We start from the raw sequence: 72,089 nt of genomic DNA on the forward strand, positions 1-72,089 counted from the left end.
AAGGGACTGACGGCAGAACAGCATGCGGAGCTCCTGGTACGAGACGCCTTCGTCACAGGGATCAGGTCAGTGTACGTGCACCAGTGGCTGCTGGGAAATGCCAATCTTACCTTACGCTCAGCGATCGAGCTGGCCGACATGCTGGAGGCTGCTCTGCACAACGCTGACACTGTCCAGCCGCGCGATCCCCCACCAGTTCTGTGGACGCTGCAGACTCCGCCAGCCGCGAGCGAATCGACCTCTGCTGCTGCCAGTCGCGAGTCCACGAACTCCCCGAAATCGACCGCGGCTGCTGCAGGTCGCAAGTCCACTCAGTGTTATTTCTGCAGACTCGAAAAGCACCCCTGAAAACGCTGCCCGGCCCAAGAAGCTACCTGCTCCAGCTGCGGAAAGAAGGGCCACTTCACTGAGGTCTGTAAGTCTGAACCACGAGCGGGGTCGGGCAGCGCTGCGTGCGAGGCATGGGGGCGGCCGTCTTTGTCAGCGCCTCCTCGCCCCTCCTCCAACCCACGGGTGCTTACCAGGCCCCAAGACGGCGATTCAACTCTGGCTTCCATAACCCTCGACCAAAGAGCCCCACACCAGCTTGCAAGGTCAATGATGGACATCCTGGTGGAGGGGCACAGGACTAGCTGCCTACTTGACATGGGCAGCACTGCGAGTTTTATTCACCCGAAGGCAGTGCAACGCTGCGGACTCTTGACACGGCCGGTAATCCAGAGGGTCACCATGGCTTCTGGGTCACATTCGACAGACCTCCTGGGGGGGTTGTGTAGTGACATTGGTGGTTAGGGCACAGAATATCGGGACTTTGCGCTACTGGTCATGCCTCAACTATGCGCGCCTGTGCTATTGCGGCTGGACTTCCAGAGCCACCTCGAAAGTGTGACTATGGCATACGACGGGCCCCTCCCACCACTCACTGTCAGGAATCCTCAGTTTTGTGGGACTTCGCCATATACCCCGCTACTGACCACACACACACACCAACCCGCACAGCCCACCCTGCACCATGCCAACAGCTGTGCTACTGACACCACTTGCAGCCTCTCCACCCTCAAGATCCCTCCCCCACCATTGTTTGCCAACTTGACACCTCCAGTCAGGCCGGAACCAGCACTACCACCATCTCCGGTGCAATCAGCACCGGCACCAGTGCAATCACAGCCGGTGCTACGTAGATCGCTGCGACAGATTCGACCACCTGATAGACTTAACCTGTAAATATACTTGTAAGAAACTTCGCCCCATGGGGACTCTCTTTTAAAACAAAGGGGGGGTGAATGTACCTGTCTGAACACCCCCCCCCCCCCCACCCGCTGACTGCTAATATTGCCTTTCTGAGACACCACTCCCTAAAGATGCCCTGGGTACTTTATAGGCTAGTACCCAAGATGGAGCTGTCTAAATTTACAACCTTCTGCAGCTTCTTTTGGTCCTGTGCAGCAGCCCCCCCATACCAGACAGTGATGCAGCCTGTCAGAATGCTCTCCACAGTACAACTATAGAAGTTTTTGAGTGTATTTGTTGACATGCCAAATCGCTTCAAACTCTGAATAAAGTATAGCCGCTGTCTTACCTTCTTTATGACTGCTTCAATATGTTGGGACCAGGTCAGATCGTCAGAGTTCTTGACACCCAGGAACTTGAAACTCCTCACTCTCTCCACTTCTGATCCCTCTGAGGATTGGTATGTGTTCCTTCGTCTTACCCTCCCTGAAGTCCACAATCAGCTCTTTCGTCTTACTGACGTTGAGTGCCAGGCTGTTGCTGCAGCACCACTCTATTAGTTGGCATATCTCACTCCTGTGTGCCCTCTCGTCACCACCTGAGATTCTACCAACAATGGCTGTATCATCAGCAAATTTGTAGATCATGTTTGAGCTAAGCCTAGCCACACAGTGATGAGAGTAGAGCAGTGGGCTAAGCACACATCCCTGAGGGGCGCCAGTGTTAATCATCAGCGAAGAGGATGTGTTATCACCAATCCGCACAGACTGCGCTTGCCTTTTGAAGATAACAATTGAATTTGCAGTACTCCTCTTATCAGCAATACAGCACAGGTCCTAAGTACTTGCTGCATTAAAAATCTTTTCTTCACATCACTTTAGTTTCTTTTGCCAATTACTTTTGTTCTATGTCTTCTGGTCCTTGAACTTTTGCTCAATGGGAATAGCCTCCCACCATCTGCTTTATATTGGCTCTATATGGTTTGATCAGATTCTCTCTCCACCCACGATATATCTCCCTAAAGAGTTGGCGTCCCTTGGATCTCACGTAACCAATCCCATGAAAATGCTTATAAATTTTGAATATCCTGCTAAGTTTCCAGCAGATTTAGACTCACTGCCCTCATTTCACTTATTAATTTCATTCTGAACTGTCCACAATTTATTGCATATCCAATCTATGCCTTACTTTACCCTCTACCTCTTTGTATATCCATGATGCTCGATCCTCAATCCCTTTCTCCCTCTAGGATTATACCTGAGCTACCTGCTCCTTAAATGCTTTCAATAATGGTTTCCCTGTCAACTTTTGGTTCCAATTTATTGTCGTCTTCAATTTTATTGCATTGAAACTGACCCTTCCCCACCTGACTTAGAATAATCCATTCTTTTATCGTAGGTATACTAAGCTTTATGATACAAGGTTCCTTAAGGTTGTTATAGCTGGAGTTGGTAGTGGCGATAAGCTCCCACTGCCTACTAAATGCTCCCAATGGCGTGCATCTCAAATAGCCTCTGACAACCCAGTCCAACTCTTGGCCTTCACAAGTGACTAAGCCCGGCAGAACCTACTGACAGGAGAAGGGACAAAGGTGAGTTACTGACACCTTAAAACCAGCCACTCTGGACAGATGGGGCTCATCGGCCATGCTTGGCAGCTCATCCAGGAGAAGGAAAACTCTGTTCTCTAACCTCTGCCGACTTGAGGCTATCCCCATTCACAGGTTCTGGAGAAACCCCAAGGTGAAAAACAGAGCTGGAGTCCCTAAGGCACTCTTATGTTGTGTTCAATGCTGACTGCCAACTCCTGTGATGCCGCTGGTGCTAAACTGTATTGATCTCAGTCATTCCCTTGGACTCATCAGCTGTGTGGAGAGGGAGTGCCTGCTGTATGGGCAACAGCTTGCTCTCTATATTGTACTGCCCTGGCTTGTGTATCATGTAGGCAGCTGGGATGCAACTTCCGTGGTCGATCCTGACCAGCAGAGGACCTATGGATGCAAAGCTCACTGTGGATATTTTTAGTAACAGAGATCATAACGCTGTCAGCGTTTGTTATTACGACACTGAGAAGTCAGCAGCAGTTTTGGAGTTTCCACAGCTGTCAGTGATTCAGTGCACCACCACAGGCTACCATTTGTAGCTTTCTCTTGTGGAATCAGGGGAAGTCAGTAAACTGACTTAAATTTAAAGAACGTCCAAGCTGAGGGGATTCTATAAAACACCTAGAATTCTTACACGTTGATTTTTGACTCGTGTACTAAGTCATTCTATTGTGTATGAAACCCCACACTCCAGTCCTGCCAAACCCATGAGACTGGGACAGCCCTCCCTTTGTAAACCCCAGTGTGTGTGTGCATGCTGGTGATTTGCTGCCCTGTTACAACTTGGTACCAGGTAATAACAGACATTACGATTAACGGAATTGTATTTATGAATATTAGCTTAACTAAAGGGTTAGTAAAGATAAGAAAAAACACAAAGGGCCCATTAACTAGGTTTGTCGTGATAGTTTTGGAGACTGTGTGGGGCATTGGGGTCAAGTTAGGGTTTAGGGATAGGGATGAGGGAGAAGGAAAAGTCAGGGGTAGAACTCCTGTTACATACCCCGTGGGTATGTACCCCTTGTGACTGTCACATGACCATGATGTAATTGAGTCTCTGCTGAGCATGATGTAATGGTCTTATGATAGTGGAGTGATGTAATTTTCTTGCCAATGAGAGGTCATGTGATGGCCTGTTTCAACAGGTATAAAATGGGAAAGCCTTGCTGTGACGCAGGTCAGTTCGTCAGTAACTCTGTTATGCTGCGTATTTGTCTCATGACGCAGTTTTGTTTTAAAGTGGAGTTTTACTTTCTATCTTAAGTCTCAAAGTTTATTGCCAGCAGTCTCGCCAAACGCTGCCAGTTTAGTCCAGTCAGAGAGTGAAGATTTATGGAAGTACAGAGACCCGAAGAATCGAGTAAAGTTGGTGTCGTCATCGGTAATACAGGATTGGCCTTATTGAATCTTCATTCAGAAGGGATAGTAACCTGCATCCGAGATAGTCCCTGCTATAAGAGCTGAAAGGGCTGGAGCAGAATTATTCTCCAAGGAGAAGTTCAGTGCCTTTAAGCCATTTTTAATTTCCTTCATCGTAAATCCTGCGGGTAAGGTATATTTCAGCTGGGATCAGCAGTAACGTCACGTCTTCGAGAAATTTGTTACTTCAGGAAAGTCTCTCCTTACTGACTGCGTAAATCATCTAGACTTTTGCATTTATCGCTTTAAGAACTGTTCAATTTGCCGAGAGCCATTAACTTCTGGTTAAGTTAGTTGTTTGTTTACTTTTGGTTTCTTTATTGAGCAGTGTTTAATAAATGTTTTATTTGTTTATAAAAAACCTGTCTCAATTCTATATTCATTGTTGCTGTATCCTAACACTCTGCATTTGCAGTCCAAATTGGAATGCTTGGAGGTCGAATATCAGCGATCTGGAGGTCGAGTCAGATTTGGTTGATGGGCACTGGCGATACCAGTGAATCCTGAGTTGGAGGTCCATACAGTTGCGACTTGTGAGGGCTGGTGAACCCCCAAGACACTGGGATTGGAGGTCTGTGAGTCCAGCCGTCAAAGCCCCAGATCAAAAGTCAATAATCCTGGAAGTAAGGTTGGCCAAAGTTCAAAGGTCCAGCGTATGCTCAGTGAGCGTTGGGGTCATGGTCTGAAAGTCAAACCCATGACTGATGAGTCCTGAGGTCAATAGGCAGCTGCTGTTGAAGTCTAGAGGTTGGTGAGTCCTAAGATAGGATCAGTCCGAAGCTGGCAATCTGGAGATAGAGGCCTGAAAGTTGAGTCTGTTGGTCCAGGCCAGACTGGAGATCAGAGGCCTGATGTTTGAGAGTCAGTGGCCAAGTACTCGAGGCCAAGAGTCCTGGATTTGGTGGCCTGTGTGTGTGGGAGGGTGGGAAAGTGAATTTGTTGTCTCGTTTTGTTCTGTTGTTCTTGTTGTGATTATTGCTGCTTCTGTTGTTCTATGCTGTGTATTATGTTGTGGCGGTGTTGAACATTGTGCCATGGTGGTACCGAGATGTGTGGCAGCACCTGTGGGCTGTCCATGGTAACCCTTGTGTTGTTTGTTCACACAAATGATGCCTGTCACTGATGTACATCTGATGTACATCTGATAAATAAATCTGAATCTGAAGCCATTTTTTACTGCTTAGCAATAAAGTTAGCCTGAAGAGATACTGATATATATAATTGTCTTTTTAAGAATATTTCAAAACATAAGGAATTTATAAATTTTACTTATTTATAATGTGCTTAAGTTTGATACTTTTAACAAATCATATACAATTTCTTGTGTTGCTTCAATCTTCACTTGATACGGAGTATAACGTAAATTCAAAGTTGGGCCTTTTGTTTCCAAATATGAAGAAAATGATCTACTCAATCAGACTAATGATTTTTGCTGCTGAACACTATGGGGTTTCTGAACAGGCATCAACAGCGCCAACATGGAGATTAGCATTCGGCCTAATTCCTAGGTAATGTATTAGTGTGGATGAGGTGGCAGGTAGGGTGGGGGAGGATTTGGGGGTTGTACTTCCCTATGCTTTGAGCAATTCAGGAGAGGAAATGTATTGATTACAAAAAGATCAATGAGGTGAACTGCTTTTCCTCTGAACTAAATTGTAAAGTAAGTGTGTGTTTTTATTTGTAGACCTATTTAGGTGAATAGAAGGTTCAGAACAAAACCAAGGGTAACACCATTCTAAACACATCTCTTCTTAATGATGAACTTAATGACATTTAACAAAACTGACGGGAAAGTGTGAGAAACGTGATTAGATTCAACTTCCTGGCCACTGTCTCTGAGGCAATGATCCCTGCAGAAAACTTGGAGTGGTATGTTAAGATATGTTTAGTGGTAGGATCCCTTTGAGATGGCAGATGTTGCAGAGGATAATTTGTTGGATATGGAGGCCAATAGGTTGGTAGGTAAGGACAAGAGGAACGCTAGCATTATTTACTACTATAAATCTTCAACACTCACCAACAACTGTGATAGCAATGCTTGGAAATATTGGGGGCCAAAAATACACATTCTTCTTTGAAAAGACAATGCTACAGGAGTTTAGATCTAAAAATTCATTTGCAGTTCTTCACAGAATGAGTGGATTCTGGTTAATTGGGATATTGGTTAATGGGGGCAGCTGCTTATTTGGGACAACTCTTAAAGAACAAAAGCAAATCTAGAAAATTTGTTTACTTGGGGCACTGTGCCACTTAAGTGGGACAGGAGAGTGTTGCCTAATGCTTTCCAACTAGTGTCGCTTACGTATACTTGTTGTGTGGCCATTGAACACTACACCATGCTTAAAGCAAACAGATTTTAAATAGTTGCATTTGCATGTTCATGATAAAAAACAGTGATTTTTGTCACTGATAGTTGGCACTTAATAAGCAGTAAGACTATTCAGAACTGTTTTGCTCACTGCAGTTTCAAGCATTCAGGCTTGGCGATGCCAGAAACGGCTGCGAGTGAAAACAAAATGATTTCACTTCAGCAAGCTAGAACAATGAAGAATTTGAAGATATCAGTGATCACCTTGAATGTTACAATGAAAATGAAGAATTTGAGGATGCAATCATTAAAAGCAGCGCTTGAAGGCAGTCCACTCTCTGCACTAGGTGTCTGCGCTGATTTTATTCATTTATAGTCAACCAAAAGAACACATCAGTGTAGACTGAATGAATAATAATAAGTATTTTATTGATCCCGTGGGAAATTTTATTACAGCAGCAATGTTTAAAAACACATTTAGTAATAATAATAAATATAATAACTAGCAATAAAATACAGAATAATACTACACGCAATAATAATTTACCAATGTGCAATAATTACAAAATAATAAAACAAACTATTTTACTATGATGTGTGTTCTCCTGTCACACAGAGATTACCTGTCGTATATGCTTATTGCATTCGGTAGGAAAGATTTTCTGTGACAAACCTTGTGACAGCAGAGTTGAATGAGTCTTTTCAAAAAGGTGCTTCACAGCTTTTTCAGTAGGTCATGGAAAGGATGTACCTGATTGTCCATAATAGATAAGTTAGTTTAGTGACCTCCTCTCCACAACTAACTCAAAAGAGTCTGGATTGCAGCAAAGGACAAACCAAGCCTTTTTGAATTTATTTAGTCTTTTTGCATCACCAGCACCAATGCTGCTCCCCCAAAATAAAGCCACAAAGGAGACTGCGCTCGCTACAACAGACTGGTAAAAGATCTCCAACATCCTGCTGCTCACATTGAAGGAGCTCAGCTTCCTTAGAAAGTAGAGTCTGTTCATCCCCCTGTAAACAGCCTTGGTGTTGGTTTTCCAGTCAAGTCTATTGTCAAGGTGAACACCCTAGTACTTGTACTCCTCCTCCACTGCAACAACTCGTCACAGTCCTCCTCCTCCTAAAATCAATCACCGTCTCCCTGGTTTTGGCCACATTCAGGAGCAGCTGATTCCTCCCACACCACTCCACAAACTTGTCCACCAGTCCTGTACTCCGATTCCTGCCCGTCTCTGATACACCCGACCACCACAGAGTCACAGAGAACTTCTGCAAGTGACAGGACTCAGATTTGTACTGAAAGCCTGAGGTGTAGTGTGAACAGAAACGGAGACAGGACAATCCCATGTGGCACTTCAGTGTCACTCACCACCATTTCAGACTGAGAACCACCTAGCCGTACAAACTGGGGTCTATCAGTCCGGTAGTCAGTATTCCAGGAGATAATGGATTTGTCTACGCCCATCATTTGCAGTTCCCATTCAGAAGAAGTGACTGGATTGCATTGAAGTTACTAGAGAAATCAAAAAAATATGATTCTCACAATGCCACCAGCATCGTCCAGGTGGGAGCGAGTTCTCCCTTTAGGTGGGAACCTCTCCGTCGCTAACTTTTAGGAGCTAACATACAATTTTGTAGTACTGTAATAGTTCTATTAGTGTTCTAATTTATTCTGTATTTCATTCAAATAGAAAATTTGTTACTCAGTTATATGGTAATTTGACTTCTTTTATGCCTTTTTAACTATTTCTATGAAACATTAGCTAATTGGGGCAGCTGCGCAATTACTAGTCCTGATGTGTCCCTATTAATCGGAATCCACGGTGTGTGAAAAAAAGGTTAAAATTTTTCAGTGATGCAATTGTGGTTATCAGATACTTGGATCCAGATTGTGTTTATTTCAATCCAGTGATTCAATCCCACATTGTACAAACGAAAGTGAAAATTAGTATTCACAATTAATTTTTCACTTCAGTCATACAGAGCCCTAAAGCATGTGAAAGAAGATCAAATTTCTTGGCTGTAAGGCATCTATTATTCTTTCCTGAGATAAGACTGTTGAAGACTGCTTATGTAAGTTCCATAAGGGAGACATTCTGCAAGGTCTGATGTGCAAGATGCTATATAATATTCGTCTTCTTTTACGGTTCATTGATTTGTAAAGAAATTGCCATCTCAACAATGTTGCTGTCAAATTAGTCTAATTGGCTATAGTGTAGTTCTTCCTCAATATCTGTCGCATCCAATTTTGAAGGCTTCCCTCGATTTGAAACTATCCACTAATTATTTTCACATAATAAAGTTAATTTAATCAAATCCAGTTCAGTACCTTTTATTTCATATATAAGCTAGCTCTTTCTTGTAAAAATACATGTGTAACAATAACAGATCTAGACACTTTGAGGTTTTGACATTTAATTTATTATTCTGTTACAACTCCAGTCATTTTGCAGACACATTTAGATCCCTTGACCAATAAGATTAAATTAGAATTATTCACTGTATTTTACTCAAGATTTATTTTAAATATGTTATGTTTTATTTGATGTTTCATAATTTTTACAAAAATAGCACTTTTATTATATAAGCTTACTACCAGAATTAGTGTAAAAGTGTTGTTCACTTTTCAAATCCATGGACCAAAATAGACGTAGAATCTGCCATCACTTGGATAATTATTCATTAGACTGTGGTTGCAGGAAGCTTTTGATTAGGGCCGACATTAGATCGGTCACCATTTTTCTTTGCTGTTTCCACCCTCCCCATACCCATTCCAGCTGCTGGCACCACTGCTGTCTTCAATTAAGGAACATTAATTTCTAACCTTTCCTAATTCTGGTGAAAGGCCATCAAGCTGACATGTTATAACCACAAGAGATTCTGCAGATGCTGGAAATCCAAAGCAACACATGCAAAATGCTGGAGAAGCTCAGCAGATCAGGCAGCATCTACAGAAATGAATAAACATTCAATGTTTCAGGCCAAGACCCTTCTTCAGGACTGGAAAGGAAGGGGAGAAGATGCCAGAATAAAAAGATGAGGGGAGTGGAAGGAGGTTAGCTAGAAGGTGATAGGGGAAGTCAGATGGGTGGGAAAGATAAAGGGCTGGTGAAGAAGAAATCAGATAGGGGAGGACAATGGACCACAGGAAAAAGGAAAGGAGGAGGGGACCCAGGGGATGTGAGAAGAGGAAAAAGGGCAGGAAAAGAGGAAGAGGAGCGTAGGAGCAACATCTTTTTAATCATAAGAAGAAATCTATATTCATGCCATCAGGTTGGAGGTTACCCTAATGGAATAATATCTCTGGGAGCCATCATTGACCTCTCTGCATTTGCCTTGATGCTTCAGTCTTCCTCCCTGCCTCAGGATGGAGTTGTTCATGACACTGTGCCTTGTCTCTGGTCTTTTCCACAAGTCATCTTGTGTTCTTTCAGCCACCCCCATCTCTGATCTCCACTCGACAGCTCTCTGGACACAGCACAGGGCTTCAAACTACTCAAACTGTACATCACAGGCTGCAACAGTTTCTGTAAAACAAACGAGACAAAAAGAACAAGCAGAATGCATAGAAAGAGTGAAATAATTGGAAAGATTTGCTATCTGAAAGACGTCACCTGAAGAATCATTATTTGCTGGTGCCATCTTGACTGGAAGACAATTGATGATTGACAATTTTAATAATTCTCACTTCAGATAATCTGCAATCTCTGGAAAAGGTCAAAATCTTACAATTTAGAGAATTGGTGTTGAAACGGGATCTTCAAACCTGGATGCACACTAAACTAGTGTACAACAACCAGACAGGATGGAAGGGATGCCATTTGTATTGGCTTTCTGGGTCCATGTCAAAAGCAGTTTCACTATAGGAGAGTCAGAAGAGAATCCAAGAAAAGCTAATATTTAAAATATAAATGGCAAAATTCTGAAATAGAAAAAGAAAATACTCAGCAGGTTAGACAGTAAAGGGAAATTTCATGTCAGCAAGAGGTAACATTTCCTGGCATGTATCCCTGCAGGTGGCCCAAGTGCTATGCCTACCCATTCACCTCCTCCCTCACCTCCATTTAGGGCCCCAAGAGAGGCAACAGTTCACCTGCAATTCTGCTGGAGTCATCTGGTGCTTTCGATGTGGCCTCCTCTACATTGATCAGAGCATTGTAAGTTAGTGACCGCTTTGTTGAATATCGCTGCACCATCTGCCAAGAGCAGAATTTCTCAGTCGCCGAACATTTTACAAGGGGTGATTGATAAGTTTGTGGCCTAAGGTAGAAGGAGATGAGTTATTAAGTGATTATTGGACTGTACTTTATAAGACTGTAAGATGTAGAAGCAGAACAAGGCCATTTGGCCCATCAAGTCTGCTCCGCCATTTTGTCATTTTTCTGTCAGCCCCAATCTCCGACCTTCTCTCCGTATCCCTTCATGCCCTGACCAATCAAGCATCTATCAACCTCTGCCTTAAATATACATAAAGACTTGGCCTCCACTGCTGCGTGTGCAAAGAATTCCATAGACTCACCACTCTCTGGCTAAAGAAATTCCTCTTCATCTCCATTCTAAAAGGACACTCCTCTATCCTGAGGCTGTGTCTCTGGTCTTAGACTATCCCACCATAAAAAAAACATTCTCTTCACATCCACTTTCAAGGCCTTTTTCCATTCAATAGGTTTCAGTAAGGGCACCCCTCATTCTTCTGAATTCTAGTGAAGTCCAACCCAAGCCATCAGACACTCTTCGTATGACAAGCCAGCACATCCTTTGTAAAATAAGTGGCCAGAAACTGCTCACATACTCCAAGTGAGGCCTCAAGTGCACTTTAAAGTTTCAACTTCACATCCTTGCTTTTATATTCTAGTCCTGTTGAAATGAATGCTAATATTGCATTTGCCATCCTCACCATAGACTCAACCTGCAAATTACCCTTTAGGGAATCCTGCACAGGGACTTCCAAGTCCCTTCATGCCTCTCTCCATTCAGAAAATAGTCAACCCTTTTATTTCTTCTACCAAAGTGCATGACCATACTCTTCCCCACACTGTATTCCATCTGTCATTTCTTTGCCCATTTTCCTAATCTGTCTGAGTCCTTCTGTAGCCGCTCTACTTCCTCAAAATTTCCTGCCTCTGCACCTATATTCATATCATCTGCAAACTTTGAAACAAAGCTGTCAATTCCACCATCCAAATCACTGACATATAACGTAAAAAGAATCAGTCCCAACAGAGACCCCAGTGGAACATTGCTAGTCACTGGCAGCCAGTCAGAAAAGGCTCCCTTTATTCCCACTCTTTGCCTCCTGCCAATCAGCCAATGCTTTATCCGTGCTAGAACCTTTCTTGTAATACCACGGGCTCTTAGCTTGTTAAACAGCCTCATATTAAAGGTCTTCTGAAAATGTAAGTTCACAACATCAACCCATTCTCCTATATTGATTTCCTTCACTTTTCGGTGTTTTCTTTCGCGTGGACAATTGGTGGGTGGGTGATCTGTTAATTTTCTGTCGGTAAGGGGGTTTGGGGTTTGGTGCTATTGTGGCTGTTCTTTTTGGTGAGTGAGCGGGTCAGGAATTCGTATGTGTATGGGGTCATTGATATTGTGGTTGTTCTCTGCTGTGGGCAAAGGGGGAGATTTTGGGGTCTGAGTTTTGTTTCATTTTTTTTTCATGCTGGTTGTGAGTGTCTGTCTTTTCTTTTATCAGCACCCATGGTCTTTCGGTATTTAACGGTTATCGGGAGTAGACAAATATCAGAGTTGTATTATATATGCATACTTTGACAATAAAATGAACTGTTGAACCTTTGAAGAGTTTCATTGTCAACTGTGAGCAGGAACGATCATTATTTCCTTGGTAAATGAAAATCAAAACTACAGTTGTTGAGATCTGAAATAAAAACTGAAGATGCTGAGAACATTCAGCAAATCAGATATCACCTGCAGAAAGATTACATTTAATGTTTTGGGTGATGGACTCTTCATCAGATGGGGAAAATGGAAGAACAAACTTGTTTTTTGGCAGCTCGAAATGTGGATAAGCATTAGAGTGGTGGGGCAGGGAAGGGGGAGGGGTTTATAGAAAGAACCAACAGAGTATATCTAATGTAGTAAGACCAAGTGAGTTAGTGCAGTTGTTAAAGTAACAGAAGGAACAGCTGTTAGAATCTTTGTCAGTCTAACGTGTTGCTAACAGTAAGGCAGGAGGCCACACTATACAGAGAGCTGGGTAAAAACAAAGCCAAAATGATGACAGGCAGGAATGCTCAGTTCTAATATGAAGAGAAAGAAAGAGTCAATCCCTGGCATTGCTTTTGAGTCCTAAGGGGCCTTGTTCCCAGACATGCTGTTCCTCAACGTCAGAGTGGGAGTGGGAAGGTGGCAGGCAACAGGAGGTTTGGAGATATTTCTGTGGACTGAGTGCAAAGCAATCGCCCTGATCTGGGTTAACAATGCCACATTATGAACATCAAATGCAGTGTACTTAATTGGAAGAAGTGAAAGTCAATTACTGCCTTACCTGTAAAGATTGTTTGTCTCCTGAATGGTGGGGAGGGAAGAAGAGAAATAACATGAGAGATGTTCATGGTTTGCAGAAGGAACTGCCATTATATGGAAATAAAGAAGTGGTTTGTCAGTAACATCTTTTCTCTCTTTCCACATTCCATTGAAGTTTCCTGGACCTGAAGCATTAAATTTCAACAGATGCTGCCTTACCTGCTGAATATTTTCAGTGTTTCTGTTTTTGTTTTCCTTTCTTTTTTCTTCTTTTTGAACTAATGAGCGTGTTAAAGGATGGTGAACATCAAGGACCCAGCTTGAAGAGCTCTGATTGTTAGCTGCTTGATTTTGTTCTCCACACCCACCAGTTTCAAGCAGCTGGTAACTACACTCCACCCATTGCTATTATATGGTTTTTAACCCATATATCATCCCAATGAACCAACTAGGTGCTTAACATGTTTAGCACCTACTGACATGACTCATACTACTGTCACTCTTCACTGAAGAATGACATGGTTTAGACTGAGTGACTGAACATGGTTTAGACAACTATTTCTGTCAATGCATTCTGATGCCATCAAGTGTCTTGACTGATATACCTGACTGAAGATATTTAACACTAGGATCTTTCTTTTCTGTATCTTATCACAGCTAGCATGAAGTGTCTGCTTTACTTCTCCTGAGGAAATATAACCTGACCCAGCCCTAGTCATCAGGAGCAAAATCTAATGCTGATAGAAAGCTGCTGAAACAAATCCATCAATTTTTTAAGATAAAGAATGTTGACTCAACATTATGTTGTTCTTTCTCTACTTGAATTCCTCTGATATCACAAAACATTGATCCTTACCATTATAAGACAAAATTAATATTTCTAACTATCAGCCAATCCATAATCTAACTTACAGTATATCAATTACCTTATGCTCTGAAGAATGGACCATGCTATTAATTTCCCCAGGAAAAGAATGCTGTTTGTCAGTGAGGGTATTGTGTATGTGAATGGTGTCCCACAAGTTTGAACAGGTGAAATCCATACTAAGAGTGAATGGGTGCTTTATGGACACAGTAATGTGGATTGTTATGAACGGCAATACATTGAAACAGTGTACATGTGGTAAACCATGTATATCTGCCTGGACACGCCTCTCTGCTGACTGCTCCTGTGGCTCCTCCCACAGACCCCTGGATAAAGGTGATTGTGTTCTCTGCCCCTCCCTCAGTCATCCAGCATGGACGTGCTCCATTTTACTGCTAATAAAAGCTTTTCAGTATTTACTCTACTTCCAGTCTTTTGGAGTTACTGATATTTTGTCAATTTTATTAGCAGTAATTTTAAAGCATGGAGCACGCTTTGAGACCCGACAAATTGGATATCGACCCGCGAATACCTGAGGCCAACAACGCTTTCGAACTCTGGCTAGCCTGCTTCGAATCATACCTGGAGGAGATTGAAGTGACCGAGTCCGCCATGAAGCACAGAATTCTCCTCTCCAGGGTCAGTCCACAGGTCTACTCGATGATTAGAGACCAGCCGAGTTACGACGGCGCGATATGCGCCCTCAGAAGACAATACCTGCGGCTGGTAAACACCATCTATGCACGACATCGCTTAGCGACGCAGCAGCAGCGGGCAGGAGAGTCGAGCACTGAGTTTGTCCGGGCCCTACAGACACTCGTGCAGGCCTGTGATTGCCGGGAGCTGACGGCCGAACAGCATGCGGAGCTCCTAGTAAGAGACGCCTTCGTCATGGGGATCAGGTCAGTGTATGTGTGCCAGAGGCTGCTGAAACACGCCGATCTTCCCTTACATTCGGCGATTGAGCTGGCCGACATGCTGGAGGCCGCTCTGCACAACTCTGATGCTCTCTAGGCACGCGATCTCCCGATGGCCTCGTGGACGCCGCAGAACCCGCAACCCACCAGTGAATCAACCATGGCTGCTGCCAGTTGCAAGTCCATGCAGTGTTACTTCTGTGGACTCGAGGAGCACCCCCGAAAATGCTGCCCGGCCCGAGAAGCTACCTGCTCCAGCTGCAGAAAGAAGGGCCACTTCGCCAAGGTCTATAAGTCTAAACCATGAGCGGGGTCGGGCAGCGCTGCGTGTGAGGCATGGGGGTCAACATCTTGGCCATTGCCATCTTGCCTGCCCGCCACTGCGTGCAAGGCATGGGGGCGGCCATCTTGGTCGGCGCCTCCTCACACCGCCTACGACCCACTGGTGCTTACCAGGCACCCCACCGCGCCGGACAAAGACAGCGATTCAACTCTGACCTCCGTGACTCTCGACCAAAGCGCTCCACACCAGCTCGCAAGGTCAATGATGGAAATCCTGGTGGAAAGGCGCAGGACAATGGTAAGTGACGAATTTACCGAATTTACCTGTTTGACATGGGCAGCACGGAGAGTTTTATCCACCCAGACACGATGCAACGCTGCGGACTTGTGACATGGCCGGTAAGCCAAAGGGTCACCATGGCTTCTGGGCTGCATACAACTAACATCCGGGGTGCTGGGAGGGTGGGTTGTGTAGTGACACTAGTGGTGCAGGGCACAGAATATCGAGACTTTACATTACTGGTCAAGCCTCAACTGTGTGCCCCTGTGCTATTGGGGCTTGACTTCCAGAGCCACCTGAAAAGTGTGACAATGGAGTATGACGGGCCCCTCCCACCAATCACTGTCAGAAATCCCCAGTTTTGTAGGAATTCGTCACTTACCCTGCTACTGACCACACACGCACATCCCACCCAACACCATGCCAACAGCCACACTACAGACACCACTTGCAGCCTCTCCACCCTCAAGATCCCTCCCCCAACCTGACCCCCGAATGTAAACCTGTGGCAACTAAAAGCAGGAGGTACAGTGCGGGGGACAGAGCCTTCAATCAGTCGGAGGTGCAGTGGCTACTCAGGGAGGGGATCATTGAGCCAAGCAAAAGTCTTTGGAGGGCCCAGGTGATCATTGTTCGGACTGGGCAGAAAAATAGGATGGTCGTGGACTACAGCCAGACCATCAATAGGTTCATGCAGCTTGACGCGTACCCCCTACCCCGCATCGCGGATATGGTCAATCAGATAGCTCAGTACAAGGTGTACTCCACCATAGATCTGAAATCCGCTTACCACCAGCTCCCCATCCGCCCGGAGGACCGCCCCTACACTGCCTTCGAGGCGGATGGCAGGCTTTATCATTTCCTGTGCGTCCCCTTCAGTGTCACGAATGGTGTTTCCGTCTTCCAGAGGGAAATAGACCAATGGTGTACCAGTGCCAACTGAAGGCTCCGTCCCCATATCTGGATAATATCACCATCTGCTGTCACAACTGGCAGCATCACAACAACAACCTCCAACGATTTTTCCAAGTGGCCAAAGCTTTTAACCTTACCTATAACAGGGACAAGTGTGTGTTCGGAACCATCCATCTTGCTATCCTTGGGTATGTCTTGGAGAATGAAGCCATTGGCCCTGACCCCACTGTATGCGCTCCCTGTTGGAACTCCCTCTTCCCACCACCCTCAGAGCCCTCAAAAAGTGCCTGGGCTTATTTTCCTATTACACCCAATGGGTCCCCCATTACGCAGACAAGGCCCGCCCCCTGGTCAAGCTCACCACATTTCCCTTCTCAGCCGAGGCCCGTGCAGCCTTCAGCTGCATTAAAGGGGACATTGCCAAAGCAACGATGCATGCGGTGGACAAGACCATTCCCTTCTAATTGGAGTGTGACGCCTCTGACTTCGCGCTGGCTGCTACCCTCAATCAGGCGGGCAGACCGGTGGCGTTCTTCTCCCGTACCCGTCAAGGCCCTGAAATTCGGCATTCCACGGTGGAGAAAGAAGCCCAGGCCATAGTGGAAGCTATTAGGCACTGGATGCATTATCTAGCCGTCAAAAGGTTCACCTTGCTGACCGACCAGCACTCAGTTGCGTTCATGTTTAGCAACCAACAGCGGGGCAAAATCAAAAATGATAAAATTTTGAGGTGGAGAATCGAACTCTCCACATACAACTATGATATCCTGTACCAGCCTGGAAGGCTCAATGAGCCCCCTGATGCCCTATCCCGGGGAGCGTGTGCTAGCGCACAGCTCAACCAGCTATACGCCCTCCATGCAGATCTTTGCCACCCAGGGGTCACCCAGCTTTTCCATTTCGTGAAAGCCCAGAACCTGCCTTACTCCCTTGAGGAGATCAGGACAATGACCAGGGACTGTCAAGTCTGTGCTGAGTGCAAACCGCACTTCTACTGTCCTGAAAAGGCACAACTAATCAAGGCCTCCCACCCCTTTGAGCAACTGAGTGTCGACTTTAAGGGCCCCCTTCCCTCCACAGACAGCAATATGTACTTTCTTAACGTAATTGACAAGTACTTGCGGTTCCCCTTCACCATCCCCTGCCCCAATACCTCTGCCACGTCAGTCATAAAGGCCCTGCGCCAGCTCTTCACTCTGTTCGGATATCCCTGCTATATCCACAGTGACAGAGGGTGCTCATTTATGAGTGCCAGTTCCTGCTGGCTAGGGGTATTGCTACTAGTAGGACCATGAGCTATAATCCCCGGGGAAATGGACAGGTGGAGAGGGAGAATGCCACGGTGTGGAAGGCCACACTCTTAGCCCTTAGGTCAAAGGGATTGCCGGTCTCTCACTGGCAGGAGGTCCTCCCCGAGGCACTCCACTCCATCCGCTCCCTGTTATGCACGTCCACCAATGCCACCCCTCATGAGCGACTCTTTTCTTTTCCCAGGAGGTCTGCCACTGGGACCATCCTACCAGCTTGGCTGACATCCCTAGGGCCAGTGCTGCTCCAGAAAAATGCGAGGAGCAATAAATACTCCCCGATGGTCAAGAGGGTTCACCTACTTCATGCGAACCCCCAGTATACCTACGTGGTCTTACCTGATGGGCGGGAGGACACGGTCTCTGTCCATGACCTGGCGCCCACAGGAGCACCAGATCCCTACCCCGAACACTCCACAGTGACTATGAACCCCGTACACACCGATGTATATACCCTCGAGACACCGCACACACCAAACCCTACACAGACTCCTCACGACACTCCCATACCGGGCGCCACACAAACGCATGAGAGATTACTGATGCTTAATGGGCTGGGACCTCAAGTCAGGCCACAGCCAGCACAACCATCACCACCGGTGCTACGTGAATCACGCGACGGACTCGACCGCCTGATAGACTTGACCTGTAAATATACTTGCCTTAAATATTGTTAGTCACTTCATCCCGTGGGACTCTCTTTTTAAAAAGGAGGGGTGAATGTGGTAAACCATGTATATCTGTCTGGATTCGCCCCTCTGCTGACTGCCCCTGTGGCTCCTCCCACAGACCCCTGGATAAAGGTGATTGTGTCACTGCTCCTCCCACAGTCCAGGACAGTCACCTGGCATGGACGTGCTCCGTTTTACTGCTAATAAAAGCCTTTCCGTATTCACTGTACTTCCAGTCTTTTGGAGTTATTGACAGTGCATCAGTACAGTCAGTGTAGGTCGTGTGGTCAAGTCAGGATTGAATGACTCAGGAGACCTCATATTTGTCCTCTTTCTCCCCTTGAGTCTCCCTCCTCTACTCACATGTCCAATTTTGCATCAGATAGATAAACTGACTGCCCTCATGAGAGTCCTCTTTTGTGACACTCCATATTGTTAAACAAACTGCGTGAATTCAGGAAACATGCAGCTCCCCAGCATAACTACTTCAGCACTGATGTCAATTGATAGTCATTATCAATTAGTTCCAAAATTCCATAAAATTCAAGCTTGAGAATTGGGATAAAATTCTTCAATTAGTTAATACATCATCTATATGTGCTAAACATTCATTAATACAGTTTAAGGTTGTGCATAGGGCTCATATGTCCAAGGATAAATTGGCTCATTTTTATTCCTATATAAATCCTATTTGTGACAGATGTCATTCTGAGATAGCATCTTTAACTCATATGTTCTGGTCGTGTCCGCTTTTGAAAAAATATTGGAAAGATATTTTTGATATTATTTCTACGGTATTGAACATCGATTTACAACCTCATCCTATTACTGCAATTTTTGGTTTAACAATGATGGACTCACTTCATTTATCTTCTTCTGCTTGTCGAATGATTGCATTTCTTACTTTAATGGCTAGAAGATCTATTTTGTTGAATTGGAAAGAAATTAATCCTCCTACCGTATTTCATTGGTTTTCTCAAACTATGTTATGTCTAAATTTAGAAAAAATTAGAAGTGTTGTATTTGATACCTATTAAATTTGAAAAGATATGGAGACCATTTATTCAATATTTTCATATGATGTAATATGACCCTGTTCCAAGCCTATTTGTTTTTCTAGTTTCGATTTTATATATGTTGAGAGGATCGGAGTTGACGACACTGATGATTTTGTATTTTTCTGAGATATTATAAACAGCCCTTTTTCCATTTTTTCTTTTTCTCTTTTTTCTTTTTCATTTTCTTTCCTTATTAGATTAGTTTTTTTTGCAAAAAATTTTTAAAAATTTAAAAAAAAATTCAAGCTTGCAAACTGCCATTTCTAGCACTCAGCATCCTTCTCATATGTGTTTCTGTCACTTGAGAAAATTAACCCTTCATGTCACTCCTCCCAAACTTCATGCCTGAACTGAAGATACTGATATTCAAACAGCAAAATAAATAATATTTCTATTATAAAGTTTACTTCATTTTTACATCATGAGCCACGCATTATTATCATTGATTAGTAAAGGATGAAAACTGAAGCCATGTATATTCTGGTTTTCTATCTAACTAGAATATAATAAAAGTTTAAACTTACACTAAATACAGAGAGAAAGGGTTCATTAACTCACCAAAATTTGTTGAAAGCAGTTTACAGGAGATCTACCAAGAATAAAAAGTTTTTAGAACAGATTGTGTTGCCAGACTTCCAGAGTCCTGTGACATACATATTTCTTTGCTATTGAAACGTGTGGTAATTATAGTTTTGGCATACAAATCATCACCTGATATCATCAACCACTTCATCTAACATTCTCCAACACTACATACCACACCCCACATCCTGATCCCAATTCCCTAAATCACCATCCGCATCATTCTAAGCATTTGTATATTCCTCCACTATGATTAGCAAACTGTGCCTTGTATCTCTTTCTCTCTGATCCCTACCCCTCCTCAAAGTAACACACACTTCTTAGACAAGAAGTTAGAATACAACAGCATTGTACAGGTCCCTCAGCTCACGATGTTGTACTGACCTTTCAACATACTCCAAAATCAATCTAACTCTTCCCTCCCACATAGCCCTCCATTTTTTTCTTTCATTGGCCTATCTGAGAGTCTCAAATGTCCTTAACATATCTGCCTCTACCATCATTCCTGAGAACATGTTTCATGAACCCAACATATTTTCTAATTAAGAAATATCTACCTCTGGCATCCCTCCCCCCTATATTTTCTTCCAATTACCTTATGCCTTCTTAGTATTATCCATTTCCACCCTGAGAAAAATTCACTAGCTGTCCACTCTATCTGGGCATCTTATCATCTTGTGCACCTCTATCAAGGCTTCTCTCATCCTCCTTCGTTCCAAAGAGAAAAGCCTTTCTTGCTCAAGCTCTCTCGTTCAGGCAGAATCCTGCTAAATCTCCTCTGCACACTGTCTAAAGTTTCCACATCCTTCCTGTAATGAAGCGACCAGAACTGAACAAAATATTACAAGTTTGATCTAACCTGAGTTTTTTAGAGCTGCAACATTACATTTGGGCTCTTGAAATCAATCACTTGACTAAGTTCTCCTGAAGTCTCCTCTTTTTGCTTGCTAGAATTTTTCTCTTTAGGCTGAGTAGGCTGAGGACATTTTTCTTTGTTAAAGCACTGTATAAATACCAGCTGTAGTTATTAACACCATTAATGATGAATTTGTGCCGTGTCTACAGTTCTACAGCCAGATCTAAGCATCTTACTCCATGTCAGATTTGAAGTTAGTAGATTTAATGAAGAAGAAGCATTAGATATATCACCACATTACCGACGGGGGCTGAATAACTGCCAAGCACTATCCATAAATCAGCATGTTCTCAGTTGTCCTGAAGTCATTTTCTACTAAAAGTATGCACTCTTTTGCTGGTTTAACAAACTTTCAACATTTATATCACTTCAGTGGCTCATTTGCTGCCTAAGAACCATTAAGGAGTCATTAGTACAGGTGCAATGTGAATTATCTCCTATTTTTTACGAACACTAACAATCAGGAATTTATGTGTCATAGCTATGCATTCTTATTAGATCGTTAGCTGAAGAAACATTATTTCATGACTTTTAATAGAACAAAAAAGAATCTATATTTGAAATTGTATTCTGATGCAGAAGGAGACCATTTGGTCCATCTGGTCCATGCCAGCTTCAACAGATCCCAATGATCCTGTTCCCCTCTGATTTCCCTGCAGTCTGTGAGAGTCATACAACACAGTAACAGGCCCTACAGCACACTCCACCATGCTAAACAAGATGCACAGCTCAGCAAGTTTCCTTTGCCTGCATTTGCCCTATATTCCCTGAATTATTTCCTTTCCACTTACGTCTCAAGTACTTTCTCTGGCAGCCAATTCCACATGCATACCATTCTCTGCATGAAGAAGTTGTCCCTCAGGTTCCTGTTGAATCTTTCCCTTCTTACTTTAAATTTATGCCCTCTTGTTTTTGATTTCCTTTCTCAAATTAAAAAAAAACTGTGTGCATTCATCTTAAATATGACCCTATTCTTTCTCATATGCCTCTTAACTCCTCTTTGATTCTATTGCCATTTCCCCACACTAAGGGCTAATTTGCAGTCAACATTTAAACTATCAATGTATCTTTGAAAACCAGTGAATCATAGGACCGTACGACTATAGGACACAGGAGCTGAATTAGGCCAGCTGGTCCGTCAAGTCTGCTCTGCCATTCCATCGTGGCTGATTTATTACCCCTTGATAAAACCCTCGTGGTTTGCGGTGGGGGTGGGCGGGGGTGGAGAGAAACCAACATGGTGTCGGGGTGAATGTATGGACTCAAACTGGATGTGAGATCTGGGCCTGGCTTGGTGAAGCTGTAGACAATAGCACTACCTGTTGCTCTGCTAGGACCCCAAAGCTATTTCTGACAATCTGACTGGCCAACAATGGATACGTTTAATCAGATTCAAATATACATGTCATTCCCTCAATAGTTGCTGATGATGGGAAAATGTATGATTTATTTGTTTTCTACATAGGATATAGAATATAGAAAATCTACAGCACATTACAGGCGCTTCGGCCCACAATGTTGTGCCAACCATGTAACCTTCTTTAGAAGCTGCCTAGAATTTCATTACTGCATAGACCTCTATTTTTCTAAGCTCCATGTACCTATCTAAGAGGTTCTGAAAAGACCCTATTGTATCCGCTTCCTCCACCACCTTCACTGGCAGTGCATTCCACACTCCCACCACTCTCTGTGTGAAAAACCTACCTCTGACATTCCCCCTAAACCTACCTCCAAGCAGCTTAAAACTAGGCCCTCTCATCTTAGCCATTTCAGCCCTGGGAAAAAGGCTCTGACTATCCTCATGATCAATGCCTCTCATCTTATACACCTCTATCAAGTCACTTTTCATCCTCCATCGCCAAGTTCACTCACCCTATTCTCATAAAGTATGCTCTCCAATCCAGGCAACATCCTTGTAAATCTCCTCTGCACCCTCTCTATAACATCCACATCCTTCCTGTAATGGGGTGACCAGAGCTGAACACAGTACTCCAAGTGGGGTCTGACCAAGGTCTCATGTAGCTGGACATTACCTCTCGGCTCTCGAACTCAAACCCACGTTTGATGAAGGCCAATACACCATATGCCTTCTTAACCACACTTTCAATTAAATACATGGGAAGAACCCACAGAGGCTCAATTGCAATGTACACTCTAGGTTGTGACACACCTTTACATAGAAGAGTTAGTTAGCTACCATCAGCTAGACCCACCAGGAAGTACTGTTCCTTAGTGGGAACTCCTAGGCATTGAATCATCTCCCAATTGCAACCATTTAACGTATGAAACTAATGATAGTTAGATAATCAATTCACCATTTTAGAGTAGAAAATTTATGAGCATGTCACTCGAGCATTGTAAGTTTTGAGACTGGGTAGGACTGACAGGTAGGCCACTTGATCCAACTGGATCTGTTGTCAAAAACGGGACATTTTCTGACACTATTATCCATGTCTGTTGCACACAAAAAAAAACCTGAACTGTAATGATAAGTGCCCTTTAATAATCATAATGGTTTTTGAAGTCACATTGGCCCAGTGTTATAATAATTACCAAAATACAATATAAAACAGTTTATACTATAGACATCATATGGAGGATGTCATCAGTGAGCCTGCAGCTCTAAACTAACCCAAGTGAAACAGTGTGAAGACATGATGCTATGACCTGTGCTAGCTGTAGGGCCTGTATAGCTGGGCGAAGAAAAAACTGATATGTCATTTAACACAGATTGTGGGATAGAACAGCGATTGACTGTGTGATGAGTCACAGACCCATTGCTTGTACGGAATCTATCACCTGCCATCCTTGCTGAAACAAGCATTATCCCACCTCATTCACCTGACAGCTTGTGCTGCAACAGACGCCTTATCAAACGTGACTGATTACTGTAAAACAGACTCCATGCAGCCATTAAGCAAATTACCTGAATCATTGCAAGGATTAGTCTCATTAACACATGATTAGCATCAAATTAAAATAATGAGTGTTTAACTTTTGATGTCTTCCAGTTGTTTGAACAGCTTGATCAGCCACACCAGGCTGGCGGAGAGGTACACCATGTCAGAAGGCTTTGGGGAAGGAAGGAAGCCACATGACATGTGACAAAATGTCTGCAAAATGGAGCATGAAGCACTAAAACCAACAGTGAAAGTGGTGTGACTATAGGCCAGTGCAGAGGAGGAAGCATTATTGCCCTTGCAGTTTAAATCATTTGGGAATGCGCAAGACAAAAACGATCCAGTTGTTTTTGTGTCGTTTTAGTTGTCGGTCACTGATGTGCCTATTATGTCACCTCCTGTAATCTAGAATATCAGAATCAGAATTAACTTAAATATTGATAACGTCATGAATGAAATTTGTTGCTTTACAGAGGCAGTATACTACAATACATAGTAATAAATTACAATGAGTATATATACATATAAATGTATATTGCATTAAATACATAGTGCAAAAAGAGAGAAAAAGTGAGGTAGCGTTCATGGGTTCATTGTCAATTTGGAAATCTGATGGTGGGGGTGGGGGGGGGGGGAAGAAGCTGCTCCTGAAATGTGTTTTCAGGCTCCTGTACCTCCTCCTTGATGGCAGCAATGAGAAGAAGGCATGTCTTGAGTGATGGGGGACCTTAATGATGGCTGCCACCTTTTTGAGGAATTGCTTTTTGAAGATATCCTCAACGTTGAGGAGGCTAGGCCCATGATGGAATTGGCTGAGTTTGCCACTTTCTGCAGCTTTTTCCAGTCCTGTCCAGTGACCCCACCATAGCAGACAGTGATTCAACTAGTTAGAATGCTCTCCATGCTACAACTATAGAAATTTGCGAGCGACTTTAGTGACTTACAGTCTCCTAGTGAAATATAGCCACTGTCAATGCATCCATATGCATTACAATTGCATCGGTATGTTGCGACCAGAGAAGATGCTCAGAAATTTTGGCACTCAGAAACTTGAAGCTGCTCATTCTTTCCTCTGCTGATTTCTCAATGAGGACTAGTGTGTTTCTGCTCACATTCCCCTTCCTGAGGTCCACAATCAGTTCCTTGATCTTACTAATGTTAAGTGCAAGGTTGTTATTGTAAAACCACTCAACAAACTGATCTACCTAGCTCCTGTGTGCCTCCTCATCACCATCTGAAACTCTGCCAATAATAGTTGTGTCATCGGCAAATTTATAGATGGTGTTTGAGCTGTGCCTAGCCACACAGTCACAGATATATTCAGGTTTTATTGTTTCTATGGTCATCAAATGGAACCACGTTCATTTAAAACTTGTTTAAGTAGCAATCTCAGTGTTATGACAATTTGTTTCTATTGTACCTGAAATCAGGTTAAAGTATGGAGTTATCTTTCATTGATCTTGTTATGGTTACTATTCTATAGATTTACTGAGTATACCCACAAGAAAAGAGTGACAGCAAAGTAAGAACAATTCACGTCTGTCTCAGAAACGACCTGGACCCGCTGCATTTTGCTTATTGCCACAACGGGTCTACAGCAGACGTGATCTCACTGGCTCTCCACACAGCCTTGGATCACCTGGACAATGCAAATACCTAAGTCAGGAAGCTGTTTATTGACAATAACTCAACATTTAACACTATCATTCCTATCGAAAAGCTACAGAACCTGGGCCTCTGTACCTCCCTCTGCAAGTAAATCCTCGACTTTCTAACCGGAATAACGCAGTCTGTTTGGACTGGAAATAACATCTCTAGCTCGCTGATAATGAACACTGGTGCTCCACAGGGGCGTATACTTAGCCCACAGCTCTATCCCTACGCCCATGACTGTGTGGCCAGGCAGAGCTCAACCAGCATCTATACATTTGCTGATGATTGCCGACAGAGTTTCCGATGGTGACAGAAGGACGGGCAGCAGTGGGATATACCAGGAGGTTAGGTGGCGTCCCACCAACAACTTTGCACTCAATGTCAGCAAGACCAAAGAATTGATTGTGGACTTTAGAAAGGGTAAGATGAGGGAACACAAACCAATCCTCATACATGAATCAGAAGTGGAGAGTTTCTGGGTGTCAATACCTTTGAGTACCTAACCTGGATGCGACATATCGATGCAGCGATAATGAAGGCAAGATAGTGGCTTTACTTCTTTAGAAGTTTGAGGAGATTCGGTTTGTCAACTAAAACATTTGAAAACTTCTATAAATATACTGTGGCAGCACTCTGACTGGCTGCATCACCACCTGGTATGGGGTTGTTTACTGCCCAAGATCAAAATAAGTTGCAGAAACTTTTAAAATTAGTCAGCTCTGTTATAGATATTGGCCTCTGTAGTATCCAAGGGGTGGTACCTTAGGAAGGCAGCATCATCATTAAGGATCCCCACCACCCAAGATATGCCCTCTTCACACTGTTACCTTTTGGAAGGAGGTAGAGAAACCTGAAGGATGCACACAGTGATTCAGCTTCTTCCCATCTGCCATTCAATTTCTAAATGGACGTTGAACTCATAAACTCTACCTCACTGCTTTTCTCACGTCTGTCAGTTTGCACGATTTATTTTAACATAACATAGACGTTTATATACTGAATGAAACTCAGTTTTTTCCCTGTATTTATTTATCATGTATTTCATTGTACTGCTGCTTTAAAGTTAACAAATTCTGCAGCATATTACATCTGATTCTGATTCTGCCTGGTGTAATGCAAGTAGCAAAGGAACTTTATGGTGTCTGTACATTTGAACAATTGTACAATAATGCATACCCCGTATTGTGGAGATGCATTCTTATGGGAAATTTCTCCATCAACTGTAATGCTCCTGTGGGCGTATAATCTACAGGCATTAGAATTCTTATTGTATTGTAGGCATAACAAAAGGCTTTTGTTTTAAGTAGTGAGAATGGATGCTATATTGTTGGATAATGTATCATTGCATAAGCAGCAATAGAAGGGATTGCCTAGGCAATTTCTAAAGCAAATCCCTTAAATGGCTTCCCACTGTAAACTGGCAAACTAGTTCAGTTTTCCACATACACTTTAAGCTTATTTATCTCACATAGGTTCCATTAGAACAATTTTTTATTCCCTCTCTCAAATCTTTTATGAGTTCCGCAAAAGTGAATTTTCATTTCTCAAATTACCATAAAACAAGTGCGCCCTGATTTGTCCAACCAGTGCTAAAATACTGTTTACTGGCTGGATCTTTTCATTGGGAGGGTATTATCATAAATATACAGCACCAGGTATGGACATAGTGCATTTAAAAAGGAGATTCTCTGTGGCTGGAACTGGTTCTGGCAGTCTTTTATGTCTGAAATCTGTGCTGAGCCCGAGGCAAAAAGGAAATAAGAACCACACTTTTCTGATATTACAAAACAAAATTTTGAAGGAGTTGAACAGATTATTCTGCACAGTGGAAAGCATTCAAGTGAGGTATAGCAAGAGATCAAGTTCCAATTTAGGTAAAAGCCAGGGGTGATGAGTATAGGAAACCCTGGATATCAAGGGATATTGGAGGTTGGATAAAAAGGAAGAAAGGAGGCATGTGATAGACCATAAGACATAGGAGCAGAATTAGGCCATTTGGCCAATCGAGTCTGCTCTGCTATTCTATTCTGGCGGATCCATTGCTCTCTCAGACCCAATCTCCTGCCTTCTCCCCATATCTCTTCATGCCATGACTAATCAAGAATCAAACAACCTCTGGCTTATATATACATACAGACTTGGTCTCACTGGCAATAAATTCTACAGATTCCCCACTCTCTGGCTAAAGAAATTCCTCCTCATCTCCATTCCAAAATGATGTCCTATTCTGAGACTGTGTCCCCAGGTCATAGACTCTCCCACCACAGGAAACACCTTCTTCACATCCACTCTATCAAGTTAGACAATAGACAATAGGTGCAGAAGTAGACCATTCGGCCTTTCGAGCCTGCACTGCCATTTTGAGATCAGGGTTGATCATCTACTATCAATACCCGGTTCCTGCCTTGTCCCCATATCCCTTGATTCCCCTATCCATAAGATACCTATCTAGCTCCTTCTTGAAAGCATCCAGAGAATTGGCCTCCACTGCCTTCTGAGGCAGTGCATTCCAGACCCCCACAACTCTCTGGGAGAAGAAGTTTTTCCTTAACTCTGTACTAAATGACCTACCCCTTATTCTCAAACCATGCCCTATGGTACTGGACTCTCCCAGCATCTAGAACATATTTTCTGCCTCTATCTTGTCCAATCCCTTAATAATCTTATATGTTTCAATCAGATCCCCTCTCAATCTCCTTAATTCCAGCATGTACAAGCCCAGTCTCTCTAACCTCTCTGTATAAGACACCATTCAATAGCTTTCAATGAGGGCACCTCTCATTTTCCGACTTACAGGCCCAGAGCCATCAAACACTCTTTCCAAGATAGAAGCCATTCAATCTTGGAATCATTTTCGTAAACCTTCTTCAAACCTCTCCAGTTTCAGCACACCCTTTCTAAGAAAAGGGGCCTAAAAATGCTCACAATACCCCAAGTGAGGCCTCACCAGTGCTTTATAAATTCTCAACATTACATCCATGCTTTTATATTCTAGTCCTCTTGAAATGAATGCTAACATTGCATTTGCCTTCCTCACCACAGACTCAACCTACAAATTAACCTGTAGGGAATCCTGCACAAGGACTCCCAAGTCCCTTTGCACCTCAGTTTTTTTGTATTTTCTCTCCATTTAGAATATAGTTAATCTTTTCATTTCTTCTACCAAAGTGCATGACCATACACTTTCCAACACTGTATCCCATCTGCCATTTCTTTGCCCATTCTCCTAATCTGTCTGTCCTTTTGTAGCCTCTCTACTTCCTCAAAACTACCTGATTCTTCACCTATCTTCATATCGTCTGCAAACTTTGCAACAAAGCCATCAATTCCATCATCCAAATATTATGTGGCTGGCAACAATGAATACCTGATTCAGTCAAGTTTTATAAACAAACATAAACATTTATTAAACTCTGCTCAACAAAAGTGAAAAGTAAACAAACAACTAACTTAACTGGGAGTTAACTGCTATACGGCAATTTAACAAACAGCCAAACTCTGGAATAGTTCTTAAAGTGGTAAATTTGAACATGGTCTTAAAGTGGTAAATTCGAAAGTCCAAGTGATTTATACATTCAGTAAGGAGAGACTTCACTGCAACAACAATTTCACTGAAGAAAATGATGAATCTGTTGATCATAGTCGAGAGGTGCCTTGTTCAAAGGATTCACGACGAAGGAAGTAAAACAGCTTAAAGGAACTGACCTTTTGCTTGGTGAATGACCACTGCACAAACCTTCCTGATCTTACAGGGGTTATCTCAGATGCAGATCACTGTTTCTGAACGAAGATTTAATAAGATTGATCCTGTATTAAACCACCGAACGACACCAACTTTACTCGATCCTTCGGGTTCCCGTACTTCGGTAAAGTCTTCACTCTCCAACTAGACTGTAAAGGTAAATCAAAGATGCAACAAACCAGAACTGGCAGTGATTGGTGAAACTTCCGGCACAATGGATTTTGCTCCTTACAACAGAAAGTAAAAACTGCACTTTAAAAACGAAACTGCGTCATGAGACAAATACGCAGCAAAACTAACTAACGAACTACCCTGAAGTAACTGTGTCACAGCAGGGGTTTCTCCTTATATACCTGTTGAAACATAACATGATGTGACCTCACACTGGCGGGAAAATTACATCACCCCACCATCACAAGACAATTGCATCATGCTCACAAGATACTCAATTACATCATGGTCATAAGGCAGTCACGAGATACCCATGGGGTATATAACACAAATCATTGACATATAACATAAAAATAATCAGTCTCATCACAGTGGAAATCTACTAGTCACTGGCAGCCAACCAGAAAAGGCTGCCTTTATTCCCACTCTTTTTCTTCTACCAATCAGCCTCTGCTTTCTCCATTCTGGATTCTTTCCTGTAATACCACGTGCTTGTAGCTTGTTAAGCAGCCTCATGTGTGGTTCATTATCAAAGGCCATCTGAAAATCCAAGTACATACATCAATCAGTTCTCCTTTGTCTATCCTGCTTGTTACTTCTTCAAAGAATTTCAACAGATTTATCAGCAAGACATTCCCTTGAGTAAACTATGCTGGTTACAGCCTATTTTATCATGTTTCTCCAAATACCCTGAGACATTGCCAATAACAATCCACTCCAGCATCTTTGCAACCACTGAGATCAGACTGATTGGCCTATAGTTTCCTTTCTTCTTCCTCTCTCCCTTCTTGAAGAGTGGAGTGACATTTGCAACTTTTCAGTCTTCCGGGACCATTCCAGAATCTAGTGATTCTTGAAAGATCATTACTAATGCTTTCACAATCCCTTCAGCCACCTCTTTCAGAACACTGGGTGTACAACATCTGGTGCAGATGACTTGTCTACCTTCAGACTTTTCAATTTCCCAAGAACCTTCTCCCTGATAATGGTATCTTCACACACTTCATGCCCCCTGACACCTGGAACTTCCACCATACTGCCAGTGTCTTCCACAGTGAAGACTAATGCAAAATACTTAATCAGTTCGTCCGCCATTTCATTGTCCCCCATTATTACATCTACAGCGTCATTTTCCAGCTGTCTAATATCTACTCTTGTGTCACTTTTATACTTTATGTATCTAAAGAAATGTTTGGTTTTCTCTTTACTATTATTGGCTAGCTTACTTTCGTATTCCATCTTTACCTTAATGAGTTTTTTAGTTGTCTTCAGCTGGCTTTTCAAAGATTCCCAATCCTCTAACTTCCCATTAATTTTTGCTCTATTATATGTCCTCTCTTTGGCTTTTATGGTGGTTTTGACTTTTCTTGTTAGCCACGGTTGCTTCATCTTTCCTTTAGAATACTTCTTCCTCTTTGTGACATTATCTATCCCGCGCCTTCCAAATTGCTTCCAGAAATTCCAGCCATTGCTGCTCTGCTGTCATCACTGCCAGTGTTCTTTTCCAATCAATTCTGGCCAACTCCTTTCTCATGGCTCTGTAATTCCCTTTATTCCACTGTAATATTGGCACATCTGACTTTAGCTTCTCCCTCTCAAACTTTATGGTGAATTCAATCATATTACAATCACTTTTCCCTGAGATTTCTTTTACTTTAGGCTCTCTAATCAATTCTGTTTCATTGTATTACACCCAAACCAGAACAGCTGATCCCCTAGTGTGTTGAACCATAAACTGATCTAAAAAGCCATCTTGTAGGCACTCTAGAACTCAGTACCAACTTGATTTTCCCAATCTACCTGCATATTGAAGTCTCCCATAACTACTGTAACATTGCCCCTTTGGCATGCATTTTCTATCTCATTGTAATTTGTAGGCCACATCCTTACTACCTTTTGGGGGTCTGTATACATCAGGGTCTTTTTACCCTTGCAGTTCCATGACCCGATGTCACCCCTTCTATTGATTTGATTTCATTTTTACCAACAGAGCAATGCTGCCTCCTCTGCCTTCCTGCCCACCCTTTCAATACAATGTGTATGCTTGGACATTCAGGTTCCAACTATAATCTTCTTTCAGCCATGATTCAGTGATACCTACGGCATCATACATGCCAATCTGCAACTATGCCACAAGTTCATCTACCTTATTCCATATACAGCACACATTCATATACAACACCTTCAGTCCTGTATTCACCCTTTTCAATTTAGTCCGCCTTTTATGTTGCACCTCATTCTATTGACTGCAATTTTACCCCATCAACAGCCTCTCTTCACTACACATTGCCTCTGATTATAAGCCAGCTACCTCATCTTCAGCACAGTTAACCACCTTTCCTACAATACTACAATATGCAGCTCAGGACACTAGTTGGACCATGCTCAACTATTTTGGTTCATAACTTTGTCTGAAATCTTAGCAACATTTGCCTCCACAACTTCTCCACTATCTGTTCTGGCACTCCCCCGCAACTCTAGTTTAAACTCCACCGTGCAGCATTAACAAACCTTCCTGCTAAGATACCAGTCCCCCTCCAAGCTGATGCAAACTCTCTCTTCTGAACAGGTGCCACCTTCCCCAGAAGAGTGCTCAATGATCCAGAAATCTTATGCATTCCCTCGTATGCCAACTCCTTAGCCACAAATATGACTGCATAATCTTCCTGGTTCTTGGCTTCACTATCACGTGACATCAGTAGTAATTGTGAGATCACACCTCTGAGGGTCCTGCCTTTAACTTATCACCTAACTCCCTGAACTCCCTATGCAGAATCTCATCACTCATCCTGCCTATGTAATTGGTGCCTACATAGATCATGACTTCTAGCTGTTCACCCTCCCACTTAAGAATGCTGAGGACTTGATCCAAGATAGCTCGGACCCTGGCACCTGGGAGGCAACATACCAACCAGGAATCTCGTTCTTGCTCAAAGAACCTGCTGACCATTCCCCTAACTAACAAATCCCCTATCACTACAGTGTGCCACTTCTCCCCTTTCCCTTCTGAGTCACAGAGGAGACTCAGTGCCAGAGACCTGACCACTGTGACTTCTCTCTGTTAGGTCATTCCCCCCCCACCCCCACCATAGTATCCAAAGTGATATATCTGTTGTTGAGGGGGATGGCCACAGGGTTACTCTGTACTGGCTCCTTAACCCCTTTCCCCTTCCTGACTGCCACCCAGTTGCATGTGTCCTGCACCCTGAGTGTAACTACCTCCCTATATTTCCTATCTATCACCCCTTCAGGCTCCCGAATGATCCAGAGTTCATCCAGTTCCAGCTCTAACTTTTAACCCAGATTGTTAGAAGCTGCAGCTGGATGCACTTCTCACTGTTGTAATCGTCAGGGTCTCCCTGTCTTCCCACATCCCTTAGAAGGAGCATTCAACTATCCTGCCTGGCATCGCTACTGTCCTAGCTGAGCAGATATGAAGAAGGGAAGGAAAAAAAAACTTAATCTTGAGCTTTTCTTTTCTTTTGCTTTCTCTAACTGAAGCCTCTCCTTGTTGAAGCCTCGAAGAGCTAAAGCCTCAAATTCACCACTCTGACTCCGACCAATCAGATGATGGCCACTGCAATGGTCGCCACTGCGAAGATGGCTGCTTTGCTTGCTCCTGTGCGTGACCCGTATGCACCTGGCTCTGTAACCTTTCCAATTCATCATTTACCACATAGCAGGAAGATATATCATTACAGCTGACTACCTGTCCAGATTGCCAAATAGTGGCAATCTGGAGAGGAGGGTGGTAATGTGACATCTTGCTCTTAATATAAATGTACAATGCACAAGGATTTTCTTTAATCCCACCTTCCAAGAACTTTTCTTGAGGTCTCCTGGCTCTCTTAATTCCCCTGAGTATTTTTTTTCTCCACCTCCTTTATAACCTTTTCTTGCTGCTTTCATTGGGAAGGAGGTACAGGAGTCTTGGGCCCTATAACAGCTTCAGGAACAATTATTACCCTACAACCATCAGGTTCCTCAACCATTGTGGATAACTTCACTCACGTCAAATCTGAACTGAACCCACAACCTATAAACTAATTTGCAACGGCTCAAAACTCATGTTCACAGTATTTATTATTATTATTTTGTACTTTCACAGGATGTCCTCTTTTGTGCTTTGGTTTTATGTGTAGTTCTTCATTGATTTTATCGTTCTACTATGAATGCCTGCAAGAAAGTAAATCTCAGGATGGTATGGTGACATACACTCAGTGTTGGCATGTGGCCAAATGGTTAACACATTTGTCTAGTGATCTGAAAGTCGCCATTTCAAGCCTTGGCTGAGGCTACGTGTGTGTCCTTGAGCAAGGCACTTAACCACACATTGCTCTCGATGACACCGGTGCCAAGCTGAATGGGTCGTAATGCCCTTCCCTTGGACAACATCGGTGGCATGGAGAGGGGAGACTTGCAGCTTGGGCAACTGCTGATCTTCCGTAAAAAAAAACCCTGCCCAGGCTTGCACCCTGGAAACTTTCCAAGGCGCAAATCCATGGTCTATCAGGACTAACAGAGGCCCACATATTACTCAGTAGCCTTTTTATTAGCAACACCTGTACACCTGCTCATTAATGCAGATAACATGTGGCAGCAATGCAGTGCATAAAGACTATAAGGCCATAGGAGCAGTATTAGTCCATTCAGCCCATCAAGTCTGCTCTGCCATATCATCAAGGTTGATCCTGAATCCCATTCGCCCCATATTCCTGCCTTCTTAACATATCCCTTGATGCCCCGAACAATCAGAAAGTTATCAACTTCCACTTTAAATATACACACATGCCCTCTAGTTCTTGATACCCCCACTGGAGGGAACATCTTCTCCACATCCACCTTATCTAGTCATTTCAACATTTGGTAGATTTTTCAATGAGATCCCCCCACATTCTCCTACATTCCAGTGAGTACAGACCCAAAGCTGCCAATGCTCCTCATATGTTAACTCCCTCATTCCCAGAACCTTCCTCATGAACCTCCTTGGGACTCTTCCCAATGATAATACATCCTTTCTAAGATGCTGTCAATACTCCAAGTGCAGCCTGACTAGTGTCTTCTAAAGCTTCAGCATTACCTTCTTGTTTTCATATTCTATTCCCCTTGAAATAAATGCCAATATTGCATTTGCCTTCTTTACCACAGACTCAACCTGTGAATTACAGACAGACAGACATACTTTATCGATCCTGAGGGAAATTGCGCTTCGATACAGTCGCACCAACGAAGAATAGTGTAGAAATATAGCAATATAAAACCATAAATAATTGAATAATAATAAGTAAATTACACCAAGTGGAAATAAATCCAGGACCAGCCTATTGGCTCAGGGTGTCTGACACTCCGAGGGAGGAGTTGTAAAGTTTGATGGCCACAAGCAGGAATGACTTCCTATGATGCTCAGTATTACATCTCGGTGGAATGAGTCTCTGGCTGAATGTACTCCTGTGCCTAACCAGTGGAGTGGATGGGAGACATTGTCCAAGATGGCATGCAACTTGGACAGCATCCTCTTTTCAGACACCACCATCAGAGAGTCCAGTTCCACCCCACAACATCACTGGCCTTACGAATGAGTTTGTTGATTCTGTTGGTGTCTGCTACCCTCAGCCTGCTGCCCCAGCACACAACAGCAAACATGATAGCACTGGCCACCACAGACACCTTCAGGGAGTCTTGCACGAGGACTCCTAAGTCTCTTTGCACCTCTGATCTTATGGAGAAAATGGTCAAGAGGTTCATTGTTGTTCAGACAAAACATCAGAATGGGAAGGCAATGTGACTGACCATGGAATGATTGTTGATGCCAGGTGAGGTGATTTGAATATCTCAGAAACTACTGATTTTCTGGGACTCAGCACAGTAGTGCCAGTTCTGAGGGTGAAAACACCATGTAATTGTGTGAGTCCATCTTGGATCCAAGATGGCGGCGCGACGCAGCTTGCAGTGGCCACTCCGGAGCTGATTATCTGTTATTTGTGAAGTGGGGTGCCATGCGCAATCATAATTGATTGAAAACAGACGTGGGAGCACGGAAGAACATCAGGAAATCTCCAGGAAGACCTTCTTCATTGCTGCTGCTGCTGTGAGGTCCAGGTCTCTGCTGGGAAGAACAGGCCCCCAGTCCTTGGGGTCACGTTGCCAATGGCCGTTGGTGGGGCCGTCTTAATATGCTCGGCAGAGGATGGTGCTCGGAGAAGCTGTGCCGGAGGGGATGGTCGACGGCTCGGAGGTTCGACGGACTCAGAGTCCGCTGCAGTCAGGTCGCTGTCGGTGTGTGCTGCATCTGTGAGGCTGGTTTTGACGGAGCTTTCATTGTCTGCTGCGTCTGCGAGGCTGAGTTGGGCGGCGGCGTGGAAGTCCATAGCGGGGGTATTCCCTTCTGCTGCCGGCATGGGATGGCGAGTCTGTCGGGACCCTGGGGACTTGTGGAAACTGTGTGGTGATTTCTTTTGAACTTATAGTCCTTTAACATCTTTGGACTATTTTTACTGTGCCCATGGTCTGTTTTTTTTTTAATCAATTATGCTATTGTTTGCACTGTTGTAACTATATGTTGTAACTGTGTGGTTTTGTGCAGGTCTTGTAGCTTTAGTTTTTGGTCTTGTTCTGTCTGGTGGAATTGGAGCTCCTTTCCAGGGAACACGTTAAGACAGTAGCGCGATATTAATACGCAGCAGCCTCTCCGGACCGTGGATTGGGGATTGCCAAATGTTATGTGGATTTTCTGGTGTAGTCTGTTTTGTCGTGTGCTTTTGTGATATCATTCTGGGGGAACGTTGTCTCATTTTTTAACTGCATTGCATTTGTGGTTTCTAAAGGACAATAAACTGAAACTGAATCTGAATAAGTCAGAGGAGAATGACCAGACTGATCCAAGCTGACAGGAAGGCAACAGTAACTCAAATAACCACACATTACAAGTTACATAAGAGATTCTGCAGATGCTGGAAATCCAGAGCAACACACACAAAATGCTAGAGGAAATCAGCAGGTCAAGCAGCATCTACAGAAATGAATAAACAGTTGGCATTTCAGGCCAAGACTCTTTGTCAGGACTTTATATTAATATTGAATGTTTATTCCTTTTCATAGATGCTGCAGGACCTGCTGAGTTCCTTTGCCTCTGGCATTTTGTGTGTGTTGTGTTACAGCACTGGTGTGCAGAAGAATATCACTGAACGCATAACACATCGAACCCTGAAGCTGATGGGCTGAAGACCATGAACATACACTTAGTGGTTACATTTTAAAGTGGCCACTGAGTGCATACTTTGATAATAACTTGATTTTGAACTTTGAATTTTGAAACCTCAAGGACCCTGTTTGATTTTAGCTTCCCCAACATCACATGTGTTTCCTCTTAACTCTTGATTAAACTCACAGTTCCCTCATAATCTAAGGATCCCTTTCCATTCTTGTCCTTTCTGTTACCAAAACACACATGTCATGTTCTCTGTGCAGTTGGTCTTTAAATACTCTCCACATGTCAGATATGGCCTTGCTAAAAAAAGCAGCTGTTCTCAGTTAACCCTCCCTGAAGCTCTCTTAATTGCCTGTCCCAACTTAATACTTTCCTGCAGGGTCCAAACTTGTTCTTATTCATAACTATTATAAAGCTTATATGTAAATAACTTGGATATTGATGAGAGAAGCAAGATAAGTAAGTTCATGGAGGTTTAGAGGACCGGTGGCAGAATGGACTGATGGTGTTTGATCTAGGCCAGTGTAAGGCCATGCATTTTAGGCATTTCAATGAGCCTAGGATATACACAACAAACTGTCTGGTCTTATTAAGGAACAGAGGGACCTGGGAGAACATGACAAAATGTCCTTGAAAGTGGCAATAGAGGAGACAACATGTTTAGCAAGGCAGGATATAGGCCTTCATTGGGACACTAAACACGGAAGGAGAAGGAAATTATATTCCAAATTTATAATACCTTAGTCAGACCTCAGATGTGTGCATTTCTGGTCACTAACCCGGAGGAAGGATGTGATAGTCCTGGAGAGGGTGCAGAGGCAATTCACTAGGATGCTGCGTGAATAAGACCATATGACATGGGAGCAGAATTAGGCCATTCAGCCCATCAAGTCTGCTCCACCATTCCATCATGGCTGATCCTGCATTCCACTCAACCCCACACACCTGCCTTCCCACCATGTCCTTTGATGCCCTAACTGATCAGGAAACTATCAACTTCCGCCTTAAATATACCCACGGACTTGGCCTCCACTGCAGTCTGTGGCAGAGCATTCAACAGTTTCTCTACTCTCTGGCTAAAAAATTCCTCCTTAGCTCTGTTCTAAAAGATCGCCCATCAATTTTGAGGCTGTTCTCTCTAGATCTGCATACCTCCACCATAGGAAACATCCTTTCCACATCCACCCTATCTAGTCCTTTCAACATTCGATAGGTTTCAATGAGGTCCCCATGCATTCTTCAAAATTCTAGTGACTACAGGCCCAAAGCTGCCAAATGCTACTCATATGTTAACCCCTTCATTCCTGGAATAATCTTCGTAAACCTGTTCTGGACTCTCTCCAGTGACAACATATCCTTTCTGAGATATGGGGCCCGAAACTGTTGACAAAGCTCTAAGTGCAGCCTGACTAGTGTCTTATAAAGCCTCAGCATTATCTCCTTGTTTTTGTATTCTACTGCCATTGAAATAAATGCTAACATGCATTTGCCTTCTTCACCACAGACTCAATCTGTAAATTAACATTCTGGAAGTCTTGCACAAGGACGCCTAAGTCCCTCTGCACCTCTGATGTTTGAATTTTCTCCCCATTTAACTAATAATCTGCACTGTTGTTCCTTTTACCAGAATGCATTGTCATACATTTCCCAACACTATCTTCCATCTGCCACTTTTTTGTCCATTCTTCCAATTTGTTTAAGTCCTGCTATAATCACATTGCTTCCTCAGCACTACCTACCCCTCCACCTATTTTTGTATCATCCGCAAACTTTGCCACAAAGCCATTAATTCCATTATCCAAAACACTGACAAATAATGTGAAAGGTAGTGGTTCCATTACTGATACCTGAGGAACACCACTAGTTACTGGCAGCCAACCAGAAAAAGCCCCTTTTATTCCCATTCGCTGTCAGCCATTCTGCTATCCATGCCAGTATCTTTCCTGTAATACCATAGGATTTTATCTTGTTAAGCAGCCTCATGTGTGGCACCTTATCAAATGCCTTCTGAAAATCTAAATAAATGACAGCCACTGCCTCTCTTTTGTCCACCCTACTTGTCACATCCTTTGCAAATTCTAACAGATTTGTCAGGCAAGATTTCCCTTGACACAAACCATGCTGACTTTAAATTATTTTATCATTAGTCTCTAAGTTCCCCGAAACCTCATCCTTACTAATAGACTCCAACACTTTTGCAACCACTGAGGTTAAGCTAGCTGACCTATAATTTAATACCTTTTGCCTTTCTCCCTTCATAAAGAGTGAAGTGACATCTGCAATCTTCCAGTCTTTCAGGACCATGCCAGAATCAAGTGATTCTTGAAAGATCATGACCAATGCATCTGATATCTCTTCAGCAAGCTCTCTCAGGACTCAAGGATGTAATCTATCTGGTCCAAGTGACTTATCCACCTTAGGACCTTTCAGCTTGCCTAGCACTTTTTCCTTTGGAATGGCAATGGCACTCCTGCTCTCGAATCATATAAACTAGACACTCATGGACATCTAACACACTGCTTGTGTCTTCCACTGTGATGACAGATGCAAAGTATCCATCAAATTCACTTCTTTGTCCTCCATTACTACCTTACCAGTATCATTTTCCAGTGGTCCAATATTGACTCTCACTTCCATTTTATACTTCATATAACTGAAAATAAACTTAGTATCCTGCTTTGTACTGTTGGCTAGTTTGCCCTCATATTTCATCATTTCCCTTCTTATAGCTTTTTTAGTTGCCTCTTCTTGGATTTTGAAAGCTTCATTCACTATTGCTACCTATAAAGATCCTTTCATTGGCTTTTTATGCAGTCCTTTACTTCTTGTCAGCCATAATTGCCTACCCCTATACTTGAAGACTTCTTCTGTGGGATATTTCTATACTGCACCTTGTGAACTATTTCTAGAAAGTTCAGCCATCTCTGCTCTGCCATCATCCCCGCTGGTATCCTCCTCCAATCCACCTGGGCAAGCTCCTCTTTCGTTCCTCTGTAAGTCCCTTTATTCCGTTGTGATACTGATACATGTGACATAGGCTCCTCCCTCTCAAATTGACATATGAATTCAATCATATTATGATCACTCTCTCCTAAGGGTTCCTTTACATTAAGCTCCCTAGTGAGAAGTTATTACACAACACCAATCTAAGATAGTCTTTCCCCGAGTGGACTCAGGCACAAGCTGCTCTGAAAAGCCATCTCGCAGGCATTCAACAAATTCCCTCTCTTGTGATCTGACACCAACCTGATTTTCCCAATCCTCTTGCATATTGAATTTCCCCATTACAATTGTGTCATTATCCTTACTGCATGCCTTTTTCAGCTCCCTTTGCAATCTTGGCCACTATTTGGAAACAGATATATGATTGCAATAATAGTATTTTATCCTTGGAGTTTCTTAACCACCCACAAGAATTCAACATTCTCCAACCCTCTTTCAACATCCTCTTTCTAAAGATGTAATCCCATGTCTTACTAACAGAGTCACACCACCGTCTATGCCTTCCTTCCTGTCCTTTCGATACAAAGTCTATCCTTTGATGTTAAACTCCCAACTATGGCCTTCTTTCAGCCATGACTCAGTGATGCCCACCATGTCATACTGACCAATCTCTAATTGCAATGCGAGTTTGTCTGCCTTACTCCGAATGCTACGCACATTTAAATACAACACCTTCAGTCCTGCATTCTTCACCCTTTTGAATTTTCCTTCTGGTAAAATTTAGCTCTTTACTCTGTCTGCATTTGTAATCAATCATTGGCTTGTCCTTCCTTACGTTCATCTTACATCCGTTATCTTCTTGTAAACCTGCTAGCTCATCTTCATCTCTATCATACTGATTCCCATTCCCCTGAGTTTAAACCACTCCCAACAGCTCTAGTAAACCTGTCCGCAAGAATATTGATCCTCACCATATTCAAGTGTAACCCATCACTTTTGTACAGGTCCTACCTGCCCCAGAAGAGGTCCCAATTATCCATAAATTTGAATCCCTGCACCCTGCTGCAATTCTTCAGCCAGACATTTATCTGCTACCACATTCTATTCCTATCCTCACTGTCGTGTGGCACAGGCAGCCATCCTGAGATTACTACCCTTGAGCTCCTGCTTCTCAGCTTCCTTCCTAACTCCTTGCATTCTTATTTCAGGACCTCTTCCTTTTTTTTGCCTGTATCATTGGTACCAATACTTACCACGACTTCTGGCAGCTCACCTTCCTTATTCAGGATATTGTGGACACATTCAGAAACATCTCAGAGCCTAGCTCCTGGGAGGCAAACTGCCATCCATGTTTCCTTTTTGCATCCACAGAACTGCCTGTCTGTCTCCTGACTATAGAGTACTCTGTTACTGCTGCCATCCTCTTCAGTTCCCTACCCTTCTGAGCTACAAAGCCCATCTCAGTGCCAGAGACATGGCCACTGTGGCTTCCCCCAGGTAGTTCTTCCTCCCTCACCCCCAAAAGTATTCAGAATGGAGTACTTATTGTTGAGGGGGACAGCCACAGGAGCTGCTCTCCACTATCTGACACTCTCCATTCCATATCCTGACAGTCACCCATTTATCTGTCTCCTATAGCCTTGGGGTGACTACCTCCCTGTAGCTCCTGTCTATCACCTCCTCACTTTCTCTAACAAGCTGAAAGTTATCGAGCTGCAGCTCCAGTTCCCTAACACCGTCTCTAAGGAGCTGTATCTCGATGCATCGGGTGCAGATGTGGCCATCGTGAAGGCTGGTATTCTCCTGGATATCCCACGTTTGACACCCAGAGCAGTACAGTTATAGACCATAAGATATAGGAGCAGAATTAGGCCATTTGGCTCATCGAATCTACTCCACCATTTCTTCTTATCTGATCCATTTTCCCTCTCAGCCCCAATCTCTTGCTTTCTCCCTGTATCCTTTCATATCCCAACTGTCAGCCTCTGTCTTAAGTACTCCCAATGACCTGGCCTTCACAGCCACTTGTGGCAACAAATTCCACAGTTTCACCTCTCTCTGGCTGAACAAATTCCTCCTCTCTGTTCTAAAAGGATGTCTTTGTATTCTCTGGCCTTAGACTCTCACCATAGGAAGCATCCTCTCCATATCCACTCTACTGAGACCTTTCAACAGTCTTTTCAATTCCAGTGGGTAGAGACCCAGAGCATCAAACATTCCTCATATTGCAAGCCTTTCAATCCTGGAATCATTTTCATAAATCTAGACTAGAAGTAGAGAACATAGCCTCAAGATTTGGGGAAGTAAATTTAGGACGGAGATGAGAAGGAACTGCTTTTCCCAAAGAGTGATGAATCTGTGGAATTTTCTGCACAATAAAGCAGTGGAGGCTACCTCAGTAAATATATTTAAGACAAGGTTGGCTAGATATACTGCCAGAGAGAGTGGTTGAAGTGGGTCACTGACAGCAATAAAGATGTGTTGAGACGAACACTTGTATTGTTTGGACATAGAGGACTTTGGATGAAGCGCTGGAGGTAGTGCCCACTGGTTAACGTGAACAAATTGGGCTAAATGGCCTGTTTCATCTTGTATGATTCAATAATCCCATGAGCAACTTTGGGAAACTCAGCAGAAGATGGAGGTGAACACCTTTCCTGTCATGTTGATCATAGGTCATATCTGGGAGCCCTGCAATTACATACATTACTGGTGTAAGTTTGGAAATTGAGCTATCAAGTTCAATGCAATAGATTGCAGAGTCGAAATTCCAAATCTACACCAGTAATGTATTACACCAATAATATGAACAAGAGACTGCTATTATTCTGTCGCAGAAATAATTTGAAACAATAAATGTGATGCATAATCCATCAGCTATTTGGCATAGCTGTGGCCTGTAACTTAGTGATTATGGTCCTTGACAGACTGACGACTCTGGAAGGAGTACAAAAGACCTGTGCTGATCATTTGGGTGGAGTGATCAGAAAGATCTTTAATCTCTTGCTTCAGCAGTCTGAGGTACCCACTTGATTCAAGCAGACTTCACTGTTAAGCAGACTTCACTGCAAGTTAAGGTGTGGCTCCAAAACTCCAGCTTCAATGCAATAGAGGAGGATGCTGGGATCTGATCAGATTGCAAATGGAAATTTAAAGTAGCAGCTGCTTGGCACCACACTTGCAGACAGAACCAAGGTACCCCATGATCTAATCACCAAGTCTGCATCTTTGTTCCCCAATGTTAACACAATACTACATAGTGTATTGCTTCTCTGCACTCTGCAAATAAATATGTATAAGGCAAATCACCTAATCTAATAAGATATAATAACACAATAGGGTACATCCTGCACTTGTTGCCGAATCCCATCTTGGTTCAGGGTCCTGCATCTATACGATGTTTCTCTGTACAGAGGCATGCAGAAATGCCCAAGCAGCAAACATTTCATGTCCTAATGTCATGTGTGCAACATGCATTAGTGCATGCGGGCAGTGAACTTTGTGGCCACTCGTGTAGCAGTAGTCCTTTACAAGGTGGAACCTGTTTACTGCTATTTAAAGGGAATCAGCCTGACTCGGTCTGAGGCCATGCAATCTGCCTCATGGATATTTTCATCTGTAAGCCAATTTAAGATTTTTATTTAGCGCTCAACTCTACCTTTGCACGTCATGGTCCCTCCTTCCCTCTAACAACTCATTGCAACTCCAAGCCTCTTTGCTACCAGCCCTGACCTAAATTTTTGGAGTAAAGTATCAGGGGGTTGCCAGAGGTAGGCTTTTTACACAGAGGATGAATGGGTATATTAAATGCCCTGCCAGGGGTTGTGTAGGTACATTCAGGAGATTTAAGAAACTCCTGGATACACACATTGGTGAAAGCATTACATTGATCTTGGAGGAAATTAAAAGGTCAGCACAACATCTTAGGATGAACAGCCTGTACTGTGCTGTAACGTTCTTATGTTCTAAGTACTGTGGACTTGAATCCCCTTGATATTTTGACCTCCCCTAATACCTTTTTTACCTCTCAACCAAGACCAGCTATTCACATCCCACATCACTTCCTTCCTTGTACAGATTCCACAATTTTGGATTCAGCAAAGCAAACCCTTTTTTTGCTAATTTAACATGTAAAACCCTGAGACCTGCTCAGCAATGGGATATTACAAGGAAAAACCGAACTTTAATGTCTCTTCTGATGAACTGCTAATTTCATGCTTATAAGTTAAGTGTCAGCTCTACTTTTCAACAAGCCATCTTAATTTGCTCCGTCTCATCAAAAAGAATTTGGTATATACACCCCAGATCTATCTATTCCTGCACTCTTTAAAAATGTTATTTTATTTATATTTCCTCCGCTGATAATTCATTTCAATATTAGTCACTTCATAGTTGTCTGCATTAAAGAATATATTTACTGTGTTTCTGTCCATTTCACCCTCTATCTATCTCTGTTCTTAACCTCCACACATTTTATCACATCTCCAAGTTTTATGTCACCATTAGGCTTTACACTGGACAACAATATTTTTTGAAAGTGTTGCTTCCTCAGAAATAGACCGCTTGAAGCTGAACATAAATAGAATTTCAGACTAGTTGTACCACGTAGGAACTTGGAGAAACAAGAAATTAACTTTTGTTGAATATAATGCATTTAGTTGCATAATGGTGCTGATGTTTTGCAATAGTTCAACTAAGCTAAAAATGTTTTGTTGATGATTTTCATTTGTACTCAGTGTCTGAGGCTTCTAACTGTCCAACAATAATCAGCCAGCAATGATGGATTCCAGTTCTCCTGATGCCATATCTCCATGACCACAATGTCCTGGTGAAACCTTTCACCATGCTCGTTTGTCACTGATAACACCAAGATTTGCAGGGAAGAATTCTAAATAGAAATGCAGAAAATGAATTTTTAGTAACATGTTGCACTTCATGGTTTTGTATGCCTGAAATACGTTGTGAACCAGATGCACATATTCTGGTGCTCGGTAGTCGCTAAGAAAAGTTTCAACAACATTCTTGAACACCTTCCATGCGATTTTCTCCAGTCCTACTAGAAGTTCTTCAAATTGCCTGTCATTGATGTCCTGTTTGATTTGTGGACCAAGAAAAATGGCGTCCTTAATCTTGACTCCAGTTATTCTGGGAAACATCTGACCCAAATATCAAAATCCTTCATGGAAATTTGTAGTCTTTCTAAAGCCCATCCTGTAATGCAGCATCCACCTTGCCAAAGCATGCCCAGGCATGCCTGAACAAGATAGAAAACTTTTCAGCTTATGTTGTGGGTAACAATTTAATTAACTTGGATTATGAACTGAAATAACAAACATAGATGATTTTGAAACATGGTGCGTGATAGGGAAATTTCATGGTGATTTTCATGATCAGCAGCCCAAATCCATAAGGTACGCCCAGAAGTATTCAGGAAACAAAATCTAGTGCAGTTGAATCCAGATGAAGATGATGTTCTAAAAACTAATCTATAATGGTTAAGAGAAATTGAATAACAGATCTAACATCATCCACTTATGAGAAAGAAGACCAGGACTGGTGACAGTCACAAGATGAATGAGGTGTCCAATTTTTAACTGTAACGTCAGCCATCATCTATGGTTCCAGTGCAAAGTGCTAAATTCTGTTCATAATTTCTTGACCTGAGCTTAAAGATGCAATCCCAGAAGAGTATTACAATGAAGGATTGTATAGTTATGTGGGCTGTCACCTTGCCCCAACAAACCTTGATCTTCTGGGAGAACTTATGGATGGAATTCATCATACTCAGGAACAGCTTGAGTTGCAACTATGGTGAGATTTGACGAAGTCAGGCCCTGATATTGATCTGTTGGTGATGCTGGGGGAAGAGAGGAGATGTGGAAGGGGGAAGGAAGGGAGTGGAAAAGCTGAGAACAAAGGAAAGAGAAATAGAGTGAGCCAGAATAAAGGGGATTAGGAAGGGAGGGGAGAGGAGAGAGGACAATAAAGATATGGGAGGTGAAATGAATGAACAGAAGAAGCAAGGAAGAGTAAATTTGGCTGCATTTCTGTATTGGATCGAATGCAACTTATTTAAATAGGAAATAGGCTGTCTGTACAATGTCAGCAGAGGACATAATATTTTTCCCAAATAAAATAAAAACACCATGTGAAATTAATTTTTGAAGTTCACATTAAGTAGACACCAAGCTAACTAACTCCAAGACCATATTTCAATTGAAACAGCTTGAAGCAATCTTCCCAGTAAACACTTCTGGGAACTAGTGGTGGTGGGTGTGAGGGATATGTAATTGCACTAAATAAATAGCTTCTGTAGTCAATAAGATCAAAAGATCTCTTTATTTATGTGGTTCCAAAAAGTTTTCAGATCTCAGCGTAAAAGCAGCAAAGCATCAATGTTGGTTTAATATTGTTACTTTATCTTATTCCAAGTAATTATTTTTATTTTCTTACATATCTCACTCTGAATATAATCAAAGAAGAATAAATATATGATGGGAAACATGAGATGGTGGAAATCCAAAGCAACACATTCAAAATGCTGGAGGAACTCGCTGCTCAGGCAACAACTATGGAAATGAATAAGCAGTTGACATTTTGGGCTGAGACCTTTCTTCATAGGATGGCAGCAGGATGAATTATTTGCTTCAAGCAAATAGCGTCTTCTTTGATGACAACCTTGGAGCTGGTTGTGTTATTTGAAACATAAATACGCACATGAATGATATCAGGAATTGGTTTCCTATCACTCCAAGCTCCCAAATTAAATGATGGAAATGTTGCAGAAGAGTGAAGTAGATTTGACTTAGATTGGTTGAGTTATTCTGTAGCAATGGAGCTGTAGCAATGGATTGAGCCCTGGTAGGATACCTGCTTACAGTGATAGGGATATGAACACTTGCAGTTAAATCCTCCTCTTGGATATCTTAGGCCAAAGGGGGCCATTAATGAAGAATGGTTTTCGTGTTGAAAGGATTTTCTGACTACTGCTAGTCACAAGTATATTCCTTTTGAGAGATGTAAAGTTGATTGGAGAAACCAAGATGCTCATGATCAGTTCTGGAAAGTGCTCCAGAAACTCTCCAATGCTGGTAGTTTCATGTGATTACATCAGAAGAAATACTTCTCAACAATAAACTCATATTTGGAATTGTAGAACCAACAGAGTGAGAAGGATTCTTTTAGAAAATGAACTATTCTTAAAGAAAACTAATACAGTTGGTCAAGTGCCAGAAATCTGGGAAGTTGGACTTAACGCAATTACTGAATCAACAGTACTGAATGTGAAAACAGCATTTAAAAGAGGTCTCCAGAGTGGCAAGGAAAGACTGCAAGCTCATGCTAAAGAAACCCCAATGATGCAAGTATGTTGTAACTGTGGGAGGAAATATGATTCCAGGGGGATGAATGCATCCTGTTTTAGTAAAGTATATAATGTGGAGAAAGATCAAGAAAACTAAAGAAGTACTGTTGAAAAGAACGATCTGCCAGAACAACTGATGAGAAGAGCAGCAGCTTTTATTGTCAATGAAGTAAGTGCTTACAGTTTAGACAAAGACAAGTCTTACACTTAAATAAGAATCAGGCAAATACCTGAGATTTCAAATAGGTTCAGGTGCCAAATGTTCTGTTATTGCGCTTCACATCCAAGAAAGTAACTAAAACTTTTAAATTTGTCAGGGTAGAATTGCTTGAGTCTGTAATTGTAGGTCATAGTAGAAGATTCTGTTGTCAGAGATTTGCTCATTTAGCCTCATAGCCATAAGTGTTATTGAAAATATAACACAGACGTCATCAGCATTGAGGACCTAATCATAAACAGTCAGCTCCATTGGGCTGGCCATTTCATTTAAGTTGCCAATGGTTTCTTTTGAAATTCAGTCATAGGAAGATATTAACTGCAGATGGAGGGATGTGGTCAAAGCTTTCCTGAAAAAATGCAGCATCCCCACTGAGTCCTGGGAACTCCTGGTCAATGATCATCCAAAGTGGGCTGGTAATGGAAACCTTGACAGGAGAACACAGAAACCCAGTGTAAGGGTAAAAGAAGCATCCCACCTCACAAGCTTCTCTGTCAAGCACCTCAAGCAGCCCATCTCACGAAGGGCAGGTGGTTCTTTCATAGGCTTTATCATAGGGAAGAAATGTGATCTAAGTGACTTTGACCATGGAATTGGTGCCAAATAGGTAGTCTGGCGATCGCCTAGAATTTTCATGCACAGCTGTCTTTAGAGTTTTCAGAGAATCACGCAGAAAACACTTTTATAAAAACCCAGCGAGTGGCAGTACTGTAGGAAGAAACTGCCTTATTAATGAGAGAAGTCAGAGGTGAGTGGTCAGACTGGTTCAACCTGACAGGAAGGCGACCATGTGATATAACTGTGGTGTGCAAAACAGTGTCTCTGAATGCACACCTCATCGAACCTTGAAGTATATGAGCTACAGCAGCAGAAGACCGTGGTCATAAACTCGGTGGCCACTTTATTAGGTACAGGAGGAAGCTAATAAAATGATCAGTAAGTGTATGTTTAAGCCCAGATGTTATCAAGTATAATGTTAACAACGGTATTAGCAAATCAGCATTCTCTTCAGGTGGACGCATGTTAGATATTTGCAGCTGGTAATGGATGAGGGCTTAATACAGAAATTTTGTCACATATTTAGGATTGGGATTGGACAACTTAGAGGAGAGTACCAAATCAAACTTAACGTTCTGGTGAAACATGAACCTCCTGGATATGATGACAGAAACTCTAGATGGGCTTGCCAGACTGAATATTCCAGTTCTATCAGCAATACCACCGATTTGGATCTGGTGTTATTCAAAGCCACTGGTGAATTCATGAGGTGATAAAAATAAATGGAATAGAAGAGCAGATGAATCTGGGGTTTTTGATGCTCAGATCATTTAAAATACTGGCAAAGGAAAGTAAGGGTAGATACCATGCAGAACAACCATTGAGGATCACTTACAGTGCAACTGAATTAAAAGGCAGAATAGAATCTTGGTTGGGTGTGCTGTGAACAGCTGTGTAAACCCATTTGATTTGAATGCCCTATTTATGTGCTGTGGAACCACTGAAGTGCAACATTTGAGGCTGTATAAGACACAGGTGAGGTCTCATGGAGTATTGTGAGCAGTTTTGGGCCCATTATTTAAGAAAGGATGTGCTGACATCAGAGAGGGTTCAGAGAAGGTTCATAAGAATGATTCCAGGAATACAAAGCTTATCATATGAGCAGTGATTAAAGGCTCTGGTCCTGCACTTGATGGAATTTAGAAGAATGGGGGGGGGGGGGGAATCTCACTGAAATCTATCAAATGTTGAAAGGCTTGGATAGGGTGGATATGAAGAGGATGTTTCCTTTGGAGAGGGAGCTTAGGACCAAAGGGCACAGCCTCAAAATAGATGGATGTTCATTTAGAATGGAGATGAGGAGGAATTTCTTTAGCCAGAGGGTGGTGAATCTGCAGAATTCGTAGCCACCGAGGGCTCTGGAGGCCAGGTCATGGGGTGCATTTAAGGCAGAGGTTGATAGGTTCTCGATTAGCCATGGTGTTAAAGATTATGGGGAGAAGGCAGAAGAACGGTATTGGGAGGAAAATATAGGCTCCTGATTAGCCAGGGTGCGAAAGATTATGGGGAGAAGGCAGGAGAATGGGGATGAGAAGAAAATGGATCAACCTTGATAAAATGGCGGAGCCGACTCAGTGGGCTGATAGGCCTAACTCAGCTCCTCTGCCCTCCTATATTCCCATGGTCTCGATAATTGACAATAGAACCAGACTTGAGACAAAGGTTTTAATTTATGTAGTATTAAACATTCTGAAATTCATTGTTGAAAGGATGGGGTGAAATGGATTGGAAATATTTTTAGAAGGAAAAATTACAGGGATATACATAGAAAGGACAAAATCTCAAGTGGTGATACACCTTCACTTGTGATTAAGTGATTTCAGTAACCCTAATGTTACAGCTGACAGTACAATCCCAATACCAGCCACCTATTCTCTATTCTCTACGCCGAAAACTGTGTACCACACACTTATGACTCTCCGTTTAACTGACTGAGAATTTGATGAGGTGTGACTTCTGATGATTGATCACCTCACACCTCCTTGACTGCCACGTCTTTGTAGCTGGGAAGTATTACTTTTCAAATAAAACCTGACTACATACCAACTGTAATTGCCTCTTCTCCTTTGGCGAGTTTTGCGAATCCCTCCCTGAATGGTTTAAGCAAAGAGAGCTTATAACTCTTACCCCATATCTCGCCTGGTCCTTGTGTCTGGTGTTTGATACAAAGTAACAACTTTGGATTGTGTCTGGGAGGCCAAACATAACTTGACTAACTGCAATGGTGTTATGCTTATAAAGTCACATCTAACAAGAGTCTCAATGGAATTACTGTATATATTCATAACAAACATGAGAAAGTCTACAGATGCTGGAAATCCAAAGCAACACACACAAAATACTGGAGGAACTCAGCAGGCCAGGTAGCATCTAAGGGAAAAAGTAAAAAGTCGAAGTTTCAGGCCGAGACCCCTCATCAGGACTTTTTTTCATAGATGCTGCCTGGCCTGCTGAGTTCCTCCAGCACTTTGTGCGTGTTGCCTTATTATTTATAAATAAGTTTATAATTTATTTCTGATGGGAAAATATAAATGTCAAAACTTTCCTATTTGTGTTGTTTCATGGTATCAGCTAACTGCACAGAGATAGGAAATGACAAGTGTAAAATTCAGGTCTTTTAGCCACACAAAGTTTAGTTCTACCGTATTTGTTCTTCATTTATTGGGTTAGCCAAAATGTTATTGCTTTAATTCTAGATGTTCTGACTAGGATATCAAGGGCTCAGGGTACAGAATGCAGACATATGTTCTTTGAAACTCATACTATGATGTCCATCTGTGTTCCAGTCTCAAGTATGGCCATATTGAAAGCATACTCCCATGTATTTTTCAATCACACAGGGATAAAGACATGTTTCAGGATGCCGACTAAAGAAAGTACAGACAAAAAGACTAGGTAGGGATGCAGTGTTGCAGTCTGAAACAACTGATGATCTGCTGAATGAACTCAGTATGTTGAGCAGGATCTGTGGGAAGAAAGAAACTGTTGAAGTTTTGGGTTGAAACCCTGCCTCAGCTATGATGGAGTGTTCTGATCCAAAATTTCAGAAATTACAATTTTCCAACAGATGCTTCTCAGCCCACTGAAATCTGCCAGCAGGTTGCTTTATGCTTCTTCCAAAGTGACACCATTGACTCAGTTGGTTACTGGTTTATCTTTGAATCAGTAGTGTGTCCTTATTTCACCTCAGACACATGTGATGATACTGCACTACTGAACGCGCACTATGGTGTTCTAGAGACTAATACAGCACAAAACCAAAACCTGCCTTTTCCATTGACTACAGATTACTAGCAAAATCTCCATGACAATATTTAAGCAAAAAAATAAGGGTGTGTACAATTTGGATTATAAAGAGCAAAGGATTTTCTTCCAATTATCCTTGTGAAATTCTATTCCTTAATCAATATGTAAAGCAGACTATGTAATTAATAGTTCATTGCTGCTCGAGAATATTTATATACATTGGTTACTTTGTGTCCTATAGTAATTACCATGCTGAGGGAGAACTTTATTGGTAATTAATCACTTTGGGAGGTTATGATCTTGTGAAAGGTATTCCATAAATGTAAAAGTTTTCTGTTTTCTTTAAGAGCAGATTCAGGATAATCATTTAAAATGCTTTAAGAATGGAATGAGGATAGGGCTTGAACCGAGTCTACTGCCTGTCACATATACCTTATAGAGCAAATGGCTCTATCCATGTCACCCGGAGAGGCAATGAAATTGTTTATTTGTGTTCATTGATAGGCATGAATCCATTTTCTGCAGAGAATGCATGATGATCATAAGAACATAAGAAATAGTAGCAGGAATAGGCCATCTGGCCCTGTCGAGCCTGCTCCGCCTTTCAATAAGATCATGGCAGATCTGGCCATGGACTCATCTCCACCTGCCTCCCTTTCTCCCATAACCCTTAATTCCCCTACTATGCAAGAACCTAACTAACCTGTCTTAAATATATTTACTGAGGTAGCCTCCACGGTTTCATTGGGCAGAGAATTCCACAGATTCACCACTCTCTGGGAAAAGCAGTTCCTCCTCATCTCTGTCCTAAGTCTACTCCCCTGAAACTTGAGGCTATGTCCCCTAGTTCTAGTCTCACCTGTCAGTGGAAACAACATACCTGCCTCTACCTTACCTATCCCTTTCATAATTTTATATGTTTCTATAAGATCTCCTCTCATTCTCCTGAATTCCAGCAAGTACAGTCCCAGGCAGCTCAATCTCTCCTCATAGTCAAACCCCCTCATCTCTGGAATCAACCTGGTGAATATCTTCTGCACCACCTCCAAATCCAGTATATCTTTCCTCAAGTAAGGAGACCAGAACTGCACACAGTATTCCAGGTGTGTCCTCACCAGTACCCTGCACAGTTGCAGATACCACAACTACATCCTATAAGAATTAGAGGCTGTGGGTTAGGGTGAGAGGGGAAAGATTTACGAGGTATTTTATGGCAACTGCTTTTACAGAATGTGGCATCTATGCAGAACCAGTTACCAGAGGAAGTAGTTAAGGCAGGTATAATATAATATTTAAAAAGACAGTTGAACAGATACATCAATTTTAGAAGTTTATGGGTCAAACACTGGAAAATGGGACTAGCTTGGATGGGATGTCTTGTTTGGCAGGGACCAGTTAGACTGAAGGACCTGTTCCTGTGCTAAAATACCTTACATACAAAAAATAGTTTGTTAATCGGGAAAATACCAAGACATAACTATCTCTGTCCTTGTAAAAGACTTTCATGATGGCAAATGCGTCTTTGATATATACTTTCTGAGAAGCTTGGATTTTAGTGTCGAAAGCCTACTTTGAAAAAAATTAACAATTTTCATACTTTTGAGATAATATCTTGTGATTGTCAGTTGTCAGTCTTTTCAGTATTTCTGATAGATTTTTATTTAAGGGCTGTCAGTGGAAAAGAACTCATAGAATGAAATAAAAGTTAACACTGCTGTATTTTGGAAATTATTTCTCAATAGGACCCTTTTGGTAGAAACATCTTTCAATTTGTTGAATTTATTACTTTGTAATGTAATATTTCAAAAGACATCCCTCACAGAACTATATTTACTAATTGATCATCATGGAGTTCATTTGATTGCTAGGCTGATGTCTTAAGATAATGATAATGATACAGCAGAGAAGGAGGGAGGGCATGATTCATTGCTCAAGCTTTTTCTTTGCTATGACCATCTGATGAGAGGGTCAAGAAGTTAATATACCTGAACAGAAAGTAGCTGTCAATAAGGCAATGTGTGCATAATGATAAGGACTTCATTACTGCATGCACCTAGCAGACAAATTACAAAGGAAAGCCAGGAGGTATAGGAGCAGCGAGGTCTGCAAGTGGCTTTGTTTGGGGTTTTGAACCACACTTTGGAATAAACATGAAAAGAGTTAAACAATAAGGTTGCAAATTTGAGTTAACGATTGCTTGATAAAGGGTACAAGATTTGCAGTGATTGCATTTTCCATGCCTGGGCTTACTCAAAGAGCTCGAATCAAGGCAAAATAATGGAGTTGGCAATTACTGAAAGCACAAAGAAATGCCAGTATTTCTGGTAAAACTCTCAAAGGGACAGATGGACCGGTTTAGGCTTGGGCAGATTCTAGCTGTGAAATGGAAGGAGTAGATGGAACACCGTATGCTTCCAATCCTTCACTGCCCTGAAATAATGCAGCCAGCTGCCAAAAAGTACATGTGTGTTCAGGCAGTAATACTGAAAACATGGGCGTGGATGATCATCTTGTTCTGGCAATTGCTTTGTTGGAACCAAAATACATGAAGTGGCACCTGAGCTACTCATCTTATTTCAATAATAGAGAAAAAGGACACATTTATATGTTCTAACTTCTCTTAAAGCATTACCAATGGGAAATTAGTTTTTTACAATTTATAATATAAGAACATGAGGTGTGTACGGTATCTTATCCACAAAATTTATAATTATGTAAACCCCTTCTTATACTTTATTTATATTTTTCTAGTTGGATTGAGTAAAGCTAGGATTTTATTTGTTCCAACTCCCTCTAATCAAAAAGAAGGATCTCGGCCCGAAATATCGACTGTTTCTTCAGTCAGTTGATGGTGCCTATCCTGCTGAGTTCCTTCAGCATTTTGTGTGTGCTGTTTTGGATTTCCAGCAGCTGCAGACTGTCTTGTGTTTATGAAGGCAGTTGCATTGTGGGAGCCATCTTGTTTCATTGATTTGACTGTTATACTACATGTCATCACTTCCAATCTAAGAAATTGCAAAGGAGTTGCTCTTGCACAGTGCCGTATTTGTCAACGTAGACCAGAGAGCAAGTCTGCAAGTTTGTAACTCCGGCAGGATGGTGGGAATGGCGAGGGTGGAGTGCCACTGAGGAGTGTGGGATGGGTGCCAGAAGCATGGAGGGGCGCGGCTCCAGACACAACCAGCTCTGAGACACCAGGTAAGGTCATTTGATTCGGAACAATTGGTTTATTGATGATTACAAAATGTCTCTCTGCTGCTTTCCCTCTCACTCTCTTCTCCCTTCCCCATTTCCCAACCATGATTCCCCTCTCCCTGCCCCCTCCTACTCTCATCCACAATAGAGACCCAGATCAGAATCAGCTTTATCATCACTCACATATGTTGTGATTTTTTTGCGGCAACAGCAGAGTGCAAAACATAGTATTACTATAGTTTGGTGTAAAAGTCTTAAGCATCCTAGCCATACATATGTGCCTAAGACTTTTGCACAGTAACGTACACGGGCTATTATAAGACTAAGGAGATATATTCAAAGGAGCATCTTAAAAGAGGAATGAGAGTTTGAGAATAGGAGATTTAATGAAGGGAATTCCACAGCTCAGGGCCTTACCAGCTGATGATAAACCTACCAAAGAAGGTAGACAAGCACAAAAAATTTGAGGATTGGAGCATGATCATAGAATTGCAAAGCTATGGGGATCTTTGAGCAAGGATTAAGAATACAGAAGATATTGGAAATGCTCTGCAGGTCAGATAGAACTGGCAGTGAGAGAAACAGAATTAATGTCTCAGATGATTTCATCAGCTGATGGAGATCAGCAAGTAGAGGAGCAATGGTTTAACAGGACCTGATCCAATCTGTGCCTATAAGAAGTGCATTGGAACAGTGTTCTCAAACCTTTTGATACATGGATTGGATAGCTATCTTCCTAAGCCGACATGACCACTTCTAACATCCCATCGCTCTTTGTTGTTTCCTTTAGTGCTGGATTTATGCATATAAGCATGAAATGAAATGAAGGTACACACAATGGGAACTAATTAATTTTCATTATCCGAAACTCAAAATATTTAACACAGTGAATATTTTTTCCCTGTGGAAGTAGTGATCATGGTCATTTTTAAAAGCATAGGCCCTACTTTTGGGCGCCACAGTAAAGTAGCAATTGTCAGAGTTCATTATCAGAGTTCAAAGTTCATTTCCATCGTCATCTGCAAGGAGTACATCCTCTGTCCCCGTGGAATGCATGGGTTTTCTCCTGGTGTTCTGGTTTCATCCCACAGTCCACAGTCTGGTTAGTATGTTAATTGGTCATGATAAATTGTCCTGTGATTAGGCTAGGGAGTTGCTGGGTAGTGCAGCTTGAAGAGTTTATTCCATGTAGAACTGTGGGAACATGCTTTACTCTGTACATACTCTATTCTTAAATAGCTAATCAAAAATCATTTTAACAAAATATAATTCAGGATGTAATAACAAGATGAAGCATTCTCTGGATTATTCTATATTTGCACATTACAGGTAACTAATGGAAAAAAAAAGTTTCAGTTATCTTTTTCCTAATGAGATTTTTGTGCCTGCAATGTTGATGCAAACTTTTTGATTCAGATGAATGTTTGGCGAAGGTACTCAGAACAATTCTCTAAAGCTTCCTCTGTTCTAATAGTTGATGATAGTTGCTGTCATTGCTGAAAATCAAACCTGACAAACCTGTTGGAATTCTCTGGAAAAGGAACAGGCAGGATTGTCAAAGGAGAATCAGTGGATGCTGTATACTTAGATTTTCAGAGGTCTTTGACAAGGTGCTGCATTTGAGGCTGCTAATCAAGACGAGAGCCCAAGGTATTACAAAAAAGCTAATAGCATGGATATAAGATTGGCTGACTAGTGGAAAAACAGAAGAACGTAAGAAATAGGAGCAGGAGTGTGTCATCCGGCCCATCGAGCCTGTCCACCATTCAATAAGATCACAGCTGATCTGTCCGTAAACTCAGCTCCATCTACATGCCTTTTCCCCATAACCATTAATTCCCCTACTATGTTAAAATCTAACTGTTTCTTAAATATATTCAGTGAATAAGTCTCAACTACTTCCCAGGGCAGAGAATTCCACAGATTCACCACTTTCTGGGAAAAAGAGTTTCTCTTCATCTCCATCCTAAATCTTTTCCCTTTAATTTTGAGGCAATGTCCCCTCATTCTAGTCTCGCCCACCAATGGAAACAGCTTTCCTACTTCTATCTTATCTATCCCTTTCAAAATTTTGTATGTTTCTATAAGATCCCCTCTCATTCTTCTGAACTCCAGAGACTCAATCTCTCCTCATAGGTTAACCCCTTTGTCTCTGGAATCAACCTGGTGAACCTCCTCTGCACTGCCTCAAAAGCCAGTATATCCTTCCTCAAGTATGGAGACAAGAACTTATACACAGTACTCCAAGTGCAGCCTCACCAATACCCTGTATAGTTGCAGCATGACCTCCCTGCTCTTGAACTCAATCCCTCTAGCAATGAAGGCCAACCTTCTGTTTGCCTTCTTAATAACCTGTTGTACCTGCAAGCTAACTTTTTGTGATTCATGAACAAGCACTCCCAAGTCCCTCTGCACAGCAGCATGCTGCAATCTTTCACCATTTAAAAAGTAATCTTCTCTTCTATTATTCCTACCAAAGTGGATGATCGCACATTTACCAATGATGTATTCCATCTACCCACTTATTTAACCTATCTATATCCCTCTGCAGACTCTCCACATCATCGGTACAATTTGCTTTTCCTCACAGTTTAGTGTCATCAGCAAATGTTGCTATGCTACAATCAGTCCCCTCTTCAAAATCATCAGTGTAAATGATAAACAGCTGCGCGCCCAGCACCGACCCCTGCGACAGCCCACTCACCACCAACTGCCAACCGGAGGAACACCCATTTATACCAACTCTCTCTCCAACTCCATGCATCCATATCTTATTTATAAGTCTCTTGTGTGGCACCTTATTGAATGCCTTCTGGAAAAAAGTGGAAATAAGGCAAAGTGTGCAAATACAGGAGGCCTTTCTAGTTGGCTACTAGAGACTAATGGTGTTCTTCAGGGGTACGTATTGGACTAGGTGGAAGGGCTTGTAGCGTTTAGAGAGCAGGGACTCAGTAGAAGGACTTGGACAGATTTGGAGCATGGGCAAAGAAGTGGTAGATGGAATACAGTGAAGGAAAGTATATGCTCATGCACTTTGGTTGAAAGAATAAAAGCCTAGACTATTTTCTAGATGGGGAGCAAATTCAGTTATTGGAAATACTAAGTACAGGCTTCCCTAAAGGTTAACTTGTAAGTTGAGTTGGTGGTAAGTAAGGCAGATTCAATATTAGTATTTATTTCAAGAGGATTAGAATATAAAAGTAAGGAAGCAATTCTGAAGCTTTATATAGCATTGGTCAGATCATGTTTAGAGTACTGTGAGGTGTTTTTTGCCTCATATCTAAGAAAGGATGTGCCGACATTGAAGAGGGTCCGGAGGAAGTTTACAAGAATGATCCCAGGAACGAAAGGATTAACGTAAGGGAATTGTTTGATTGCTCTGGGCCTGTACTCACTGTACTAATTTGAGTTTAGAAGAATGGGGATGGTGGGGTGGTTCTCATTGAAAGAGTGGCCATAGAGAGGATGTTTCTCCTAGTGGGGGAGTCCAGGACCAGACAACACAGGCTCAGTATACAGAGGCATTGCTTTTTAACAGAGATGTGGAGCAACATTTTTCACCAGAGGATGATGAATCTGCGGAATTCGTTGCCAGTAACAGCTGTGGAGACCAAGTCATTTCAAGGAGAGACCAATAGATTCTTGATTATTAAAGTTGTCAAAGGTTACAGGGAGAAATCTCATAATGTAGTTGAGAGGGATAATAAATCAGCCATGATCAAATGGCAGAGAAGACTAGATGGCTGAATGTCCTAAATCTGCTCCTATATCGTGCAATCTTATGATCTTAAAATTCACTTTTGCAAAGGTAAGTAGAATAGAATAAGAATGAGGTGCTGAGTGTAAGTGTTATGTTTTAAAACTTCAAAACATGAAAACTAATTCAAAGGAAGTCATGGGAGCCCAGGAATGCCCGTCCATTTTAATTAAATTTATCCTTCACTTCTGGTATAAGTGATATTGCTTGACTTCCATATTATAACTTTCAAGTCCAGCCTGTCCTTTGTCACTCTCAACATTATCAGATTTTTCATCAACAGCATGCAGATTAGTGCTTTTTTGAAACTGCAACTTGACTTTTTAGTCTTTTCTCTTCCCTAAGCAGTCCATTTATTTTTGTCTGCCTGGCATGCTCTTTGCATGTCTTTTAATTTGTTGCATTTTCTGCAAGCTTTGTCTTTAAATCTGCATTTGTTTGGTGTATTTGAGCCCCTGCCACAACAGGAAAACAATTTGTTCAGCCTGGCCCGTTCCACTTGAGGCAATGCAAATTTATTAATGCTTACTTTGATTCCTGACTACTACTCAATTGTGTCTCCATTGAAACAGTGATTTCTATTGTTGTTTTAAATGTAACCTGTGCTTCAGTTAGGAGCTATTCTTGAATGCTTTATTGCAAGAGTCCACAACCTAACCAAAATTTTAATGTAACATTAAGCCTATTACCAAGCTGACAATGCTCAGGCGATCTCTTCAATGCAGCTATGTACACTGAAATGGACTTCCCTTCCTTTTGACTCGACTTACGAAACTTAAAGCATTTTACAATCAACAATGGCTTCAGCTCTAAGTGTTCCTGCTTCACTTTTACAATTGTAGCAAATCTCATTTTTGATGGTTTGGTTGGAGCAGACAAACTTTGAGACAATTTGTATGCCCTAAACCTAATGAATTTAATGAATTCAGCAACACTGGCACTTGCTTCTCATTAACTCAGTAGGCCAGCAGCATCTATGGGTCTTGGTCCGAAACGTTGACTGTACTTTTTTCCATAGATGCTGCCTGGCCTGATGAGTTCCTCCAGCATTTTCTGTGTGTTGCTCGGATTTCCAGCATCTGCAGATTTTCTCTTGTTTGTGACTTGCTTCTCATTGGTTATTTCATTTGCTTCAAAATACTGTTCCAATAGTTCGGTATATACAAGCCAATTACCTGTTAAATAATCAAGCTCGTCAATCTTTGTGATGTATCTAGACATTTCTGATTTTTAAAAAATGTTGCTGATGAGGTACTTTTAAAACAAGCCCAAAACAAACTATTACCTTGAACTCACTCTTTATGAACCCTGAATTCTTCCGTTTATGGCCTTCCTTAAAAAAAATTGATGTCTCTGCACACACTAAACTGTTTCTTTTAAATTTGACCATTCTTGGCTTTTTTTAGTTTTAAATGTCTTATTCCATTTAACAGGCCAGTTGCCAATTAAAAGTACCTCATCACCAACATTATGTTTTGTAACTTCAAAACATTAAAGTGATTCAAAGGAAGGTTTGGGAGTCCAAAAATGAATGTGTAACTTTGAGTTCACTTTAAGCAAATTAATTATTTAAACAAACACGCATGCTTAATCAACCAATATATATACAAGACTACTGAAATATAACTAGAATATTACATACACAATGGTAAGGTCTAGACGTTCAGTGTTGAGTTTAATCCAGAAAGCAGGTAAAAAAAATTAGTTTTCCAAATTGTATCTTCAAGCACATTCACTTGATAACTTCAGTAACTTGTTTTCTAATATTAACAACGGTGAGATCTTGGTGTCTGCAGATAAGAATAAGCCACAGATACACTGACTTCCTTCTTGTGGATCAGAGTCAGAGGGAGTTAATTGCTGAGAGTTTCGGGGAGCTGTATTTAGATCGGATGATAATACTTCACTTTGAAGCATGCAATCAACTTATTCCATCTGATCAGAAGATGTCAATGTAAGAGATGGGAACACGTCAAAGTAATTGCATCCAAGTCTTCTTTCCAGATTTTAAACTTTTTAAAAGCTGTGATATTCTCTGCCATTTCAAACACATTGGATAAACTTCCCAGCATAGACAGATTTGGGTGACTGAAATCAAATATATCTGCCAGATATGCAAACTTGTTAGGCAATTTTAATTCCTAAAAGGATACAAGGCAGGAAGTCTTCAAGATCACATTATAGTTCATACACTATGTTTCATACTTTGCCATGGGATAGCCAATGTAGTACGTGATACTGCTCAGCTCTCATTTCTTTAACACTTCACAACAGTGACACAAGAACAGAGGACATTTGCTTTCATAACATTTACAACTTTAAATCTATCATGAGGATGTCATTAAGTTCTTGAAATAATTTCTTGGCTGCCAATCCTTGACTATGAAGGAGACAAGGTGTTGCTTGAGCACCTGGTGCTATTTACATCATCCTAACACTACACCTGAAAAACTTCAGAGCAAAAGCAACTACAGATGCTGAAAATATGAACCAGGAATAGGAACTCCTGCAAGTACTCAGTGGGTCTAGTAAATCAACGGGGAGATGAAAATAGCCTATGTTTCAAGTCATGTGCCTGCATTGACCTGGAAGAATGAGGGAATGATATTTTAAGGTGCAGAGAAGGGAAGGAGTGGAACGAGCAAAGAGTGTATCTATGATAGAGTTCAGACTAAAGTTACCAATGTAAAAATCCCATTAAAAGTCAGTTGCTAAGATGGAAGAGGTAAAAGAAAGACAAAATGGAACCAAAAGGTGCATCTATGGAGAATGAGAAAGAAAAAGAAAGGCAGCTGCCTAAAGTGAAAAGCAGGATTGACTTTCTTTTTAACTTTATGTATTTCATCTGAATTTAATGAATATTTCTGGAATGTTTCAGAGCAGCACTGCTCAAAATTGTGCCATACACAGCCCCCTGGTTTTGGGGTATTCATGGGTCCTGCAAACTGCTCACCAAGTTCGTATTTATTTTCTCCAATGTAGAAGACAGCACACTGTGAACAACAAATGCACTAAACTGGAAGAATGCAAGGGGCTCAATTGGAAGATCTATTGTCTTTTATTACATTAATCAAAACATACAGCTTGTTGTTTCCAAAGCATGTTGTTTCCTCAACTTGATTTACTGGTTCCAAAAAGTGATCCAAGCATGTCAAGTGAACTTGGAGGAAATACTTCGAGCCTACTGAACATGTTGCCCAGCTCCTGATCAATCCAAAAGGAATATGTGGCTGAAATACAATGTTTTCTATTGTAGCCAATGTATCTGGATTGCATAGTAATCTAGCCAAAGAACTCACCTGACATAATGTATTCTCCTTTCACTTGCCTGGCAGAAGACAAGCTCTATTGTGGTCGATAGTAGATTTCTCCAGCATGAGTCTGGACTTTATTGTGTGGCTGTAATTTACTGATACCATTATGTGCTTGCTACCTTGTCTGTGGTATGTGCTGTGTGACTGTTGGTACTGTGTTTCGTACCTTGGTCCAGAGTAACACTGTCTCATTTGGTTGTATTCATCATTATTCATGTATGGTTGAATGACAATTAAACTTGAATTGAGTTGAGTTGAGTTGAACTCACCCTTCTTTTCCTCAAGACTTAAGGGAGGAGACCCAAGGAGGTCTGAAACAAATTGACGTTGATTTCCCACAAAAGGCAACTGTAGGCTGGCAGGAAGGTCTAGGACCAGTGACTCGGAATAATAGAACTCATGTTTAGAACAGAAAAGAGGAAGAAGTTATTTAGTCAAGGGGCAGTGAATCTGTGAAATTTTCTGTCAGACAGGGGTTTGGAGGCCAAGTCATTGAGATACTTTAAGTACAGGATGACAGGTGCTTGATTAGTAAGGGTGTTAAATATTACAGGCAGAAGATAGGAGAATGGGGTTGAGAGAGAAAACTAAATCAGCCATGGAGGAGCAGACTCAATGGGTCAAATGGCCTAACTCTGCTCCTACTAATAATGGTCTTATAGGCACTGCCACAAGAAGACAATATCCAACATCCAAATGCCCACCATCTGGGACTTGCCATCGTCTCACAGCTACCAACAACAGAAGTTACAGAAGCCTGAAGTCCCACATCACCAGGTTCACGAACAGTTATATTCTTACAGCCACTCAGTTCTTGAACCAACCAGCAAAGCTCTAATTGCTACAGTTCTGCAAAACTGCAAAGTGGTGATCACTTTGTATTAAAATGGATTTGTTTTCTTAATTGTATTCTTTCTTGTAAAAATTGTGCATCGTTTATGTTCAATTTGTTTTTTTTTACTTGTGAATACTGTTGATATGATGCAATGTACCTGTGGTGGTACTGCAGGAAAGATTTTCATTGCACTAGTTCATATACTATACATATGTATAAGTTTAAGTTACTAAACTACTTTAGACTTCTGACTGGATTCCCATGCAAGTCCTCATTGATGGGAAAAGTGAGTTGATCTCGTAGTTGGGTACATTGCAGACTTCCAGATTCTATCAAATTCTCCAATTTCTGCTAATGTGTTTTTTCAAAACTCGTCACTTGGATTGTAAGTTTTCCATCTGCAATACAGGCTTAGTTTTCTCTTTCCAATTAGCACAATATGAATGCTAAAGGCAGCCCTACATTTCACACTGTTTCACATTCTTTTGTGTGTACCTTTACTCTTAACATCCCTCACCTTATAGCTTTTGTTCACTTTTTTCACATTGCTATATTTTCCATTAATATGTTATCTGGATGATCTTTTCTATGTACCTCTACAGCAACACTGACCCTCAGACTGTCACAGATAATCCCATAAGACAACGTATTGCATTGAACTGCTGCTGCTATGTTAACAAATTTCACGACACATGCTGGTGATAATAAACCTGATTCTGACCATAAAGCCTCAGCATTATCTCCTTGTTTTTATATTCTATTCCCCTTGAAATAAATGCCAACATTGCATTTGCATTCTTTACCAGACTCAACCTGTAGATTAACCTCTTGGGAGGCTTGTACAAGGACTCCTAAGGCCCTTTACACTTCTGATGCTTGAATTTTCTCCCCATTTAGATAATAGTCTGCACTATTGTTCCTTTTACCAAAATGTATTATCGTACATTTCCCAACACTGTGTTCCATCTGCCACTTTTTTGCCCATTCTTCCAATTTGCCTAAGTCCTGTTTCATTCACATTGCTTCCTCAGCACTATCTACCCCTCCACCTATCTCCATATCATCCACAGATTTTGCCACAGAGCCATCAATTCTATTATCCAAATCACTGACAAACAATGTGAAAAACAGCAGTTCCAATACTTCCCTCCAAGGAACACCACTAGTCATTGGCAGTGGACCAGAAAATGTCCCCTTTATTCCCACTCGCTTCCTCCTGTCTGTTAGACATTCCTCTATCCATGCCAGTATGTTTCCTATAACACCACAGGATTTTATCTTGTTAAACAGCATCATGTGTGGCACCTTATCAAATGCCTTCTGAAAGTCTAAATGAATGACATCTACTGCCTCGCCTTTGTCCGCCCTGCTTGTTACTTCCTTGAAGAATTCTAATGGATTTGTCAGGCAAGATTTCCCTTGACAGAAACCATACTGAATTACTCATTTTATCACTAGTCCCCAAGTGCCCAAAACATCATCCTTAATAATGGACTCCAACACTTTTCCAACCACTGAGATTAAACTAACTGGCCTATAATTTTCTTTCTTTTGTCTTCCTCTCTCTTAAAGAGCGGAGTGAAATTTGCAGTTTTCCAGTCCTCCGGGACCATGCCAGAATCAAATGATTCTTGAAAGATCATGACCAATGCATTAGTTATCTCTTCAGCAACCACTTTCAGTACTCTGGGATGTAGTCCATCTGGTCCAGGTGACTTATCCACCATAAGATTTTTCAGCTTGCCTAGCACTTTTCTAGCAATAGCACTCACTCCTGCTCATGGACCTCTGGCATATAGCTATTGTCTTTCACAATAAAGGCAGATACAAAGTACCCATTAAGTTCATCTGCTATTTCTTTTTCCCTCATCACTACCTCACCAGCATCATGTTCCAGTGATCCAATATCAATTCTCACCTCTCTTTTAGTCTTTATAGAACTGTAAAAACTTTTAGTATCCTGCTTTATATATTGGCTAGTTTGCTCTCATATTTCATCTTTTCCCTTCTTATAGTTTTTTAACTGCCTTTTGTAGGATTTTAAAAGCTTCCCAATCATCCAACTTCCCACTCACTTTTGCTACCTTATATACCCTTTCCTTAGCTTTAATACAGTTCTTTACTTAGCTTGTCAGCCACAGTTGCCTACCCCTGCCATATGAGAACTTCTTCTGTGGGATATATCTATCATGCACCTTGTGAACTATTCCTAGTAAGTTCAGCCATCTCTGCTGTACCATCATGCCCACCAGTATTCCCCTCCAATCCACCTGGGCAAGACCTCTCTCATGCCTCTGTAATTCCCTTTGATTGTGATACTGATACATCTGACTTGTGATTCTCCCTCTCAAGCTGCAGAATGAATTCAATCATAGTGTGATCTTTGCCTCCAAAGGGTCCCTTTACTTTGAGCTAACTAATAAATTCTGGGTTATTACACAACATCCAATCTGAGATGGCCTTTCCCCTAGGAGATGCTCTAAAAGGCCATTTCGTAGGCATTCAACAAATTCCCTCTCTTCCGATCCAACACCAACCTGATTTTCACAACCACCTTGCATATTGAGGTCCCCCATTATAATGTGTCATTACCCTTATTACATGACCTTTTCAGACTCAACTTTCCCTTTGCAAACTCAACTTCATATCTTGGATACTATTTGGAGGCCTATATATGACTCCCATAATCATTTTTTTAACCTGTGTGGTTTCTTAACTCCACCCACAACAATTTGACATTCTCTGATCCTATGTCACCTTGTTCTTAAGATGTAATTCCATTTCTCACCAACAGAGCCACACCATCGTCTATGCCTTCCTACCTGTCCTTCTGATACAAACTATATGATTTGGTGTTAAACTCCCAGCTGTGACCTTTCAGCCATGACCTAGTGATGCCCACAACATCTTACTGACCTATCTCTAATTGTGCCACAGGTTTGTCTGTCTTATTCCAGACGCTGCGTGCGTTTAAGTACAGCACCTGCAGTTTTGTTTTCATTGCACTTTTGAATTTTGCTTCTGTGGTACAATTTAACTCTTTGGTCTATCTGTGATTGTACCCAATCACTGGCTTGTCCTTCCTTACATTCATATTACATCATCTACTTGTAAACCTGCTGGCTCATCCTCAGCTCTGTCATACTGGTTCCCATCCCCCTGCCATATTAGTTTATTTCAGTTGTCTATTCCATCCCTTTCCACTTCCCACCCTTCTTATTTTTTTCCTCTCTTTTCCAAGTCTAATGAAAGGTCTTTGACTTGAAATTCAAACTCTTTTTTCATATATCCTGACTGACCTTCGGAGTGTTTCCAGCATCTTTTTTTATGTCATATATCTCGCATCTGCAGACATTTTAATTATTAAATTGCTTTTGCACAGTTTACATTTGACTTTCCTACAATTGCCTCTTTGACTGTTGGAAATGTCCTTGTCGGGCTAACAGTTCTGTAGTCCCAAGCTATAGCTTTATGCTTTTCTTTCTTGTTGATGGACAGGGAGTGAAAAACAGTTAAAATACATATTGTAATAATCATAAACTGCCTTCTAAAGAGTTGGTAATATAAACTTTCTAGCAATGCCTAAATTAAAACAAACCATAAATGAGACTGAATTGACCAGAGAAGGAGAACACCTTGCGGTTCATTAGACTTGTCCTTCTCAGAGGTTTATACTGTATGCTCAAAATCTAAATCTCCTGTCTTCCTCTCAAGCAACTCTGTATAAATCAAAAACAGGAGATGCTGGTCTCAGCAGGTCAGGTAGCAACAGTGAAAGGAGAAACAGAGTTATGTTTCAGGTCAAAACATTGTGTACTTTAGACAATCAGACTAGACAATTGTAGGTGAACAGCTTAGAGCCTGATCTGACTGAAAAATAAATAATAAAACTAAATAATGGGGTAGAAAGGCGAGTTTAAGATAGAAGGAAATAAAAAGTAGAGAGAAAGATATAAATATTTAATCTACGTAATAAAAATAAATCCAGCTCCGATTAAAAACTAATGGAACGGGATCCCACATGTTTTAAAGGGAAGTAAATTGACAGTAGTTACGATTGATCGCTTCATTAAAAGAGGTGTTTAGAATGAAATGGACTAGTTCTTAGAATGGTGATCTTAGTGTATGCTTACGTTTTAGAAACATTATGTCATCAGAACATTTGATTGAGAAAACAAGTTAGATGCAACTTCCCAAGTATTTAGAGTGCACAGTGGGCAGCAGCTTGAGTTTTTTTTATTTGATTTCTCAATGGCTTTGCTGAAGTTTCTGTCCAAGTTACACTACACAATGGTGAATGCCTCATTAATACTTGCACAATAAAGTAAAGATCAATCATGTCTTAATTTATAAAGCAATAATCTTTCTTTCTTTTAGCAGAATGAACAAGTAGAAAAACTACACCATTTCTGACAAAAAATGAGAGATAAAATTGCACATTTCAACATCCTTTACAATCTTACGGCCATATGCTTAAACACTAAAATCTTCTAACCAGCATTTTTCTTTTTCCCCACCCAGCCTCAGTTCCCCATTATCACAAATACACTTCCATTAAGGAATAGTCAATTTTCAACTCAGTAAGTGAATGAGATCTCCACAATTAAAATTGGGAGGGGAATACATGCTAGAAAATTGCTGAGCCTCTGGCAATGATCCTTGCATCATCAATGGAGATGGGAGAGGCTCTGGAGGATTGGAGGGTTGCAGATGTTGTTTCTTTTATTAAATTGATGGAGAAGATCATGAGAGGCAGGACATGAACATTGGGAGAGGTATAATATGATTAGGAATAGTCAGCATTTCTTTGTCAAAGGCAGGTCGTGTCTTAGAGCTGATTGAATTTTTTGAGGATGTGAATAAGCACATTGATGAAGGTAGAGCAGTAGATGTAGTGTATATGGATTTCAGCAAGGCATTTGACAAGATACCCATGCCAGGCTTATTGAGAAGGTAAAGAGACATGGGATCCATGGGGACATTGCTTTGTGGATCCAGAATTGGCTTGCCCACAGAAGGCAAAGAGTGGTTGTAGATGGGTCATATTCTGCATGAAGGTCAGTGACCAGTGGGGTGCCTCAGGGATCTGTTCTGGGACCCTTACTCTTGGTGATTTTTATTAATGACCTGGATGAGGAAGTGGAGGGATGGGCTACTAAATTTGCTGTTGTCATAAAAGTTGGGGTGTTGTGGATAGTGTGGAGAGATGTCAGAAGTTACATTGATAGGATGCAAACCTGGGCTGAGAAGAGGCAGATGGAGTTCAACCCAGATAAATGTGAGGTGGTTTATTTTGGTAGGTCAAATATGATGGCAGAATATAGTATTAATGGTAAGTCTCTTGGTCATGTTGACGATCAGTGGGATCTTGGGGTCTGTGTCCATAGGATACTCAAAGCTGTGTGCAAATTGACTGTATGGTTAAGAAGGCATATGGTGCATTGGCCTTCATCAACCATGGGATTGAGTTTAAAAGCTGAGAGGTAATGTTACAGCTATATAGGACCCTGGTCAGACTCCTCTTGGAGTACTGTGTTCAGTTCTGTTCACCTCACGACAGGAAGGATGTGGAAACTATAGAAAGCATGCAGAGGAGATTTACAAGGATGTTGCCTGTATTGGGGATCATGCCTTATAAGAATAGGTTGCGTGAACTTGGCCTTTTCTCCTTGGAGCGATGGAGGATGAGAGGTGACCTGATAGAGGTGTATAAGATGAGAGGCATTGATCATGTGTATAGTTAGAGGCTTTTTCCCAGGGCTGAAGTAGCTAACATGAGAGGGCACAGTTTTAAGGTGCTTGATAGTAGGTACAGGGGTAAGTATTTTTACACAGAGAGTGGTGAGTGCATGGAATGGGCTGCTGGTGACAGTGGTGGAGGCAGATACAATAAGATCTTTTAAGAGTCTTCTGGATAGGTACATGGAGCTTAGAAAAATAGAGGTCTAGGGTAACCCAAGTAATTTCTAAAGTAAATACATGTTGAACACAACATTGTGGGCTGAAGGGCCTGTATTGTGCTGTAGGTTTTCCCATTTCTTTCTATGTCTAAATTGCATAAATACTAGAATGTTTACATAAATTTGTTAATGTCAAATGTGACAAATACACACACACACACACACACACACACACGGAGTATTGAGAACAATTTTATACAATGATAGTGCAGAAGTATTTTCATGAATTAGTTGAGACCAAGGGTTTCCAACCTGGGTCCACAAACCCCATGGTTAATGGTAGGGGCACATGGCATAAAAAAAAGTTGAGAACCCCTGTTCTAAACCAATAAATTGCCTACTGTTATTCAAATACACCCAGCATCCTTAAGTCCTTGTCTTGGTTATATTCAATGAATTGTAGGAATTCTTGGAGTTTAGCTATAATAAATCAGATTTTCCAGTACTTCTGCCACTGGACCTATCTCTATTGTTCAACATTCCTCATTGCTCACTGAGGAGTCATTGGTGGAAATGGTGAGCACCTTCGAGTTCCTGAGCATTAGCATCTCATAGGAACTGTGCTGGGCCCTATGCAGTCATGCTATCATGAAGAAGGCATGCCAATGGCTCTACTTCATTTGGGATTTGAGGAGATTTGACTCTTGCAAATTTCTACAGCTGTATGGTGGAGACAATTCTGACTTGTTGCATCCCAGCCTGGAATGGCACCTCTAATGCCGGCGTAACTATCTCACTGGGGTTTGTATACAGACTTGGCTCACAGGCTAACTCTGCTAACAGCCACATGACTCATTAGTGAGAAAGCCTCGTAAACAATATATGTCTAGGGTAGATATGATTTGGGGTTCAACCAAACAGGAAGATTGGGAGGTTCCAATTAAGGAACTTTGATTGTAGCAAATGCTATGTAAAGACTGCTCCATACAAAGTTATCAGTCACCAGAAAATTAATAGATTGTACCTGACCATAAAATTATAAAGAAATATATTTACATTTACAAGTAAGTAAAAGGGCCCATTGCATTTAAACCAGTCCGATGTTCACATAAACATTGGAGCTCATTTCTGGAGTAATTGGAGGTATATAGCTTTACGTACATGCGGAATCCACTGTCTGTGTGAAAATACCTGCTACAGCCCAAACTTGTCTTGAAGACCATCTTGAATGAACTGGCTCTATCAGGAATATTGGCCCATCAGGACCCCAAATCTATTTGTAAATAGAACAGAAGTAATGTAGTATATCTCACTATTGGGATGGACACAACACTCTCTTTCCCTGGTGCATCATATGTCTGCCTATCTGGGAGTTTTCTAGACTCTGAGACCTCCTTATCTCATTTTCAGCTTCAGCTATTCCTTGTGACTGTTCCTGTCTACTAGGGGCTGTCTCCTCCTTGTCTATCATTCAGACCTTCTGGCAAATCAAGTCCCCCTGGCCACCTGACTGAACTCAGCTTCATCCCCAATTATATTGCAGCCCAGTTTTCCCCCCACTGTCTATTATCATGTCTGACTGTCCACTGGTAGTCCTCTCTGCTATATCTGAGTCACAGCTGGGAGATTCAGACATCTCTTCATCAATTTTTGGGGAGTTCCCATAAGTTAAAGCATACCATACTCTCATTTCCTCATCATCTGAGTCTGTATAATACTCAATGGTTGGTTCTTCTTTGGGTCTTTCCACTGAGATCACAGTGTTGTCAGCTGGTTGCCTTTCTGTTCTTCTCCTTCTGTGCAGAGTTTTCCTACTAAGTGCCACACTCTAGATCAACATGTACTTCCTGCCCTACAGGAAGAAAGAGATTTTGATGGAGAACTTTGACCAGACCACATCTATCCTCTGACTTCACCCAGAAAACTGGCAAATTTGGCATCTGACTCTCCAGTATGTGAGGCATAGACACACAGCCATCAGCCAATTTATGATTCCCTTGTAGCCCCAAATTTCTTATTAAAACTCTGTCTCCAGGCATCAGTTGAGAGAACCTATCTCCTCTTGTCTCCTTGGTTTTGCTTGGAAGAGGAAACTACTGCTAGCTCATAAGCCTTTTGCAGTTCTTTCCTCATGTCAGACAAGTGACAGTTCAGTAAGACGTCAGTCAATTATGTCAATCACATAGTCTCTCAGTATGGAGTGGCTGCAGTTCCATTCAGGATAGCATCAATAATCACATGGCCAAGGCCCAACATGGGGAGTGCCCTGTGTTCATTCCTTGGATTCTGTGGGATTTGTGAAGGACTAATCCAGAAGAAACCACCCTTTGTATCAACTTCTGTGTAGGTACCCTCCCTTGGGGAAGAAAGGGAGGAGAATGAAAGGAGAAGGCAGCAGAATTTATCATAACCCTTCAGAGCCTTTTGGGGAAAAATGGGATACAAAGTGAAGAGGTCTTACAGCTGCTGGAAGAGTTGCTGACTAAAGCACCTTGTGTTGGCTTTTGCAAACCCTCTTTCAGGACCCAGGTAAAGGTCCTGATATAGGACCTGTTGTATTCATTAACTGGAGTCTGTCACTGTCCAAACGAAAATACCCTACACACAAATGAGAGTTTCTGGCAATGAAACAGGCTGTGGTGGATCAGTTAAGTGACTATCTATGTGGTGTCAAGTTCGAGATGAGGACTGAATACAATCCAGCCACCTATATTCTGACCTCAGCGAAGTTGGATGCCACAGGTCATCGCTGGTTGTCGGCATTTTCTGCTTATGATTTTGACAGGGGAGCCAGAACATTGATGTGGATGCATTGTCCCGATGTTCATATGAGGTGCCGGAAATGGACGGAGAATGGGGGGACATCTCTGCCTCTAATGTTAGAGCAATGAGCCAATTTTCCATATTGGGGAAATCAGAGGCAAGGCGATGGCATGATAGAGCTGTGGATCATTCCGGTAGTGTCATTTATAAACCTCCAGCTTTTAAGTGGTCTAATACCTTCAGTAGCCTCATCTCAAACTCTTCTGGGGGAGCCAAACACTATGAGATCATCCAAGTACACCAGTACCTCAATTCTCATATCCCTAAACAGTCTTCTGCAATGACATGTTGGAAAAAGTGCTCCTCATAAGCCCTGAGGCATCCTTTCTAACTGGAAGAATCCAGGTGGACATATGAAGGCTGTCTTCTCTTTATCAGCTTCACTCACAGGTGTCTGATAATACCCACTCCTAGATCTATTGAACTATTTTCTCCACTCAGGCAGGCCAGCACATCCTCGATCAATGGAACAGTATATTGGTCTGAATGGAACAGTATATTGGTCTGGGACTGTGTGTTTGTTCAGTGTTTGTTCAACACACATTCATACCTTCCCATTCTTCTTCCTCACCACCAACATGGTTGATGCATAGGGACTTCCTGACTCAGTGATAATTCCAGCTTCCTTCAGTTTCAGCAGGTACTGTCAAACATCTTCTACCTCCGCTGGTGCTAACTGTCAAGACCTCTCTATGAAAGAGGTGTTCTCCATCGCTCTGATGGTGTGGCAAGTACATTTGGAGCAACCAACATGAAGCTCGTCAGCAGAAAAGACATCTTCAAGCTTTGACATCTTCTCAGTAAGTCTCTGTTTCTATTCCTCAGATACCAGGGAGTCACCTAAGTTTGCTGTTAACTTTCCTGATCCAGGAGATTGACTCTTTACCAGTTTTCTCACTGGAAAACTAGACATCATCATCATCACAGGAAAAGATATACCATCAGCATCCCATGCCAGAGGGTAACATCTCTCTCTGATGTGTTCCTGACAATCACTGTCATCCTATTTGCGTGGACAGTCAAAGGGTTCTGCAGTTCATGTCTCACTGGTACCCCAGCAGGTAAGTGTGACTCTTCATCATGATCCTCTGGAGCATCTATCAGCATCGGACACTCTGTGGAATTTGGGGTTTCCAGTCATTCCAGATACTTCCCCTGGATATAACACGAGGGTTTTGGACTGGATGTACCACACAGTTCTTATGCTCATTGTCCTGCTGAGGAGGAAACTACACCTTCTCAAAAGCAGCTCTGAACATTGGGTGAATGGACAGGGTTTTCAAAGAAATTCTCTCCATCTCTCTTTTTCATACTCCCACAAGTCTTCTCATGATGGAAGCATTTGTTCCTGCCTTTTTTGACTGGATTCGAGCATACCAACATGAGTGTATCAATGGTCTCAGCTCCTCCAACATCTGCT

General features: G+C 41.9%; 1 long non-coding RNA gene across 1 annotated transcript; it reads right to left on the reverse strand.

Annotated features, from left to right (window-relative positions):
* Positions 1–10,571: 10,571 nt before the first annotated feature.
* Positions 10,572–19,938, reverse strand: LOC132404349 (uncharacterized). The gene is made up of 3 exons (XR_009515507.1): positions 19,906–19,938; positions 13,075–13,094; positions 10,572–10,823 (listed from the first exon to the last, which is right to left on the reverse strand). It is a non-coding gene; the product is annotated as an uncharacterized LOC132404349 (long non-coding RNA).
* Between the last annotated feature and the right edge of the window lie 52,151 nt (positions 19,939–72,089).

Source organism: Hypanus sabinus, chromosome 14 (genome assembly GCF_030144855.1).
Source record: "Hypanus sabinus isolate sHypSab1 chromosome 14, sHypSab1.hap1, whole genome shotgun sequence".
NCBI lineage: Eukaryota > Metazoa > Chordata > Chondrichthyes > Myliobatiformes > Dasyatidae > Hypanus > Hypanus sabinus.